At 37.1% G+C, this 56857-nt stretch overlaps 2 protein-coding genes and 1 pseudogene across 5 annotated transcripts; 1 reads left to right on the top strand and 2 right to left on the bottom strand.

Moving 5' to 3' along the window:
- Nucleotides 1–15623: 15623 nt before the first annotated feature.
- On the bottom strand, nucleotides 15624–19280 carry LOC147481209 (uncharacterized protein C24B11.05-like; annotated as a pseudogene). The gene is made up of 8 exons (XR_015206958.1): nucleotides 18951–19280; nucleotides 17331–17396; nucleotides 17156–17220; nucleotides 16907–17006; nucleotides 16708–16833; nucleotides 16304–16609; nucleotides 16146–16211; nucleotides 15624–15900 (listed from the first exon to the last, which is right to left on the bottom strand). The product of XR_015206958.1 is annotated as an uncharacterized protein C24B11.05-like (transcript).
- Nucleotides 19281–23063: 3783 nt separating this feature from the next.
- On the top strand, nucleotides 23064–26223 carry LOC147481208 (uncharacterized). Its single transcript, XM_086581443.1, has 2 exons — nucleotides 23064–24851; nucleotides 25160–26223. Exon 1 carries the CDS (start codon nucleotides 24093–24095, stop codon nucleotides 24789–24791), a length of 699 nt encoding a protein of 232 aa, XP_086437569.1. The 5' UTR covers nucleotides 23064–24092; the 3' UTR covers nucleotides 24792–24851; nucleotides 25160–26223.
- A 3490-nt stretch (nucleotides 26224–29713) lies between these two features.
- LOC147481207 (flap endonuclease 1-like) lies at nucleotides 29714–41405 on the bottom strand. 3 transcript variants are annotated; one of them, XR_015206959.1, is made up of 13 exons: nucleotides 41344–41405; nucleotides 41141–41257; nucleotides 41005–41063; nucleotides 40888–40915; nucleotides 40711–40764; nucleotides 40569–40617; nucleotides 40440–40487; nucleotides 32662–32712; nucleotides 32470–32586; nucleotides 32315–32399; nucleotides 31873–31983; nucleotides 31568–31649; nucleotides 29729–29866 (listed from the first exon to the last, which is right to left on the bottom strand). XR_015206959.1 is itself a non-coding variant. In XM_086581445.1 (12 exons), exons 3-12 carry the CDS (start codon nucleotides 41024–41026, stop codon nucleotides 29821–29823), a joined length of 582 nt encoding a protein of 193 aa, XP_086437571.1. In that variant the 5' UTR covers nucleotides 41027–41063; nucleotides 41141–41257; nucleotides 41344–41405; the 3' UTR covers nucleotides 29714–29820. The 3 variants fall into 3 exon arrangements, 2 of the variants coding, with proteins under 2 accessions (XP_086437571.1, XP_086437572.1); XM_086581445.1 differs by lacking the exon at nucleotides 31873–31983 and having other exon boundaries at nucleotides 29714–29866; XM_086581446.1 differs by lacking the exons at nucleotides 29729–29866; nucleotides 31568–31649; nucleotides 31873–31983; ... (1 more) ...; nucleotides 32470–32586; nucleotides 32662–32712 and adding an exon at nucleotides 39517–39942.
- Between the last annotated feature and the right edge of the window lie 15452 nt (nucleotides 41406–56857).

The following is a 56857-nucleotide window of genomic DNA, read 5'->3' as shown; positions in this document are numbered from 1 at the left end:
CTGTGTGACATATTGAGGCATGTTCAGTACTATGAAATCAGTTATGAATATGACACTTTATGTGATATAATTTTCAATTTGATACTTTGTGAACATCCCAACCAACAAACCATGAATAGATCAGACTATAAAATCGTTCACAAGTCATGAATATGAAAGTTAATCTAAGTAGAGAAATAATAGCAAACTCACACAATTACCTCTATTATTATCTTCCTCTTTGCAAAAGGAGTGTCCGGTGAAGGGAACAGATTGCATCTTCTCACAAGGGGAGGTGTCTTAAAGACATCTCGTTCGTAGCTCTCCGCATCAATTATCTTAATGCCTTCATGTATATCTTTCAGTATGGGTTTCTTCCATTCATAAAACAAGCTACTTATTGTTGTAACACTGTCCTTGAGTTCTGCTAGCACCGATTCAAAAGCCCTTTTGATATCTTTCACATCTAGTTTAAGAATCTCCAACTCTGATTGCACCAAATTGACCCGTTCATAAATATTATAGTTGTTACAGGTACTCTGGGTGGTCGGTGGTGTTATGTACCTACAATAAAAAACAAGTCCATATAAAACAGCTACCAAGGTAAGAGAGCTAAGATCATTTTAATTTTAACATAATATATGAATATCAAAACATATGTGCTCAACACAAGTATCAAAGAAGCAAGCTAAACACAAACACACCAAAAAGTTTTCTAGTTCGAAAACATGTTTCATTTGTCTAAGAACCAATCTTTCACCATTTAAAATATGTGGACAACATGCCAATAATCAAAGAGATTGTATAGACTATGTAACTGTTAGTGATTTAATTTGAACTAAGTAACAAGTATGTAATTTGAGGTGATTTAATCCTAATATGCAACAAAATATGACATATGCATATCTGAACCAAGTTAAGAATATACAACTCGGGTAGATTTTTTAATTTTTTTATAGTAGTATGCTGTAACATATGTTATATTCATAGATCTGAACAACCATGAACACAAACCATGTAAAGTGAGCACTAAGTTTAGCATTGATTCACATTAACATTATGGTCTTCACAGCACTAATCATTTTCACTTAGTGTTGCCCATTAAAAATTGAAAGCCAAACCAAGTTTAGTCAGCAAGTAAAGCACATATGCATAAAGGTAACCAGCGCCAAATTAAACCATGCTCTCCTTACTTTTCCTTAGAAAAACCATGTTTGCTTCAGAACTATGAAGACCTTGAAAATCTTAGAGTGGTTTATCTCTTCAAAGCTAGCCCTTGTTTCTCTTAGTTTGTAATGAGAGCTTGAGAGTGGTAATTTTGAGAAATAGATGAGAGTGCTGGAGAGAAATGGTTATTATATATGGGGAGCATTATATATGATATAACGAGAGCAAATTGATCCATATTGTTGATGTCGTCCTTGTTTGCTTTGATTCCCCAAGTCTGCTGTGAGAGTAATCATTACCAACACATAATTACATGTGCCTCATGTTAGGTTGTTTTACAAAACAGGGCAGAATAGAGAGTAAAGTATGGCTGATACGATGTGCATTAATTGTTGGTGGCAAGGGCGCAAAGAAGAAAGTTGATGGGTGTGGGATTTAGATAGAATGGTAATGAGAGGTACTTACAAAATAGGGTTTGTATTGTTTGATATGAAATACATCCAATCTGAAGAAGAGATATTCCCATGTGGTGCTTTTATGAGCAAGGTGCCGCTAAAATCATTTGGAAGCAGGTGTAGCATATTGACTAATTGGGTTAGTGAAGTAGGTTTTGATAAGGATCATGATGTAGGCCTCGATGACCATCTATGATGACCATCGCATAGTGCTTTTTTACTATTACTATGACTCAATTACTACGGTGTTATTACAAATTAAAGTATTAATTATTAGTGTTAATTACAAATTAATACTAAACAAATTTATTTCTTATTTGGCCCTCTTCTTATTTTTATCTTTTGTTAATTATTGGTGTTAATTATTTGGCCCTCTTCTTATTAATGATTGGTGTTAATTACGAATTATATTTTATTTTATTTATTTTTACTATTATTTATTGTTTATTTTATCCATTTTTTTTTCATTTTTATTCTTATTTTATTTCCTCTTATTTTTTGCTGATATTGAGGTGCCTTATTAGAATTCGGAAAAATCTCAAATGATTAAAATTAATTCAAACTGAGAAAGTATTATAGAATATAAAATACCCATATTAGGCTCCATATAATTAGACAAACAATAAGAAACCCATGCCGCCTTCATCATAAGAATGGCTTCATCCATTCCCATAGATCCACACACCCCAACATAATCAACTACGAATAGATTGAAGTGATTCAAGGGGTACGTAGGTAGCCACCCGACACAACCCCCTCCCATATGAAAACAACTGCCCTTTTGTCATCATACGTGTTATGTATAATCTATATTATTTAAATATTATATTGTAGGGGTGACAGTTTTGTACATAACCCGTGAACCCTATACTTATGTTAACCCCTGGGTGACCCGATTAGTTATCCGGTCTAATGGGTCGGGTAATCAACTCGTGACCCGAATGACCTGTTTTAAGATATGTTTCCTAATTGGTTAGATATCATCATCCCAACAACCTAAAACAGAATAGAAAGAGCAGTAGTATCATGCCGTGTAAAAATTAAAAATTAAGTATGTCTTTTTTTTCTTTTTTTTAGTTTAACACGTCTAGCTAGCGCACCCTAGCTTTAGCCTTTTTTTTAAGGCTCCCATTTTTTTAAATAAATTCAGACTTTTAATGAAAAAAGTGGCAAAAATGAATGACTGGACCATTTGCCTGTGCACCGGTGCAGCATGCGCATAGTAGATTTTACATAAATTCAAACTTAATTAATGTCCCCAATAATTTATGGCTTTAGTCCTTTAGTTATTGTTGTTTAACAATTTATGTATGGAAAAGTTAAAATTTACTAACGGGTTATTTGTTAATTGGCACCTTGGGTTAGGGTTGGACAATCTTCACTTGTTTAACAAATGAGTTGGGTTTGGGTTCGCTCCCTTAACTCGTGATACTTATTTGGTGCTCATTGTATTGAGATTCAAAACCTACTGCTTAGAATAACCTCTTAACCATTTGTTCCAAAAAAGTTTTTATTTTTGGTATGTAGCAGTATTGAATAAAAGTAAAATTAAGAGGAGCCTAAATTAAATTAAAATTTCAATTAGAACTAGCGTAAAGCTAGTGTGCACAGGAGAGAAAGTGGTGTATTGAATCTAGGCCACTCATAACAGCAAAAGGTACTGGTGTATTGCTCCACAAAGTACTGTCCAAGGGCCTAGAAGCATGTGCACGAATACACCCTGCGCACCCTAGACGTTCTCTTAGAACTAATTATTGAACTTATTATTACAGAGGTTGTACTTTGGTGTCCTTGTAAGTAATTTAATTGTGACTCAATGAACTTATTATTTTTTATTTTCTTTTCAATTGAGTGATTTATGTTCATAATATTTAGGCGGCGTTATACAAATTCCAACTTGTCACTTAAATTTATAAATGTTTTAAGGTTTTAAGGGCAGCCATGTTTTAAATTACTTAATTAAGTCCTTATAAAATATGTATATTATCCACAAGGACATCAACAACGGAATTTCATGAAATATGTCATTTGAATTTGAAATGTCAAAATTTATGTAATTTCACTAAATGGTTTTGGCTTGTAATGTTGGTAAATCAGAGCAACTCATTATTGTATGGTTCACTAGTTTAGTAGGTATTTGGCCTCCAACTCCCTTGTTGTCCTTTTAGTAAGGATGTCCAAACGGGTACCTGACCCGGCCTAAACCCGACTTTTCGGGTTTTGAATGAGTATCAGGTTACTTGAACTCGAACCGGTTTTCAGCGGGTCGGGTTCGGAGTCGGGTATTTTGTTGAGAAGTGTGACCAAACCCTACCCTAACATTTCGGGTACCCATCGGGCTCGGGTTTGGGTTTCGGGTAGGATAAATCCCGGTATAAATGAAAAAAGAAGACAATAAGAAATTTTATTTGAAATATATATCTACATTTTATTCCTTCTTCGGATATCCACCAATCCTTCAAACAAAATAAAACTTCTAATGAACTTGGAAGTAATTATCACCTATACTCCGACATAATTATTTTATATGATTTAAAAATAGATGGACTCGGAATGAACTATAGACACATGATCACGTGCAATTACTAAAAAAATTGGAAATCCCGACATAAATTTTTTCATAATCCAATATATTAAATAACTCGTCATTGTAAATATGAATGAGATTATAATCCAAATATTTATCTAACTCATTCTTTTATATGAGATTAGTAGTATGCAATTGAAACCGGATTTGGGGTTCGATTTCGGTCCGGGTTCATTTTCGGGTTTTTTAGCCATTTTAATGGGTTTAGGGCTAAATTATCGGGTCGGTCTGGGTTTAGAGAGTGTGACCAAACCCTACCCTATGTATTTCAGTTTGGGTTTGGGTTTGGGTTTTGTCGAGTTCGGGCAGGGTATTTTGTTCATGTTTTGGGCGGGTTTCAGACAAGATGGACATCCCTACCTTTTAGTTTGCTTGGAATATAATTGACTTTGACTATGGGTTATGTTATGTTAAGTTTCAAAAACATGAGAAAGCCATGAATATCCGATTGCAGGACACATATTGTTCACTGACTTGACTCAATCCACCAGCTTCTTACATGTTGCACTCTTTTGCACGTCTCTAACCCTTGGTTTTGGGCTACAGCCAGTGCACCCTACCTTTAGCCATGATTATATTGATTGCAATGGGTAAAACTCTAGAAATGAACCATGATGATGGCACCTACCAACTACACCAAATCCATATGACATTGTTTGGGTCCTCATTTCTTCTGACCTACTACACTCATCCAAAAAAGATCAGGAGAAATGGTACTAAAGGCATACCCTATGACAATATTGTTCAGGTATGTCATTTCTTGTGACATACTATAGTCATCCCAAAATTTCCCTATTGAAAAATTTCGTGAAATTTCAAAATTTCATTAGGCACCTCATTTCATTAATTATTATGTGAGATTAGTTTAATACATTTGCATCCACTTTCCGATTTTCGATTTTTGATTTCTCGTTTATTATTTGATAAGGTTGCATTTGCATCTAGTTTCTAATTTTCCGTTAACTATTGTTTGAGGTTAGTTCAATGAATTTGCATCCAGTTTCCGATTTCCCGTTAATTATTTCTTGAGATTAGTTCAATGTATTTGCATCCAGTTTATTTTTTTAGATTAGTTCAGTACAGTTGCATCCGGTTTCCGATTTCCCGTTAATTATTCTTTAAGATTAGTTCCATGCATTTGCATCATGTTTCCAATTTAGATTTAATTTTTCTTTGAGGTTAGTTCAATGGAGTTGCATCCAATTTCCGATTTCCCATTAATTAAATCTTTGAGGATTAGATCAATGCATTTGCATCCAATTTCTGATTTCCCGACAATTATTTTTTTATGTTAGTTTGATATATTTGCACCCAAGTTTTGATTTCCCGTTAATTATTCTTTGAGGTTAATTTAATGCAGTTGTATCCATTTTTCGATTTTCTATTAATTATTTTTTAAAATTAGTTTAATGCTTGTATTTGCATCCAGTTTCCGATTTTCCATTAAATATTATTTGAGGTTAGTTCGATGCATTTGCATCCAGTTTTCAGTTCCCCATTAATTGTTCTTTGACGTTAGTTTCATTCACTATTATATATATTTTAAAATATTTGTCATTATTGTTTTGCTGTTATTTTTTTTTCATTTTCTATTATATATTTTGTGATGTTATTTTTTGTATAATTTAATTTTCCATATGTAATTTGTTTTGGTTTGGTATATAATTTATTTAAGTCCAATGTCCACTTTAACTGAATCTTGTTATTCCGCCGAATATATAACAATATAGAGTTGAAAATTTATATTATAGTGTTGAAAAATTATAAATTCATAAATTTAATTGGAATATGTCATAATTATTGTGGCCAGAATTGTGATTTTTGGAATCTTTAATTATGAATAAATGTCTAAATCCTACAGTGGATTGCACATCAAATCTAAAGGGTTTTAGGAAAATTGTTTTCGGTAGAAACTATTATTTATAGCAATTTAGTTTTTTGTCTCATATTTTTTTTCGTAATTAGCTATATTATTTATGAAAAGTTAGAGACTCTGTGAAACTCTAGATGAGATTGTTTTTTCGTAATTAGCTATAGTGTTTAGGAAAAATTAGAGACTCTGTGAAACTCTAAATGGAATTGTTTCCTTATTTATATCATACTTTTTTTATAATTAGTAATAGAGTTTAGAAAAAACTGGAGTCTCTCCAAGTGCTCCAAAAAATAGATTGGTGAGGGTATAGCTATAATATATATCTAAGGAATTGGAATATGTCATAATTACTGTGGTTGGAATTGGAATATATCGTAATTATTATGGTCGGAATTGTGATTTTTGGAATCTTTAACTATGAATAAATGTCTAAATCCCACAGTGGATAGCGCATCAAATCGAAAGGGTTTTAGAAAAATCGTATTCGGTGGAAACTATTGTTTTTAGCAATTTAGTTTTTTGCCTACTATTTTTTTCCGGTGAAACTCTAGATGGGGTTGTTTTTTCGTAATTAGCTATAGTGTTTAGGAAAAGTTAGAGACTCTGTGAAACTCTAGATGGGATTGTTTCCTTATTTATATCCTACTTTTTTATAATTAGTAATAGAGTTTAGAAAAAATTGGAGTCTTTGCGAGTGCTCCAAAATATAGATTGGTGAGGATATAGCTACAATATATATCTAAGGATAAAGATAAATATTTGTTTCCTATTTTATCTCCTACTTTTTCTTAAATATAGCTTTTTTCTTATATATATATATATATATATATATATATATATATATATATATATATATATATAGGTTCGTTTACATACTATTTAACATACTATTTGACATACAATACCCTTAAAAAACAAAATGAATTAATCTCACTTTTAGAAAACCAAACAAATAAAAGAAAATCTCACAAATAACCATGGAAATCATTTTATATTTTTTTTTGCAAAAATTAACAAAATAGAAACCCCATTTTCTCGATCGATTTACTCACGAAAAAAATGTGGGGATTCCCAATTTTAATCATGAGAAAAATATATGTTGGAGAAGAAGATTAGATCTCAACCTATGAATTTTTATCATAGGTGATTCTCGGTTGTTTGGTTTAGAAATTGTGAATCTTGATTTTGGGGCAGTAAAAAAAGAGCTTTTTTTTGAGCAAACATGGTTGGTTATCTGAAATATTCAAAGGTTGTACCCTCCCCATTTAAATTTTCTGTGGATCTGATTTGCAATATCCATGGTTGATTCCCCAAACCCCATCTTATCTCAAAATATGATATTATGAGCTGCAGCATTCTACAAATGATTTTGGCTAAAATCATCTTCCCGGTTGAAAAGTTGAGTCATCAAAAGAATTGGGTATTTTTAAGGGTATTGTATAAAACGTTGTATAAAAAGTGTTGTAAACGGAACCTACCCCTATATATATATATATATTATAGCTCTACCCTCTTCAATTGAGGAAGCATTTCTAGGGTATCCACGTGTCATGGCTAATTAAGAAAAAGTATGAGATAAAATAGGAAACAAATATTTATCTTTATCTTTAGATATATATTGTAGCTATATCCTCACCAATCTATATTTTGGAGCACTCGCAAAGACTCCAGTTTTTTCTAAACTCTATTACTAATTATAAAAATGCTTCCTCAATTGAAGAGGGTAGAGCTATAATATATATATTTGGCATGTCCTATTTTAGCTGTGTTGGAATTTGGACTCTTTGGATTTAACATTGACATTTATTTTAAATGGTTACATAAATACCTTGACATTCAAAGTGAAATATAATACAAATCCATTGCAGCAATTACCAAGATTCTCCACCTTCAACAGTAAAAGGGGTGAAAACAGCAAGCTCTCACCAGTCACCACCTGAAACATGGCGAGAGACCAAAAACAAGGACAAAGGTCCTAAGAAAGAAATAAAAATAATGATAAAATGTTCAGCTATCATAAGAAGATCTTACTTTAAATACTAGCTAGCTCCTCAAAATGTCAAGCCCTTGTCTCATTTTTTTCACTCGCCCAGGGGAGGGGATTTGAAAAACCATAGAATTATATTCAGTACAAAAATTCCTGTAACTATAACGCTCTCGGTCACAACTATCAATAATGTAGAACAAGGTAGAGATTTAGAAGAAAGAGATATGGAAATCTTAATTAGAAGAAAAGAAGAAATTTAGATGAACAAGAACAATGTGTTAAAGAAGAAGATGAAGATTAGGAGTAGAAAGATAGATAATAACAAAGATAACTCAATTGAGAGATTCTTGAATAAAAATCATAATGGGTTGGTTTACAAAATACTAGATCGAGAACCCATATTTATAGATATGGTTTCTTAGGCTATGAGCAATACAAAATAGAAACAAATAAGAAATAACTTAACACCTAATAATAGTATTCTAGAATCATCTAGAACATATATATATTCTATCCTACATCAATCAAGAACCATCCTAGAGTCTAAGGCTCTCGGCCACAGCTTGGTTCTTGAGAAATATCAATTGTAATAGCTCATATTATCTTTTGATCATAATGCCAACAGTTTCTTGCCCCATCTATCTTACTATATGTAATAGTAATCTTAATCGATTGCCTTAGGCAGGAAGGCAGTCAATCTATGGGATCATAATCCAATTTAAATGTTGAATGTTCGTACTACTGATGTTATGCATGCATGTGAAACAAACTCCATGGTTGGATAAATGTCATGTTGTGTTTGGACACGTCGTTGAGGGTATGGAAGTTGTTCGAAAGCTTGAATCACAAGAACCGAGCAGGTCAGACATTCCTCAATTGACATGCAGGATTATTAACAGTAGGGAGCTTATGTTGGATGGTTGATTGGTCTACATGTATCAACAACTTCAAAGTGGGGGGATATTTTTGTTTGGTCCATCTGAGTTTTGTTCTATTAAGTTGCTCTTGTTCTCTGGATCATGTTATCTTAACTCAATATGCATGAGCTGGAGTGTATGGTATGTAGTTAGAGTGAGAAAACCTTTCAAAACATTTAAATTTGTGGATGTTTCCTTGCAGAGACGTATTCTTATTCAAATAAATTCATGGAGGTTTTATACGATGAGTTGAACAACTGTCTTATCTTAAAGATGTAAATTGTCTACCTGCTCAGGAGAAAAACAAGAATTTTATCCTACAACAGGGTGCCCATCCTGGAATGTCTTTTGAGGCCAGCCCTGACATAATTGGTGTTTATCTAGAGCTATTAAACCTAACAATGTGATCGAGAGTATGAATTTTAACTTTTTGCATTACTAGGAAATCGACTATGGAGATTCTTTGGTCCTAGTTATTTTGAGGTTTAGTATCTAGCATATTACCGATTCGTTTTAATCCTATACATTGCGGTACCCTTGGCCAACCCAAATAAACTTGTTTGGGATTTAAGACACCACCTTAGACTAACACTACTCCTACTCATTTTTTGAAGCTTTACTTTTTTTTTTGCATGAAATTGTGAATATTATATTAATAATAATAATAAAGTTACAATATAGGGGTTAAGCACCACCTGAGCTGGATTAAGTTCCCACTTTGAAGTAGATATACTTCATTTATATCTTGCGGGAATGTTTCTAGCCTTGGGAGGAACTGGAATCGGATCCACAACTTTCGCCTTGGACTTGCTTCCTCTCTTCTTCTAAACCTGCCAATCTCCCTCTTTAGTGTAATCAACCCAATTCACAGAGCTTAGCAATCTTTCAGATTCAATGCTAACAAGATTTCTTGTGGGAGAACATGTAGGTTTTTCACCTTCCTCATCATCCTCATCGAACTCCTCTTCAACAACTTCCTGATCTGATCTGAAGTAGTGCATACATACTAAACTATGTCACTCCAAATCCTTTTCAAAAGGCATCAATCAATAATGATGCATGTTATAGGTGCACCTATCTGACTGACTTGAAATCACTATGCTTACGTGAATGATGGAAGAAACCTTACCAACCATGGGTAACTCAACTAGAAGGGAACTATTGGTAGGCACTGTCTATGCTCTAATATGGCATCTCTCTCTTCAGAACGGTGTGACTCATTGATGCTGGCTCACTATGTTAGGGTTCTACCCTAACCAACACGACGAATTTAGAATCTAGAAAACTCATAAGAAAGAAACAAAGAAAAGGAACACACAGATATATATGTGGTTAGGCAATTGCCTTAATCCACAAGCGCACCACAATTCTCTATTATCAAGAAGTAGTTACAAACACTAATATATCTCTCTCAATCAATCTCACACAAAGCACTCACAAAATAACTCACCTAATTTGTAATCTATGCTCTCTAAGTTTCTCTCTAATGTGTGATCTTTAAAAACTCTAAGGATGGGGTTCTATTTATACTCCCATCGAATACAAGTCCTAAAGCAAAAGGGAAACTAAAACTGATTTGGATAAGGCTTCATGTGCTGGCGGTTGCAATCAGACTCGAACAACATAACAATCTCCCACTTGGAAACTGATAAACAAAGTAATTGTACTCCTTGTATAATTGGTGCATCATGGTGCGCTTCAACAATGATCCTCAAGCTAAAAGACCAACCGAAGCTGAATAGAGCTTCAGTTTCTCAGTAGTCACTGGCTTAGTCAACATAATAGCTGGGTTTTGACTTCCTTGAATCTTCTCAAGTACTAGTACTTCATATTCGAGAAGCGACCTGATGAAATGGTAGCATATATCAATATGCTTAGTCCTCGAATGGAATGTTGAATTCTTCTCTAGATGTATTGCACTTTGACTGTCACAATGCAACACATTTTCTTCTTGTATCAAGCCTTGGAGCCATATCATCTCTTTGCTAGCCTCAGTGACTACAACATACTCTGCTTCTATAGTAGACAAAGCAACTATCTTTTGTAATTGTGAAACCCAACTTACGACTGTTGCACCCATAGTAAACACATAGCCAGTGGTGCTCCTCCTGCAATCAATATCTCCTGCAAAGTCTGCATCAACATAACCTTGCAGTCTTATATCACCTCTGTGATAACACAAACAGACATTAGTAGTGCCTTTCAAGTAGCGCAGTATCCACTTAACTGCCTCCCAGTGTTGCTTTCTAGGATCACTAAGAAATCTGCTCACAACTCCCACTGCTTGAGCAATGTCTGGTCTCGTGCAAACCATTGCATACATTAGACTTCCAATGGCTGAGGCATATGGTACCTTAGCCAAGAAATCTATGTCTTTCTGGGTCTTGGAATATTGTTCCTTAGATAACCGAAAGTGACTACCCAAGGGTGTGCTAACAGGTTTAGCAGCACTCATGTTGAACTTTCGAATGACATGTTTAACATAATCAGCCTGAGACAATGTCAAAGTTCCCTTGTCCTTATCTCTATTGATTCTCATCCTAAGAATCTGCTTAGCTGCACCCAGATCCTTCATAGAATATTCACTTGCCAATTGTTTCTTCATATTTTTAATCTCATTCATATCTGACCCAGCTATCAACATATCATTAACATATATATAGCAACAAAATAAGATAACTAGAATCAAACCTCTTGTAGTAACAACAATGATCAGCATTGCACTTGAAGAAACCGTTCTTTTGTATGAAACTATCAAACTTCTTGTACCACTGTCTTGGTGCTTGTTTCAAGCCGTATAAGATCTTTTCACCTTACACACCATTTCCTCCTTACCATTCATGATGAAACCCTCCGGTTGGTGCATATACATTTCTTCATCTAGGTCACCATGAAGAAATGCGGTCTTAACATCTAACTACTCTAGATGTAAGCCTTTAGCTGCCGCAATACCCAGAGTCATTCTAATAGTAGTAAGCTTCACCACTGGAGAAAATACATCAGTGTAGTCAATACCATGCTTCTGTTGAAAACCTTTGACTACCAATCTGGCCTTGTACCTTTTAGATCCATCATGCTCCTCCTTTACTCGATATACCCATTTGTTATGCAAGGCCTTCTTCCCAATGGGTAATTTAGTCAACTCCCATGTCCCATTTGTGATAGCAAGCTCCCAGTTGCTCGCATCATCTACCTTCATTGCTTCATCATAGCACTGGGTTCACCACAATCAGTAAGGAGCAAGTAAGTCACATAAGTGGATGTGGGATACTTTTGACTCGGCACATGTTGCCTAGAAGTCTTCCTAAGATCACTGGCCGAAGCTAGAGTCTGTGATGTAGCAACCTCATCACCACTTTCTGTGTTTGACTGTGGAACAACAGTAACCTGTTGTTACACTATACCATGACTAACTTTAGTGTCTTCTAAGTCAACAAAGTTTGTCCGACTAACATGTGTGTCATTTTTTGTCCTTGTAAATTATATTCTCATTGAATACCACATCTCTACTCCGTATGATTTTTCGATTATGGTAATCTCAAAATCGATAACCAAACTCATCACCACCATATCCAATGAATACACACTTCAGTGATTTAGGGTCAAGTTTACCCCTAGACTGATCACTGATATGCACATATGGCACACATCCAAACACTCGCAAATAAGAGAGACTTACTTGCTTGTCACCCCAGACCTCCTCAGGTAACCTGTGATCTAATAGAACTGATGGCCCACGGTTAATCAAGTAAACTATTGTACTAACTGCTTCGACCCAAAATAGTATCGGTAACCCTGCCTGTATATGCATGCACCGTGCACGCTCTATCAATGACCTGTTCATTCTCTCAGCCACTCCATTCTGTTGAGGTGTCCCTAGCAGTGTCTTCTCCATCCAAATACCATTTTCAACACAATACTCCTTGAAACCAATATCATTATACTCTCCACCATTATCAGATCTCAAACACTTCAATTTCAACCTTGTCTCATTTTCAACTATAGCTCTCCACTTCTTGAATACATCAAAAACCTCATATTTCTTCTTCAAGAAATAAACTCATACCTTTCTAGTATAACATCAATGAAAGTCACAAAGTATGACTTACAACCAAGAGAGGAGACAGATGAAGGACCCCAGACATCTGTGTGAACCAACTCAAGCTTCTACTGCTTTGGAGTTCTTCCCACTTTCTGAAAGCTAACACGCTTCTGCTTCCCATATATGCAGTTCTCACATAAGTCTATCCTAGTATACTTCAAACCTGGTAGCTTTTCTTGTGAATGAAGGACTTGCATTCCTTTTTCACTCATATGGCCAAGTCTGCGATGCCATGTGTTTGGATCTTCTTTGTCATCATCAACATCAACATAACCACAACCACTGGTGGTTAAATAGCGAGTATCATCTTTCTTTCCACGTGCAATAAGCGATGCATCTTTTGCTACTTTCCAACTTTCACCTGTAAAATGGGTAGTGTAACCTTCACTTGCTAGCTGCCCTACTAAGATAAGGTTTCTCCTCAAATCTGGAACATGCCTTACATCTTTTAGCTTCCATACAGACCCATCAATCTTGATCTGTACATTGCCTTTACCAGCAATGTTACAAGGCTTGTTATCACCCAGATAGACTTTACCAAGATTACCTGGAACATAGCTTTCTATGATATCCTTATTTGAGGTCGCATGGAATGAAGCACCCGAGTCCAGCACCCAGGAGTCGTCTCTGCTCTCCATAGAACAAATCAATGCATCATCTAACACCTCAGCCACATTGGCTTCTTGGCGTTTCTTCCTTCCATGTTTCTTACCTTTCTTCTTCTTGGGCAACTGACAATCATAAGAGTCATGTCCTTTCTTGCCACAGTTATAGCAATCTATCTCGGATATATCAACTTGAGATTTTCCTTTGGATTTAGATCTGTTCTTATCAGAATCCCTATATGAACTCCTACCCCTACTTTCAAAACTCAATGCAGACTCAGAAGTTGAAGCAACATTTGATTTACTTCGGATTTCCTCGGTCAGTATCATACTAACTACATCATCGAACTTCAACTTAGTTTTACCTACAGAGCCACTGATGGCAGCAACTGTAGCTTTCCAGCTTGCTGGCATCTGACCAAGAATGGCCAAAGCTATAACTTCATCACTAAAAGATATTTCAACATACTCTAACTGATCCTTGGTCTCGTTGAACTTATTGAGATGTTCCTTGAACGAATCTCCTTCAGACATCCTTAAAGTAAAGAGTTTTATAATAAGATGTACCTTATTAGTAGCATACATAGCAGAGAGAGCATTCATAAAATCCACAGTGGTCTTCTCAGTCTTGATATTGAATGTTATACTACTAACTTCCCCAGAGATAATCGAATTGTACCAAGTGCCTTTCTGTCAAGCAGGTTCCAAGAATCCACAGCCATTGTTTTAGGTTTGGATCCCATCAATGGAAGATATAGATCTTTCTAATATAGATGATCTTCAATTTGCATCTTCAAAAATCCAAAATTTGTTCCCTCAAACTTTTCGATCTTCAACTTTCCTTCGTCATTCGTCATTGCTCCCATTGCTCGTATAGAAACAATCAATACCCAAGATCCACAGTAAAACATTACACTCTGATACCAGTTGTTAGGGTTCTACCCCAACCAACACGACGAATTTAGAATCTAGAAAACTCAGAAGAAATAAACAAAGAAGAGGAATACACAGATATACGTGGTTAGGCAATTGTCTTAATCCACAAGCGCACTACAATTCTCTATTATCAAGAAGTAGTTACAAACACTAATATATCTCTCTCAATCAATCTCACACAAAGCACTCACAAAATAGCTCATCTAATTTGTAATCTATGCTTTCTAAATTTCTCTCTAATGTATGATCTTTAAAACTCTAAGGATGGGGTTCTATTTATAGACTCCCATCAAATACAAGTCCTAAAGCAAAAGGGAAACTAAAACTGATTTGAATAAGGCTTCATGTGCTTGCCGGTTGCAATCAGACTCGAATAACATAACACACTATGCATTTTCTGATGAGCTGATGAAGCTCGTACTTCCTTGCTGGTCTTTTGCTTCAGCGTATATTCCAACTAGTAGTACACTACCACCAGCACCAAAACCATCTAGACTGTTAAATTGTTAATTTCTCCATAAACTCGAACTTATGTGAATGGTCAATTCTATTAATATATGAAAGGAGGTTTCGGGGACATGTGAAAGACTGGACATCTTCACATGTCAACAGAGACTTCATGGCCACTTCTCCTATTTCGACATTTCTATGAATCTAGCTTGGTCCGATAAGATTACTGATTAATTGTGTTACTCAGTGCGTGGTTCTATTTTATATTGGTGTGGCACTTATGTTTCACTAATCACTAGGGGACAATTAGCTCAATCCGGAAAACTAAAAACTCTATGTCAGGCACCTGTGAGAACCGTAGGGCATAAAAAAAAACGAAATATGTGCTGGGACTCTATGCACTATCAGGGCACCTCTCTTTCGAGGATGATTTGACTCTTAAATGCTCACTCCATTATAATAGCCATGCTTCGGACTGCAGCTCAGTGAAACCGATCCAACGAACTTTTCTGTACAAATAATTAATAAATAAAACAGTCAAAACAAAATGAAAACACAACGAGTATTTATCAATTCACTTTCTATTGAACTAGATTCATATTAAGATGGGACAGCCTTCCCACTTGTTCGGCAAAACAGATAAGCTTGTGTTACAATTTTATCAATAGAGGGGAGTAGAAGTGTACAACTATTTAAGCAAGGACTATAGTTTCTTCAGCATGGGGCTGAACAACTTGCTCCATGTGGTCTTCTTCTTCCCATATCTCAGGCAAAGCTTCTTTGATATTGTGGATGCTACCCAAAGCGAGATCTGCTCCTGGAATTAGTTCTGAGCTTCCTATCTGCAAGAATCAAGATGCTTACATAAATATACAAGAAACGAGGCCAAATTGTATGTGTGAGTTTTTTGTTTCCTTTATTGGCTTTGTCACATATGGTTGGCGACAAACAATTATAACCATTTCACATTTATAGCCAGTTTCCATGAAAAAGATCAATAGTCATAGCAAAGGTATGTATTGTTTCTTTGATATATGGCACTAGTCAAGGAGAAATGCAACTATTCAAAGGTAAATGTAGTGCTTACAACAACTGTATGAAGTCCAGCAGCCTTCGCACTGGCAATGTTTCGAGTACTATCATCGAAGAAAATCTGTGAATAGCAAAAACATTATCAGAACTCTGCAAAAATGAAAATTCAGCACAACACTACTTTTAAAGTTGGAAGCTAGGGTCTCTTATTACCGTTTTCTTTGGGTCAGCGCCCAATATCTGAATAATAGCATCAAAGGCTTCCAAAGAGGGTTTACAGAGAATCAGTAATTTGGTGGATAGCAGATTCTTGACACTGTCGTCACTTTCAGAGAAGAAAGAATCATAGTCTGGATCCTCGGAGAAAGTAATTTTGGAAGCCAGACATTTGCATTCTTCAACTTCATATTGAGTGTGAGGATTGAGAGATTCAAAGCATATAATGCCCTTGAAACAATCTTCTAACCCCAACCTACTAAGAACTTGATTGGCGTGATTTTTGTCAGCGTTGGTAAAGATCTGTACAATTCAGTATGCCCACAATACACAATTAGAATGTTTCCAGTTGATGAATTTCAACTTAACAGAAACTAAAACTGATTTACAATTGGACATACTATTTTACGTTGAGGCATGGTTAGCAAAAGGTTCCGTAACACTGGATCAGGCTTCAACCTCTCATACGGCAATCTTCCATGAACAAAGGCATGAAATTCATCATTGTCGAACTCATAACCTAATGCCTGCAAGAATTAAGATCATACTGTGCATACATGAACTAAAAACTGGTAAAATGATTCCTAAATTTATATTCACCTTTAGACCAGCCATTGTGGTTCCATACTCCTTGTACAGTTCCAAGCACATCCGGGGAACTTCACTTGCTTTTCAATACTTTAGTGTTGCAACATATACTCTGCAATTCACATTTTGCTCAAATCAGCAGAAAGCCAGCAAGGCTATAACAATTGTCGTGATTTAGATGTACACACTTTACTTATTACTAATTCTAGTATATGCCCAACTCATTGCAGGCAAGTTCTCGACAACCATACCTAACCATACCTTCTATGTTCTTGCGGCAAGCATAATTTAGACCTGAGCTCATGGGGTCAGTGTGTTATCCATATCTGTAACAACAATTCAGATGTAAAATAAAGGTCCTAGCTATTTACTTTCAATTGAAGCAGCTGATACTATAAAGGAAACTAGAAAGAAATTTGTGGAGTACAGAACATACCGAAGAGCAGGCACTCATACATGCATTCTTTGTTCAACCTCCCAACAGCATCCATTTCAAAATATCCTGTGAAGAGGTCGAAAGATAGCATATAAGAAGAAATTTGTAGAACTATAAACTGTTGCATATATGAAATACATAGGAATAAGAATGATTTACTGGAAGCAACAAACAGATATATAGAAGAAAGAAAGTGTAAAACATTCAATAGCAAAGCATAAATGGATCTTTTAGTTCTTACTTAAATAGAAAAACAACCATTAACTTTTCTTACATTTTAGTTTGGTATCCATTAATTATTACAAACCTTACAATAGAATCATATTAATCGAGAAAAAGGAAAAATTAAACCACCTTGTAAGCCCATTTGTTAGAGTAAAAGAATTGAACACAAGAACAGTAAACTGGAAAAGAAGAAATCAGCTCAAAGCTTATATAAGTAGATGATCTGGAAGATAATTTTATGTCAAAGAAACCACGGGACTTACAATTAGATATTCTATGAAGAAACCAATGTTAAAATCCATCAATACAAATCACATATATATCAAATTTACAGAGCATGAAAACTATAAATATTATATATACACACAGATAAAAACAACATAACACATTACTTAATCAAAGACTCCCTTCAAAACTCCAATGAATGCACAATGCAATATTAGTACCTAAATGGCCTATATTTATACATTACAAAAAGAGCCTCATTTGCAATCAAAAGTGCACTGCAGAGGACGATACCTACAACAACTGAGGTGGTGAGCATATTCTTCTATATATTGTGGGCAGTTTCAAATTGTTTATGTCATCTAGTTTCTGGTTACTAGTCTCTTTCCATCATCGTCACCATTTTTTCATCAGTGCTTTTTGTGACACCCCCACATTTATGGGTAACTTGTTTAAAATATCAACTTCACGGTTGTATTAAAGAATGTTATGACAAAAGGACTACATGCGTGTATGTTGGAACTTTATATTGTTCTAGAAATCAACTACCAAAGAGATAGATAGCTTTCTTTTTCGGTTTCTATATAAAGCTGATAAGTTCTTCAAAATTCAAATTGGTCTGAGAGCTAGATTCCCTACTACTAGAGTAATAGTATGTTATGTGGTTGGCGTATAGGTAATTTAATGAGGGGAGAATTTGTTCTTATTCTTCTCAAAGTCGTGGATTGTGGAATATGAACGCATTACATTTTATTCCATGAACGTAGTATAGCTAGATACGATAAGATATGGTAGTGCTATACTGCTATCAGTACCATTATCAGCATGTGTATTAGCTACTTGCTGACGTTGTTGTGTGATCGAGACCGGTCACTTGGTCATTTGTCTAGTTGATGTGCAACTACAATGAGAATATCCGATCAAATATCTGTAATTACGACGACCCCGAGTTGCTTGACGAGCCAACACCTAGATGACTTAATGAATATATACTTCTATTAGGTGATTACTATCTGCACGTAGTGAAGTGCATTGCTAAATGGTTAGATCACTAACATCACCATCAATATGACACAGCAACTATTGAATGATAGTGTTGCATAGACCTACATGTAAAACACGCTATCTATCCCATTATATGCAACAGAATTAGGTGGAAATATACCGTACCTGAGAATACATTGTTTTCCATATATGCAGATGGAAAAGGATCGATATGTCTATCTTTGAATGTTGGCATATGAATAAAGGTGGAGGAGAACGTGTTTATGAGTTAGAACCTAACAAAGCTCTGCCTTGAAAAAAGGTTAACAGATTGAGGATCAAAGGAATAATGATCTGAACCTACACACCATGGATCAGCAATGCAATGTGTAAAACTTAAAAGATCTGCCTCCCTAATGTAAACTTGGATTTCGGAAGGAAGAGAAGCGAGGCAACACCACTTGAAGCCTTTATATACCAAAAACATTGTTCAAATTCTAATTAGAATAGAAAAAGGAAACGAAGATGTAAAAGTAGTCAATTCTGGCAGCCACAAAATTCAGACCTGGGAAAAAGTATACAGACTAATGATTGAATATCAATAACATATGAACCCAACAAACGGACAACATAATCAGCCGTCCAAATACGCAATGTGTTAAACATGACAGATTTGTTCCCTCTCCCCTCAAAAACAAGACCCGCATCCGATTTGTCCATAGTTCAGTACTAAGGGCGGTGCATCACATTCAGAAAATAATAAGGTGAACCTCAAATAAGCAAAGTGCTGAGAGTGTTCCCACAAATATAGTCCATTACTGCCCACTCCAAAGTGACTTAAGTGGCCAGTCAGTTTCAGAGTTTCATTTCTAATTTGTGTACATACTGAAAAAGAGAAACGAGGGGATAGATTTCTTTCATTATGCACAAAAATACGATTTCTTTATTTCTCGAATCTTCACAATTAGCACCCAACAATTTCTTATGTGATATCATATAGAAGTATATAACATAAGGTTGAATAACGCGTGGTGGATTAGACATTAGAGATATAGCTTAGCATCAACCAAAACGCGCGGCATTAGAATTTCAGTTGCTTAAATACTAATCTAAATAGCAATCGTCCTGTTTATAACTGACTCAATCTATAAGCATATAAACCCAATATTCTCTTCAGAAATATATAGTCAATACATCTTCCGCATTGACTTGCATTGGTTTTGTAAGATACTTGAGTTAAGGACTTGGTCGAGAATTGACCGGGTCTTAAATCTTGATATGAAATTTACATTTTCTCTAGCAATTCAAAACTATTGAACGAGGAAAATAACTCTTGCCATACGATTAAGAAAAAGGCTGCTGAAGACTTGGAAAATTCCCACCAAGAATTGCAACCTTCAATCCAAAATAGATCTTCTCAACACACATTGAATACAAGCCATTTGAACTAATATGGAGCAGGGCGATGAGGTGAAGGGTGATATGTTGACATAGTAGGGAAGACTTGTGGAAAAAAAGGTTATACAGTATATTTGGGAAGAGGGGAATGGGAGGTCAAGAGGTTGGAGGAGAAGATTATACAGAGAACAATAGGTGGGAATGTGGGATGCTGACAGAGCAAGCAAAATGGAAGGATTGTATCTCTTTAATTTTTCAAGGTAAAGTGAGGTTTCAGTAGATCAAGAGAAAAATAGGTCAAGAGGACCTACAAGTACAAGAGAAAGGAACAATAAAAATACAGCCACAAATACCAAAACTACTCCTACATCCCAATCAAGAATTTCTATACAATATATTCTCCCATCTAGCAACAGAATGCTCAAAATGAATGCTCCCCGTAGGTCCATGAACACTTTACTCCAGTAACAAAGAAGAGCATTTCTAGCTAATATGACCCTCTGGAGGCAAGATGCTTTAACCTTAAAATGTCTTCTGTTATGTTCTAGCCATATAACCCACATAAGTGCTTCTAGAAGAAAATGGCCATGTTTGCCAATTATTACGGATCTTGACCACCCTATTAGGACTTACCCAAGACAACACGGATTCTCCATGGAAATAAGACCAAACTCACCAAGAGAAAGGAGAACACAAAAGTACATGTTTAACAGACTATAGAGCACAACGGACACAAATATGAAAGATTCCCCCTAAACTTCCTTTTTCTAAGGACAGCAGTGGTAAGAATCCACTCAAGTGTTGCACACCACACAAAGAAAGCAATCCTTTGTTTTGGGGGAAATTTGTCCAAACCCCCCACTTTTATCACCACTTTTGAATAAACCCCCCACATTTGTAAGCATCACGATTTCCCGCCCGCTCCGTCTGACTTCCATCCAAGTTCTGTTGGTATTTCACCTAATACCAAAAATACCCTTTTATCTCATTATAGCTACTAGCATAGCAAGTCAAAAACAAGTCTTTGTTTATTTTCTCTTAAGCTCAAGCCGCACCGAGTGTATCAAAACAGTCCAGTCTTCTTCTTTTTCCTCTCGCCTTGTCACTTTTTCTTATACTCCTCACTTGATTATACACCATTTCTAACAAATCCATCAGTATTACCATCATCTATAACAAAATCATCACACAAATAAAACCCCAATCCCAATTTTTCAATTTGCTTTTAATTTTTCTTGATTTTGAGAACCCATGTGTCTTTCAAGCCTATAGAAATAGAACTTGCCATTAAAACTTCACTGAAACTCAAAGATTACTTTAATGTCTCGTGAAAACGTAAGTCACGCCAAACAAATAAACTCACAAAGAAAGAAAGAAAAAAATGCATGTGGTTTTGCTTGTAACAAAATGCAATTCATTTCACCATATGGGGGTTGGATTATGAGGATATCGGAATTTGTGTGGTGTAAGGAAGAGACTGAAAGAAATAATCAATTGAATAATAAATAGACTAGGAAATGTAATGATGATGAATAGTTCGTCACTTCATCTTCAAACCGAATCTGAATTGAATCTCTCTTTACCAATGAAATCTGTTGTAAGTCCTAAAACCATAAAAAGAAGATGAGGGGATGAAAAGGAAAACGTGCTTGTGAAATGCAAATTTTGATATTCTCGGCTGGCTCGACTCTGGATTAATGGTAAAGCCCAACAAAGAATTGTTTTGACTTGCCATGTTGGCTAATTCTAAGTCCTTGGATTAAAACCCATCTTGTGGCCTGTAATTCTAAGTCCTTTTCTTATTTACACTTAAAAAAGAGTTGTTAAATACTCGTTATATCCTTGGTTCAGGGGTAATTTTGGTATTAGGTGAAATACCAACGGAACTTGGATGGAAGTCATACAGAGCGGGGGGAAATCGTGATGTTTACAAATGTGGGGGGTTTATTCAAAAGTGGGGGGTTTGGACAAATTTCCACTTTGTTTTGTTGATAAGAAAACAATTCTGGTCACAACCATTGAATCCCAAGTTCTGGAACCCGAAAAGCAAGGATACGAATAACACCACCAATAGATCAGAACCAAGAACAAAGGATGCAATAGAAAGAGTAATTAGGTTAACACTTTCAAGTCTAGCCGTAAGAGAAGCTAACCCATTGATGATTCAATCATCAAAAGCTCTGTGAATACCAAGATTCCAGGGACGTATACCATTAGAACTGATAATGCATTCAGAAATCGGTACGCCCATTAAGTTCTGACATGTTAAACACTGTTCGTGCTCCTCCCTCAGAGGCCTTCCTCCAACCAAGGATTGTCCCTACACAAAATCTTTCCACCCACACCCACTTTATATCTAATACCTCTCTTAAAGACATGATTACCGTTCATAATACCCCCCAAAACCCTATTCTGAAAAGGGAGAGCAGTACAAACATCCTCACTCTCCCACCCAAAATAGGGAGCTCCCAAAGCGGCCATAAGTCGCCAATAACTAACAAAAACATTGAATTTGTAATAAACATCCCAGCACATCCATTTTTTTATAAATCCTAATACTATAAGTCGGCCAACAACAAACGATAACACTGAATTTTATGCTTTCAAAAGTTACAAGAATCTCATGCGGAAAAAAATCTACCAAAAATTCATCATATTATTGAATAGCCATTATTTTGTGCTGAAAACTCACCAACAATTTTATTTTAGGCACTGAAGCAAACACCTCTTACAAATGGCCCTGAGAGCTTGGAACCCGTATCCAAAGTTGGCAGGACAGAGCAGCCAAAGACCTTCAGCCTCAAGTGCGCAGAAACTTGCAGAGATAAATTCTTAGGGGTGATAAATGGCCGGTGGGATCCAAGTATGCATTTGGTTTCCTGTCAACCAGTGCACCTAAGGAATTATTGATGCATTTAAACTTATAAGGAGTCCCCACAAAATTATATAGTAGCAACACTTCATATTTCTAATTGATGATGGCAGGCTTTCTCTTAAACGGACTAGTCCATTAACGGACATGTGTCTTGAACATCTTATATAGTGTTGTGAACAGCTTATATAGTGTCTTGAACAATTTTTTTAATTTACGCTTATTAACTTTTTAATTTATGCTTATTGTTGAGAATAAAGTATTCTAGTACCTAGAGTACCGTATCACTAATGGAGTTCACACATATAGTATGGAATATCTGCAAAATATGAGAGAGTGTATTTATGGCAACAATGCAACTGTAACATCTCTACAGATCTCTGCAGATCTGTGATGACCACTTTATATATATTCTATTGTAGTTAGGGTTGAGATAATTAATCTCAGCCCCCATTCTCTCTAACACACGAATTCTCTTTCTCCCTCTGTTTCCTTCTTCACTGTTTCTGATTTCTTCTTACTTTTAGATCGTGGTATAATGTTGACACATCTAGATAACAAATAACATGGTATCAGAGCCATTAGATGTGTCAACATTATATTAAAAAAAAAAAATCAGTATTAATCACCAAACTAAACTAGTATTTCAGTATTATCCATCATCCCCCGCACTTTGATTTTTAGATCAGTTCTGTAAACCCTAATCAGATCTGAGTTTTTTTTTTTCTACTATTCAAAGTGTTTGGTCTGCTATTTATCTCGACCAATAAAATTGTATTGAAGCTTCTGCAATGGCTGATTCACAAGTAAAGAATGGGAAGGATGTTGAGCAAGCAGAAGATTTTGTTTCGCCGAATAACTTTTTCTCTTTGGATATAACATCGGTAAAACTTGAAGGATCTTCCAATTACCTTTAGTGGGCAAAGGCTGTAGAAGTCTTTTTAATTTCCAAGGGAAAAGCTGAATACTTGAGTAATGATAAACCTGATGTGAAGGCAAAGAACTATAACGTATGGATCAAGGAGGATGCTCAAATCAAGACTTGGCTATGGAACAGTATGGAAAAGTCAGTTTGCAATAATGTTCGATTTCTGGATACCTCGAAAATCATCTGGGATTTTCTAAAAGATTCATATTCAGCGGAAAAGAATTCTTCACGTATTTACGACTTGAATGAGCAGATTTTCAAGTTGGAACAGGGTGATATGACCCTAGGAGAGTATTATTCCCAACTTAGGGGGATGTGGGAAGAACTGAATGTATACCAACCCCTTGTGTTGGATCTGGAGACGTTGAGGCGTCAACAAGAAGATTTTCATGTATCAAAGTTTTTATCAGGCTTAAGGCCTGAATATGAACACGTTCGGTCACAGATCCAAGCAGAGAAAGCTCTGCCCACTCTTGCTGTTGCACACTCGAGACTGTCAAGGGTTGCTGTTACGCTTCCTGCCATTGACAAAGGTGAAAAGTCTGCACTAGTTGTACCTGCCAATCGAAGTGATAATTTTCGTGGTAGAGGCCGTGGGCGTGGGGGACGTTTGCGCGGTGGTCGTGAGTCTTGGGGACGTGGTCGAGGCCGAGGAGGAACCGGTTTTCAACCATGTCAGAATTGTGGATTGTTGAACCACGCTACTGAGTTCTACTGGGATTTGGTTGGGAAACCACCACACCATAGAGCTAACCAGGCATCTATTGCAGAGGATAAGAGTCACGGGAGACTCTTTCACAGTTACAAGAGGATATGGATCGACTTCTAAAGCGAATGCAGGCCATGACTGTTGCTTCTTCGTCATCTACGGCTACCTTAGCTGATACAGGTAATATTTGCCTACACTCAAGTACCTCACAACCCTGGCTTATAGACTCAGGTGCCTCTGATCTTATGACAGGTAATCCCAAGATCTTTCAACATTTAAAAAATTGCAATTCCACTTCCTTTGTGACTCTTGCAAATGGGTCAAAGTCTAGTGTAATTGGTTATGGCACAGTATATCCTAGTAAAGAATTTCCCCTCTCCTCTGTATTACTCATTGATCAATGCCCCTTCAATCTTATGTCAGTTAGCAATATAACCAAGTCGCTAAATTGTTCAGTCACATTTTTCCCTACACATTGTGTTTTTCAGGATCTAAAGACCAAGCAAATGATTGGTTGGGGGTATGAGCAAAGTGGGTTGTATTATTTCCAGAACCAGAACAGTTTCGCACTCGCAGCAATATTTCCACTTCAGTGGCACCGGCGCCTTGGACATCTTCCGTTGAATAAACTTCGTAGTCTAGTTCCTAGTATTTCCAGTTCAGTTCATTTAAAATGTGAAGTCTGTGAGTTGGCCAAACATCGTAGGGCCACTTACAAACCAAGAGTTGAAAGTCGTAGTAGCAGTCCTTTTCATTTGGTACATTCAGATATATGGGGACCTTGTTGTACTGTTGGTTTATTTGATGCCAAGTATTTTGTGACATTCATTGACGATTTTTCACGTATGTGTTAGGTTTACATTTTGAAAGATAGATTTGAATTGTTTACCACGTTTAAATCTTTTTACTTTGAAATTGTCAATCAATATTTCGCATCCTTACATATGCTTCGATCAGATAATGCAAAGGAATACACTGCTAGTCCTTTTCGTTCCTTTTTGAATGATAATGGTATTCTACACCAAACCTCTTGTGTTGACACCCCACAACAAAATGGGGTGGCCAAGCACAAAAATAGGCCACTTTTGGAAGTGGCGAGGTGCCTTACGTTTCAAATGAATGTCCCTAAGTTTTATTGGGCCAAAGCTATACTGACTGCATGTTTTCTTATTAACCGTATGCCATCATCAGTCCTACATGGCCAGTCCCCAATCTCTGTTTTATTTCCCAACCAGATTGTATTTCCTCTTCCTCCTAAAGTGTTTGGTAGCATTTGTTTTGTTCATAATTTGCAAGTAGGTAGAGATAAACTTGATCCTAAGTGTATTTTTCTAGGTTACTCTCGCACTCAAAAAGGGTACAAATGTTACAGCCCTACTCTTCGGAAATCATTTGTATGTGCAGATGTTACATTCTTCGAGTCCACCCCATACTATTCAACGGAAGGAAACCATTTTGAAGATCCATTTCATAATACAGTTGTAGTACCAGCATCAGTTCCTTTTTCCACGACCAAGATCATCAGAGTTCAAATTATATAGAAGGCGCAATAAAGTTCCAACCACAACAGTGAGAGATGATCCAGAACCAATACAAGACAACTCAACCCTAGGCAATGTTGTTCCTAGTGCTGAAATTTCATCTCATGATGCAGATCCGCTTATGGATGATCCTCCTACTGTTGTTCCGCTGCCTTCCCCCATCGTTTTGCCGTCTAATGATCCAGTTCCTGGTCCACATGACTCCAATTCAGATCGTCCCGTTGCTTTCAGAAAGGGTAAGCGTACTTGTACTATTCCTAGTCCATGTGAATCCAATGCAGATCTTCCCATTGCTGTCAGAAAGGCTAAACGTACTTGTACTAATCATCCTATTTCGTATTACATGTCATGTGATCACTTGTCTGATTTGTACAAGAACTTTGCCATATCCTTGTTGTCTATGTCTGTTCCAAGAAATTACAGGGAAGCTCTCTCACAACCCGAGTGGAAAAAGGCTATGATCGAAGAAATGAAAGCATTACAGTCAAACAAGACATGGGTACTCGTGCGTCTTCCACCAGGGAAGAAAACAGTGGAGTGTTGTTGGGTTCTTACCATCAAGCAAAATCCAAAGGATACACAGACATACGGGATCGACTATACTGAGACCTTCTCCCCTGTTACAAAGCTTAATTCTATTAGAATTGTAATTTCTCTTGCAGCAAATTTGCAGTGGAAGCTACACCAGTTAGATGTGAAGAACACCTTCCTTCATGGTGATCTTCAAGAAGAAATTTATATGGAGCAACCACCTGGTTTTGTTGCTCAAGGGGGGCTTGTATGAAGACTTCATAAATCAATTTATGGCCTGAAACAATCGCCTGGGGCATGGTTTGATAAATTCAGCAAAGTTGTGATTACTCATGGTATGAAGCGAAGTACGTATGATCATTCTGTGTTTTATCGCAGAACCACTAAAGGTATTATTTGCTAGTAGTATATGTTGATGATATAGTTCTCACAGGATCAGATGAAGCTGGGATAATGGTCCTTAAACATCAGCTGCGCAAGCATTTTGATACAAAGGATTTAGGCCCTTTAAAATATTTTTTGGGTATTGAGGTTGCAAGATCAGCCACTGGTATAAGCTTATCACAAAGGAAGTATGTTTTGGATTTACTGACGGAGACGGGCCATTTGGGTGCTAAACCAGTTGACACTCCTAGCGATGTCCATCTTGCCTGAACTTGCCCAAAACCCGAACAAAATACCCGCACCGAACTCTGCCCGAACCCGACAAAACCCAAACCCAGACCCAAACCGAAATACATAGGATAAGGTTTGGTAACACTCTCTAAACCCGGACCGATCCAAGCCCGACCCGATAATTTAGCCCTAAACCCGTTAAAAGGGCTAAAAAACCCGAAACCGAACCCGGACTGAAATCGAATCCCAAATCCGGTTTCAATTGCATACTACTAATCTCATATAAAAGAATGAGTTAGATAAATATTTGAATTATGATCTCATTCATGTTTACAATGATGAGTTATTTAATATATTGGATTATGAAAAAATTTATGTCAGGATTTCCAATTTTTTTAGTAATTGCACGTGATTATGTATCTATAGTTCATTCCGAGTCCATCTATTTTTAAATCATATCAAATAATTATGTCCGAGTATAGGTAATAATTACTTCTAAGTTCATTAGAAATTTTATTTTGTTTGAAGGATTGGTGAATAGCCGAAGAAGGAATAAAATGTAGATATATATTTCAAATAAAGTTTCTTATTGTCTTCTTTCTTCATTTATACCGGGTTTTATCCTACCCGAGCCCGATGGGTACCCGAAATATAGGGTTAGGGTAGGGTTTGGTCACACTTCTCAACAAAATACCCGACTCCAAACCCGACCCGTTGAAAACTGGTCCGGGTTCGGATAACCTAATACTCGTTCAAAACCCGAAAAGTTGGGTTCGGGCCGAGTCGGGTTCCTATTTGGACATCCCTAGACACTCCTATGGATTCTAACTTGAAACTTTACACAAACCAAGGAGAGTTGCTCTCAGATATTGAATCCTATAGAAGACTAGTAGGTAAGTTGATTTATCTTACCATTACACGCCCAGATGTATCTTACACATTGAGTGTCGTGTCACAATTCATGCATGCTCCTCGGGTTCCCCATCTTCAAGCAATCTTGCGGTATTTGAAAGGCTCTCCTGGCCGCGGTTTGTTATATTGAGCTAATGGTCATCTGAATGTCATTGGATACACCGACTTAGATTATGCTGGGTCTCCTTCTGATAGGATCGACTACAGGTTATTGTACATTTGTAGGAGGAAACCTAGTAACTTGGAGAAGTAAGAAGCAAACTGTGGTGGCTAGATCAAGTGTTGAAGCTGAGTATAGAGCCATGGTTCATACTACGTGCGAGCTTATATGGATTCGAAATCTTCTCAAGGAATTTGGGATCCCATTCCAAGAACCCATTCCAATGTATTGTGATAATTAAGTTGCAATCCACATTGCATCAAATCCAGTATTTCATGAAAGAACGAAGCATATTGAAGTAGATTGCCACTTCGTTCGTGAAAAGATAGAAGCTAAAGAAGTTTGTACTCCGTTCGTTAACACTCAGAGTCAACTAGCTGATATCTTCACTAAGTCCTTGCCTCGTACGTCTTCTGATCGTATATGTTCCAAGCTGAGCATGGGCAACATATATGCTCCAACTTGAGGGGGGATGTTGAGAATAAAGTATTCTAGTACCTAGAGTACCGTATCACTAATGGGGTTCACACATATAGTATGGAATATCCGCAAAATATGAGAGAGTGTATTTATGGCAACAATGCAACTGTAACATCTCTGCAGGTCTCTGCAGATCTGTGATGACCACTTTATATATATTTTATTGTAGTTAGGGTTGAGATAATTAATCTCAGCCCCCATTCTCTCTAACACACGAATTCCCTTTCTCCCTCTCTTTCCTTCTTCACTGTTTTTATTTCTTCTTACTTTTAGATCGTGATATAATGTTGACACATCTAGATAACAAATAACACTTATATATGACACTATATAAGTTGTGCAAGACATTATATAAGCTGCGCAAGACATTATATAACATGTCCGTAAACGGACAGTCCGTTTAAGAGAAAGCATGTTGATGATAGATATAAACAAATTTACAATGAAGAGTGTTCAATAAAAACACATGCCTTAATTTTAAAGGGCAATGCTCTGCTCACCACTGGCTGAAAGATAGAGTGCAACATGTAAGTAACAAAGTAAGCATCATAAACCATATGAGAGCTAATGACTCAAACATGCTCATTATTTGATAATACTTACGGCCCATGGGAGTACTTGTTCTCTGCTGCTTTGATCTTTTCTATGGCCCATGGGGCCAATGGTATCATATAATCCATCTTATGAACTGTAAAAAAAAAAATAGAACATAAACACTCGATAAAAGCAATTTTCATTCAGACTTATATGCACAAAATTGAAAATAAAAGTCTTCACCTCATCTGGTGTAGTCCACTCAATTAGACTTATATGCACACCAAAACTAAAAGTCTTCACCTCATCTGGTGTAGTCCACTCAATCTCGGCCTTCAGGTCGTCAGTGGATACTACTGACTCCTTAAAAAGATATCTAGCTTCTAGCTTCTTGGTATGGCCAATTTTCAGGTATCTGGTACCTGCTCAACAATATAAGCGACATACAAAAACTGATGAATTTTGTCAATAAGAAATTACCACAACAAGTCCGATGTCAGATATCCCACATCATGACTGACAGATGAAAGACAAAAATTGCCTTGTGACTGTAGTAGTGTCTTAATAAGCTTTTCAAGAAAATGTAACAGATTTTGCTATTGAGGAGATTTCCTTTCAAATAGCCGCAAGCAAAACCATGTATCAAAACACATAAGTATTTATTCTTTTCAACTACTTGCCAGGTGATATATATGAAAACTAAGTCACATTGACACGGATACGGAGTGCCTGACAATGAAATATAAAAAATTAAGGTATATCACACACAATGTGTCCAGGTGTGTCCGATACGGACACGTGGATACGTATCCGACACGGATTATTTTTGAAATATGGTGTGTCCATATAACATAGTATGAAAACAAAACCAACAGGCGAGTGCATGTTCCACTTGGAAATAAATTCAAAATAAGGCACTCTGAACATCCCTTCAATCTTATTCAAAAGGTCTACCAAAAATATTATGGCCCCAATTCCCCCAAAGCTATATGGTCTTTTAATCTAAGTTACATTGACATGGATACGTGCATCCGTATCTAACACGGATAGGGAGTGTTTGATGCGGCGAAATAAAATAAAAAATAAAAAAAAAATAAAAAAACGAGGTATATCACATACAACATGTGTCCGTGTGTGTCTAACACGGACACATGGATACATATCCGACATATTATTATTGAAATATGGCGTGTCCATGTAACATAGCCTCTAATGCATCATTGGAAGCATCTAGAACAGTTAATCCCAAACGTACAAAGAAAATGTTTTTTTCTTAAGATAACTTATCCAAGCCAATCCCATAAAAGATTTGAAATCGTACTCGTAAAACGGAGAGTTATTGACCCAAAGTTTGTAAGTAAAATCCACTTGGTTTCGTATCTCTTCAAAAATCATATAAATTTTGAGTTCAGTTAACTAAACCAGTATGTTTACATAAAAAGAAAGATGTTGGTAAACTTCTCAAAAGTCAAAACCTGACAGAGGTGAGTTGGAGACCTGTAATGCAAGGATGAAGAGATATCGAAAGTAAAGAACGATGGAGGCTCAAGAAGTGGCTAAGAAAGATTTAACTCGGACTTGGACTGGAAAACATTGAACACGTGAAAACAATTAAAAGAAGATTGAACAAGTTGTTGATGGTCATGGTTGAACAAAACATGAACTTGTTCAAAACAATTGGAACAGCCAAAATATGGATGATACTTTAAAAACACCTGAAAAACTTGATAACCTAATTGTTGGTACGATGACTTTAGTTGATGGTGGAAATATTATTAAAATTAGTTTTAAATAAAAACCATATAGATATCAGTATGAAGACGAGTATAGCAATATCTCTCTCACCCGCAAATACACGATTTCTCTCGTCCACACATGCAAGTTATTTTTCGCCCCTCACATTTTTTTAATTACACCTTATTCATCGTAACCCCGAGACTATGATCATACTTCATTCAATAAATACTAATTATGCAATCTCGGTTTCCAAACTCTAAAATTTGATACCCACTTTTTACAAAAGTATCACTCCAAAAGAGATAGTGTTGAAGAAAAAATATACTATACAAGAAAATGAAAGCAAATAAAAAATAAAAAGCTTTGTGTCAGAGGATGAACCACACCTGACTTTGCTTATATTCTTCACTATGTTCTCTATAGAGCCATATCTGCGAACAAGTTTTAGAGCAGTTTGTTCCCCAATACCTGATGCATGAAGTTTTTACATGATTCAATGTCAGCAACTACCATGTCAAAGAGTTAAGTTAGTCTATGTTTAGTCAGAAGTCCAAATGTGTCATAATTTCAGTATTTTGTTCATCATCTTTCAACGTTTCTGTCAACTATGGAGGCAGACTTGCATATCAAGATGCCATAGTATTCAATTTGATCAAGATTGAGACTTGAGGATGTTGTTTACCCCACATACCAGGGATGGTTGGTGGCCCCTTAAGGCATTGTGATCTTAGAAGGATGGCTGACCCCAGGTAAAACGTATCGCTCTTGAGTTAGACCACTCAACCTGTCTTTAGTAGCATAACTTGAAAATCACTCTGAAATAGTTAGTATCAACATCAAATATTATTTTCAATTAGGGATCTGAAAACTTGAGGTTGTGTGTGTGTGTGTGTGTGCGTGTGCTCACGCGCGCGTGTGTGTGTGTGTGCGTGTGTTTCTATTCTGCTTGCAAAAGAACAAGAACAACAAAGTACAATGAATCTCCTTGAACAGTAAGCATAATTTTAGGGGGTTGAGTTTTTTATTCTTAGCTCCTTGCTAAGTGGCTATCTTGATTGTAACACTTTAATTGGGAATGGAATTAAACTTTTAAGGATAAAAAAAAAAAGGTAAGCATAAAGTGTCCATACTACCTCGTATGCTTTCGCAATAGTCGCACCCACAAAGAATACAAAAATCGATAAACTGATCCATGGTCAACTTTAGCTCCTCCAAAATCTGAAAGAAAACATCCAAGTAAATCCAAGCTTCAGCATATATGAAAAACTTTTCAAAAGTTCTTGTGCACCTTTGCAACTTCATATTCCACCACTAGGACTTTTCCTGAGCTACCACTCAACTGGCAAAGAAACAAGGGAGCTCCAAAAGTTAAGGTATCCATGTCTTCAGCAGCCGCAGCATAAACCTAAAGAGACAAAATCTTTCATAAACTGCAACCAATGATCGAAAGATAAAATCATGAGAAACCAATAACACATGCCTTTCCTGTTTTGCATAGTACCACACATTCTGCCTCTGCCTCAGACGAAGCCTAAAATATTAAGACAGTAAAACTTAAAGTGAACTACCATACACAAACCAAGGAGAAAACTAGTGGAGCAAATTGAGGATAAGGGCATATATACAATTAAACTTAGTCATGCATGTGTACATAAGTATGTGTGCATCTTTATAAGGGCAAAACAAGAGGCACAACCTAGGATTTTGTCACATTTAAGTGCAAAAGCTTAAGCCTTGAGGCGTGAGGCCCAACCTTTCATGGAAAAATGCCTTGAGAAAAAGGAAAGAATAACAACAAAGTCTCAAACAGTGAAATTCTAATAGAACAAAAGAAAGAAATAAGAAAAACATGATTTTTTATTAGTCAAGTTACCTCGTCACCTACTTTAATGAAGCACAGCATTACCAAACAGTCTCTCAAGACCCAAAAGCATAAAGATACTGATACAGTGGGAATCCTATGACTTTTGGAGACCAAAGTCAGACTTAAAAACTTTGATTCCATAAGGAAGCTAGTGGAAACAGGGAGTACATTGCTAAATATTATCACAATCCATGTGGTAGAATCTGGGTCTTTTGGGATCGCTCACTTTATGAAGTTACATTATTTCAAGCTGCAAATACTTCTAATGCTAAGAACCAGAGACAAACTTTGAAGCAACATCAACTCTTTTAGTAGACTCGTTTGTGGAACCTTTGTGTGTGACAGGAGACTTTAAATGTCCCTACTGTTTCTTATGAAAAAGGAAGTGAGCCAACTCATCCAAGAGAAGAGCTGACCTTTATGAACTATGTGGCCTACTCGGGTTTATTTGCTCTTAAAGTTACAGGTTCTATTTACACATGCGCTAACAACTCTAACGGCACAAACAGGAAAACGTCTAAAATAGATTTTTGCCAGGTGAATGCTCACTGGACTAGTCTTTTGCCTTCTCAGCAACAGAGTTCTTGCCCAAAACATCTCAGATTGCACACCAATCATCATTCTACGGCATGAAGCTTTTAAGGCCTCTCCCCCTTTAGATTCAGCAATCATTGGTTCTTCCTTCACCATAGTTTTGCTGACTTGATTTAATATGTTCCCAACTAAGTTACATTGACACGGATAGGCGTGTGATGTAGATTGTTAGCTCGTTGCTTTGAAGACATAGGCGTGCGCCCATGTTTTCTTCTCATATTATAGGTGTGCACCTATAGCTCAAGTCCAAGCCCAATGGGTTGAGAGTCCACTAGTTTAGTTATTCTATTTTGGTTGTTGCCCACATGGCGTGTTACTATTGGTCTATTGTTTTTAAAGTTGTTATATATAAGGACTTACGGTTAGGGTTTCAGTCAGTTGTTTTAGTTGTGTTTGTGTTTATGAACTATTGAGTGATTATCAATGAAGGTGAGACCTTTAGGGTTCTATAAAGTGTAGATTTCAATTAAGTGTTGCTTCTACCACTGCAATCTACATTAGTGCGTCCGTATCTGACATGGATACAAAGCGTCTAACACACGGCGAAATATAAAAAATTGAGATATATCACATACAATACATGTCGTGGTGTCGACAAGGGTGGAATTCAAGCTAAACAAGCCGAGCTTTACTGTGCTCAAGCTTGGCTCGTTAATTACACGAGTTTTAAATTGAGCTCAAGCTCGGCTCATATAGTTAAACGAGTGAGCTCGAGCCAAGTTTAAACGAGCCGAGCCCGAGTGGTTCGGTTATTTTACACTACAAATATGCTATTTGAGCTAAACGAGCCGAGCTTCATCAAGCTCATTTGCTACACGAGCTTTAATTTGAGCTCGAGCTTGGCTCATATAGTTAAACGAGCGAGCTCGAGCCGAGCTAGAGCCCGGCTCGAATTCCACCCTTACATGTGGAAACGCATCCGACAAAGATTATTTTTGAAACATGGCGTGTCCATGTTACATAGGTTCAGAACTATTCAAGGAAACCCTATAAACCTCTTAAACTTAGACTAAACAACTGGTCAAAATCTCCCTCTTCTCAAACCTTCACTCTGAAACTGCATTAAATAAGTGGAGAGGCCCCAGGATTTGCATGTTACTATGCAAGGTTGTAGATGCCTCATATGGGATTATAAATCTCAACAGAAAGAAACTTCATGATCTCCAACCCAAGCTTCATATCACATTCTTTCATACAAACCGTGCATCCTTAGAAAGAGAAACTAGACTGACCTATATAATTCTTGCCAGAATAGTGTCTATGGATTTAAAAGAGAGAAGTGAATGACGGCTCCACTATATTTTCATAACCCATAAAAGAATGAAAGGTATAATTTCTATAAGGCTCTTACAAGAGGAAGCAAGTGAGGCTAGAAGAGACTTTAAACTAATAGCTCAAAAATTTATCGAATACTGTGAACTTTTGAATATCCTTTACGGCAAGACTCTCAGATATCACGAACTAAAGCAGGAAGGACACAAAAGATTAAAAGGAGGACCTAATCACAGTTGATCAGATTATGAAATGAGAATAGAACTTTCTTATGTAGAAGACACCAAGTCTTCTGGGCCAGATGGGTGCTACTTTTCAAGTTTAAGCAGAACAGAGTGGGCTATATACTGGTTCAGGCTATCAAATATAAACTATCAACTCCATAGCACCAAAAGGAATCAACTCTACCTCCCTTTGCCTGGTCCCAAAGAAGCAGAACCCTTCAAAGGCTGAACATTTCTCAGACCAATAGCATGTTGCAATAATCTTTATACATGTGTTGCCAAAATTATCACTGTTAGAATGAAAGGTGTAATGATTAAGTTAGTTTCTAATTCTCAATCTGTATTCATCCCTGCAATGAGCATCCAGGACAATCTCTTAATAGATAATGAATTGATCAGAGGATTTAATAGGAAGCATGTCTCATCAAGATGCTTACTAAAAATTGACATCAAGAAAGAATTTGGCATATTCAGTTAGCAAGAAATGCCTCGAATGGTAAAGACTAGTCAAGTTTCCTCAAAGATTCAAATTTATTTTTATCGGCTAAGTATAGTTTTATTAGTATATATGAGAACAAGGATACAATAGGAGGAGATATCCTACATTACAGATGCATAAGAAGATGAAGAAAAACATAAAACAAAAAAAGCAAGTCCAATCATCTCATAATGGACTCCCAATTATACACAAACGCGTCAAATGGTATGTCTTGGGTCTCACTGTGCACCTTTGACTCCAATGCTTTTCTTTCTTTGTAGTATGTTTCGAGACGTGGAACCTAGGGAATGATCTTTTTTGGTTTTTGTTATTTGTAGTGTGGATATCTCATCCTTTTTGTAATTGTTTTTCTTTTATCAATATATATGTCCTAATTTTACCGATCAAAAAAAAAAAAAAATTGTGCACCTTTGACCAGAAAAAAAAAAAGGTGCTTTGATGGCCAACACAACTTTCTCCATCAGTGTTGTGATGCCTTCAAAATGTGATTCCTCTTTAATGAAATACACAAAATCGCGAAGGTATGAATGTATGTATACTAGAGCCACACAATACTTGCTGTATAGGGAGGAAGGGATTGGGGCAGTGTGGGACTTCGAGGTTCTGAGCTATTTGCTCAAAGAGGAAGGACTTTTAAATCATCCAAAATGCAAAAACAAAAACAAAAACAAAAATGAAAATCTTATAACTCACTTTTGCTCTTTTCAGATGATGTTATAATCTTTTGCAGAGCCGGCCAAGACTAAAATTCAACTTGTTATATTGAAGCTCTTTGAAAAAGCTACATGCATGAAGCTTAATCTCAACCAATGTTCTAAACAAACGCTAGGTGGTAATCAGGCAGTTAGAGACAGCCTAGCACCTAGACCTTCTCGACGGCGCCTAGACTGGCTCGGTGCTAGGCGTGTTTCTTTTTTTGCTAATATCTTACTCATAAGAATCTATGAGGATGAAAAGCAACTAGGTGAGGATGTGGCTATGCATCACCATGTAAAGATAAAAACTGAGTGTCAAAGACTCGTAGTCCTAAACTTCTCAACCTCAACTAATTGGACCCAAAAGTCCAAAACACATCAATGTGATAACCATCTTGAGTCAATGTTATTCGTCTTGGTGGTTCATATGTTGTTTTTTCAATGAAGTCCATAGGTTGTTTGTTTTTCTTTTTTCCAATTTTTGCCGTAACTTTTAGTTTCCTTTTTTCTTTTGCTCCTTTTTATTTTTTTCTTCACTTCTTTCTGATTTTTCTACAAAAGTGTTGAGATTTTTCTAAACTTAATTTTGAATTTTTTGATTTGCTACTTTTTTCTTCTATACATTGATATGTAGAGGTTCACACATTTCATTTGCATGCACTATGAGTACAATTTTGAGAAGTCATTTGTAGTATTCTTACATACTAATTTTTCATTTTTCACGACATACTTATTTTTAACACATACTTTTCGAATTTTAATTCACCACATACATAGTCACACACACCCACACGACACAAAATGAAGAAATCAAACTTTACATACTTATCAAATGTATATGAATGATCCAACCACACATTTACCATAATTCGAATAAATAACACAAACAAAAATACTTCTTGGGAAAAAGGCATAAGAGTTGAAGAAGATCGCAAGTGAGCTGCTCAAGTTTAATAGAGAGACCGGGAGAGATAGAGATTGTCACATGACCCTCACAACTTCTTCAAAGACAAAAACCTTTAAGAGATGTTTTGAATTTTGGAAAGTACAGGTAGAGATTGTCACATGAACAAAATATGGAAAATGAGCAGAAAATCTTAATTTCGAATGAGCTGGGAAGTTTAGAGTTGATATCTAAAAGGCACATTTCAACAAAATGAGTTTTAAGTGTTCAACCAAAAGTCTTTAGGTCACTTTTGTCCGTGGAAACTATAACAAAAGTATTTAAGACAAAAAAGTAAGAGAAAACCCCATAAATATGAAAAATTATCCCCATAGAAACTGTGGCTTAACATGGAAGTGCTAAGGGTCAAGCCTCTTGCACCTCAAGGCTTACCCCTTGTACCTTCAAGAGGCTACGTAACAAAGAAAATAATTACCTCGAGTATAGGCACTCCCATTAGTCTTAAAAGCTTTTTGCAGTCCTCATTATGTTTCCTTGTCACCAGCAAGAAACAAAAAAGACATGCACAATTATTTTCATGAGATTATCACTTTAAAAACAGGTAATCCCATGGTCAGCTATGAAGCACCGATACGTCTCTAAGGGTGAAGTATCGGTGTCCGACACGGATACGCCCCAATCATCATATCTCAACAAGCAGACAGAAATACAAGATAAACAATATTTGCATACAGAAAATACACCCATTAAGCATTTGAGTCGATCTTCCGTCCTTGATAACAAGAATATTTCAAATTTTGAACATATTAACCGGTGACTGACACTCAAGCTGTATGTACAATGACAAAGGAGTGTGGAAGAATTAAAAAACCAGAGACAACATTCATTTAGGCCAGGGGAATAGGTATTTAACAGGAAGTGAGCCTAGTGTCATACCAAATAAGTCTTGTATGCATTGTTGCATGGTCAAAGGGAAGCATCCCATGAAGAGCTTGCTCTTTCCTTTGTTTATATCTTGACCTGACGCATCTTGATATCTTCTCAGCAAATCAGCTAGATTCCTTAGCCCTCTAATATGACCATTTGCAAAAATATAGACGTCATCTGCAAATAATAGATGAAAGTGTCCAGGAGTCCCATTAAAGCTACACATACGGTTTATCATATCGCTGGTTCTTAGAAATGTGAGTCCCCTGTTAAGAACCTCCTTGGCTAGTGCAACAAAGCATTGGTGGCATTGGGTCACCTTGCCTGGTCCCGCTCCCTAATTTAAAGTAACCAGTTAACCACAGGGTTCACCATTGACCAAAACAGAAATGTGTGCACTACTAATAATGCTCATGACCCACTGGCACCAGATATCATCAAACCCAAATTGCTTCAAGACTGCAAGTAAGAATTCCAGTGAACGGGTATCACTGAGTGATGTCTACCTTGAACCCCATATTGCCCCCCAAATCTTTTAATTCTCATTTCATTCACCATTTTTCTGCTAGACCAAATCATGAGTCGACAAAAAAAAATTGGATGTCTACCTCTTGCACCGAAAAGCGTTTTTATATTCCATACTCGATTGTAAAACTGTAAAAGGCTCTATCTATCTTTGTAAGCACTCTCCTTCCATCTGGTTATTGCACCATGTGTACTTGAGTCCAGTATGAGGGCTGTAAACGAGTAGGCAGTTATCCACCCAGTTGGCAAAGTATGAGATAGATGTATTACTTGCAGGTCTTATAATGTTCTTTTCATCAATCTTAGGAATGGCATTAAAGTCTCCCATTATAGCCATGGTAAGTTTTGGCTATTAGTGTTCTCTAGGTCTTCCCAGAGTAGTCTTCTCTGTGCCTGCTGGCAACTTGCATGAACAACTGGTATGAGCTGGTTCTCCACTACAGTAGTAATGTGCTGATCAGTCATGGGTACTAGCAGAACCTGTAACCCAATTCTCCGGAACATCAGAATATTTCCCAGTCTATTTGTATCATCAGAATGCAAAAGGTTCATATTAAAACTGTTAAGTCCCAGCTTATATGCAAAATCACTCATAGGTTTCACTTTAGATTCAGCAATGCAAACCACTTGTGCCTTATTAACTATAGTTAAACCACTGAGTCTTGAGCAAGTCTCAGTGTTTCTAACACCCTTAAGCTCCAGAAAAAAAAAATCTTATTAAAGAGATAGGGGGGTGTTTAGTACCTCAAAACTTGATCTAGTGGTAGGTGGATCACCTGTTTTGTGCTGGAGCACTACACTGGTTCAAAGTGTTTTTCTTTGGCCTTTCTCTTTTTCTTTTTTGCACCTCCCATGCATTTTTATTGGTCTGCAGTTCATCTTGCTCTTCCTCTTCCACAAGATATGCCCACTTAACCTGAAGAATCTGAACAGCTTCAATCTCAGCTCTATTTGGAAAAACAGCTTTGGCATCACCATTTACTTGGTCAGTGTTACTTGAGCTTGATCAATAGGAATTTCAGCAATTCTAGTTAGAGACACCAAATTTGCTTGAAGTCCAATGTCTGAGTTTTCTCTGTGCTCATTGTTAACAGGGCTGTGTGCTACTTCATCATGTTCGGTACTTGCTGTCCCCTGACTATTAGTGTCACTAACATCACTAACCCAAGGTTGTTGGTCAGGTACTGCATCCCAAAAAAATTCTGAGCTACTAGTTTCCTTGTGAAGGACTTGATCGACTTGCTCAAGTTGTACCTCCTGTGCTGGTGCAACAGTAACTTGCTACACTCATCATCACGAAGTACACTTATATGCATCTAAACAGGGGGAGCCCATAAAGAGATTATGTAAATCTCCTCATGCAAAGATTAGTGGTGGCAAGTGTTATCCCCAACATCAGCATCCCATGAAGAAATTTACCTTTGATGAAATCATCTTTATCTACTTACCCAGTATTTGATTTGTTAAGTTTTGGCTTCAACCATAGATGATTACTCGTACAATGCTCAGTAACCAACCAAACACAAATTGCAAAATATAATTGTATACAATGCAGATGCACTGGGACCAAAAGTTTTGCAGGTTCATGAATTATACAACATGCTGATATGAGAATAAACCTAGATATAAAGTCCAACTCGTCACCATCTACATGGCATTGTGTACATATCTGGGGTTAACTGACTGAGCTAATAAATATCATGGCGTCAGTAATATGCATATATAGGACATAGAAACATAAGGCAAAAACGCACCTTCACAGTACGTTTACTGTACTTCTCAGTGTCTTCTTTAACTCCGCTCTACATTACAAACATATTAAATCAGAACACATTAGAAAAAGACCTTGGTCATAAATATAATTATGTTCTCATTGCTCACACCTCTATTGCAACTGCCAAATCTTCAGCTGCGTCCATCCTTTTCAGATATCTATATAGTTCGATTAACAAAATATACATGTCACGTAAAAATATGACAATATAACCAAGATACCCAAACAGTGAACTCTAAAAGAAAACGCACCGTTTTGCCAACTCTTGCTTCTTAATGTCCGGCGGCTTCCCATCAAATACATACCTGCAATTTGCATCAAAATACGAAATAACACAAATGTGGCGAGCTTCTAAATAACTAATGAGTCAAATTTAAATGAATAACAATGTATTATACAGGTTTTAATCCAGCTTCCAAAAGACAAACCGTCCTAGAAAACACTCCTTGCAAGTGGCTACATCAAAAACAAACCATAAAACTATTAGACATGTCTATAATCTAGTTACGCATTCTTTCATTAAACCATTCCTTATTGGTCCGTACCTTGTAACTTCACCAGCATCATTAGTTAACAATTGTGTCCCATTCCTCCCTACCACAATCTAAACACACGCACATTTTAAACATTTGAGTAGGTAAAATAAAGTTGCGGGAAGGGTATAGTAGTAAATGTACGTACTAGAAACTGATAAATGATAGTGCTAGCATCGATAGCAATTTCACAACCAGCATAGCTTTCAAGTGTCTGCTCTTTTTTGCAATTAGGTGCATGTATAGCTAGCAACTTGGTCAGACCCTTTAATTTGAAAAGTAAACAATACCCACGAATTAACACGTGTCAAGATATTGTAATAGAAAGAAATGATTAGAGAAATTGGTTACCTTTATGCCCATAGGAACTTCAAGTGTGGAAAACGAATGTGAGGAAAGAGATGCCAAATAACAAGTGTCAAAGTGGGGTTTTATATATGGGCTCAAAGCCCGCGTTAATTGGGCTGTTGGGTAAGCCCATAGCTCATTCGTTCCTCTAAAAAGTCCACTTGTCAGTATTATATTATGAGGGCTTCTAGGGTGCGCAGGATTTTCAGCCACACATTTTGAAGGGCAAAACTGGAATAATTGGGTGAAAAAGTTTCAATTGCTGTCACTAAGCTACCTATTAAATCACTAAGGGGCTATTTGTTTTTTTGGGTTAAGTTATAAGATGGTCTTATAAAGTGGTTTGTTTTTTATTTTAAGTTCCTCTTATAACCACTTGTAAAAATAGAAAAAACAAATATATGACATCTTATAGATGGTTATTTGACAAATATAACTCTAATTTACATCACATTTAACTTGAATAGATTAATTTGAAACAAACGTATAGTTTGATTTTCAGTTTTAAATCAATTTTGATAATTAGAATATCGATTTTAGGAAACTACCTTAATTGGCAGTGGTAGTGGTAGTGGAGGTGATGATATTGGTTTTAATAGCACGGTGATGGTGGTGGTGGTAGAAATGGTGGATATCTTAATAGCACGGTGGTGGTGGTGGTGATAGTCTTAATAGTATAGTGGTGGTGGTAGTGGAGATAATGATATTAGTCTTAATAGCACGGTAGTAGTGATGGTGGTGGTGGTGATGATAGTCTTAATAGTACGGTGGTAGTGGTGGTGGAGTATCGAATTATCCCCTCAACCAACCATGTCATATCTTTGCCTTCATTATTCGACTCAATTTTATTCTCTGCGGAACCAACGGCCAAGTCTCTTGGATGCATTCCTTATAAATACTTGCATTAGAATGCAATTTGATCTTAATAGGGCAGATTTAGCTTACAGCTCTAAATGAGAGCATAATCTTAGTGATCAATCACGGAAGAGGCCATGCTCTTTCCCACCTCTAATCACATTCAAAATTACATCGAGGATGCAGAAATTACACTCATTCGCTTGCAAAATCCAGAGAACGCGACAATCGGGGTCCGATGTCAGCCGACTTTTGTCTTTGCCGAGGGCGTTCCAATCCACCGAAGCATACCATTGATTGGTTCTCGTGGTCACCCGCTAACGCAATGAGATATCGTGTCTTGTATTCACCCTCTATGACCGTATCTTTCATCAAAACAGAACCGCAGATAATCGATTCCCGAATGGTCGATCTAGGTTGGTTACAGCGCGATTTCTAATAGCTCGGTAGCCAACAACCGCCTCGCTACTTCCCTCCTCGTTCTGCTATCCTAATGAAAATCCTATTTCCCTCAATTCTCGTTTCTTATAAAACTGTTCTACCAAATCATAGTGATAGAACTCCTCTGTCAATACCACAGCCTGTTCCAATCCCTCTTAATCATATTGGCGCCGAAAATGGTGCGAAATGGTCGCGCCTCAAACGCCAATTAAGGCACATTCTTAGTCGTAAGGCGCCATTGGAGTTTCTTAGATAACTAATGGTTTTGTAGCCCGGGGGGAGGCGAGTTTGATAAAAACAACGAGAAACAATGGTGGTGGCGGTGGTGGTTACGGTGGCAGGTTTGAAAACTTGAATTGGTTGTGTTTTCTTGGTGGAAACGGTTGGAGATTGTGTTGGTGTTTCACAAAGCGGGGTGGTCTTTCTATTTTGATGTATTCTATTTTTTTTATTTTTTTATTTTGGTTGCTAGGGTTTGAATTTAAATTTATGACAAGCGGTTGGAGAAGATGACTTCATGATTGGGTTTTGTTAAGGAGGCGCTGGCGATTTGTAGGTGAGCGAGTTGGCCCAAAGCCCAATTCGATTTTTTCGACTTTCGTCGATTTTCAGCAACTTCAAACTAAATTTCCGCTTAGTTATCGGGCCGATTTTTGAATGAGATATGGAAATGATCAGGAGAGAATTTCAATCCAATGATCCATAAACTACTCTATTCCGACTGTGACATATAAGATAGTGGAAAACACCTCGAAGTGGTGCATGATGTAAGTTATCGAACAAATAAACACTAAATTAGATGGCGTCAACCCCAATGAACTATACTAATGGACCTAAGCAACGCTAGGAAGGTTCGAGCAATCCGGATGCAAGATCGATACCCACCCAAACAAATTTTTAAACACAAAATTTGTTTTAACATCAGTCGCTTTTAAAGTCGATTCCCAAGACTTGTTGGATTGCTAGTTTTTACGGTTTAGATATATATCTATATCTAAAAATGAAAACAATTATTATTATTATTATTATTTATTTATTTATTTATTTATTTTTTTGAATAATAAGCAAAAACATTAAGCAAATAAAGACATAATTCACACCATAGAGAAACATGACTCAAAAATCCGAGAAAACATGCAAGAGTGGAAACGTGAAATATGTGAATCGTGGACTTAGGATCCGTACTTACAGCCACACACCCATAGGGAGGGCCGGTTACCTTAATGGTGCACTTACAATTAAATGGAAGTGGAAGGAAGTACACCAATGACAAGGGTCATTCCTCATATATAGGGTCCTCGTAAAAGGACTTCCTATGTTAGGGGACGTGGTTCGTGAAAATGTTTTAATCGTTGACCGTTAACTTGAAAGGTACTTGTTGTCCTTGGGATTTACCAAGGTAATTGCCCCGTAGGGGTGACTTGATAACGAGGAAAAGGACCGGACCAACGGGTTTTAGTTTCCCTGGGAAAATATGTAGGCGGGAGTTGTAAAAGCAACACCTTTTGTCCGACCACAAACTCTTTGCGCAAGATATGCTTATCATGAACACGTTTCATGTTAGCTTTATAATCCTTAGCGAGATCGTAAGAATCGCTCACAGTTTCTTCAAGCTCATTTAATTGTAACTTCATGTTTGACACCCGCCTCATCAATATTGTAGTTAAGGCTTTTTATAGCCCACGAGCACTGAGTGCTCTAATTCAATCGGGCAAATGACATGGTTTCCCAAATACAAGTCTAAAGGAGACATACCTATAGGAGTTTTGAAAGCGGTTCTATATGCCCATAAGGCATCCGATAGGCGCTTCGACCGGTCTTTCCCTATCGGGTTTCTTGTTGTTTCTAAAATCTTTTTGATTTCCCTATTAGAAACTTCTACTTGTCCGCTAGTTTTGTGGATGATAAGGAGTTGCTACTTTGTGTGTAACTCCATACTTTTTCACTAGGGATGCAACAACTCTCGTTGCAAAATGTGTTCCACCATCACTAATGATGGCTTTAGGAATGCCAAACCGGCCGAGAAAATATATTCTTTAATAAAAATACCACGGTCTTATGGTCATTTTTCTCACGGCAAAATAGGGCCTCATCCATTTAGACCGTAATCCACGGCAACTAGAATATAAATATAACCGTGGGGAAGCGGGGAAAGGGCCCATGAAATCAATACCCCAAACATCAAAATTTCTACTATCAAGATTGGATTTAATGGCATCATATTACGGCAGGATTAGCCCAAGTTGTTGGCGAATCTAATACCGTCTTCGCAATGCGGCAGCATCCTTAAAAGGGTAGGCCAATAAAATCCACATTGAAGAACTTTAGCGGCTGTTTTCATTCCGCTAAAGTGGCCAACCTACACTCTTTGTCATGGCAAAACGATAGAACTTCATTATATTCCCAATCGGGGAATGCAACGACAAATAATCGATCCGCGCAATACTTAAAAGGTAGGGCTCATCCCAATAGTATAACTTGACTCGGCCAAGAACTTCTTCGTTCATTTCTTGTCCAATTATAAGGCATAACATCAGCCGTTAAATAGTTCACGATGTCCGCATACCATGGTGATGAAAAAATAGCATACTGATGCTCATCGGGGAAAAGAGTCGGTATGGACTCGGAATCACTACTATCGTCATTTGTAAAGTCTAGATAAGTGGTCGGCAACTTCGTTTTCGACCCTCTTTTGTCCTTTATTTCTAATGTGAACTCTTGCAGGAGAAGAATCCATCGGATTAATCTCTGCTTAGCATCCTTCTTTGCAAGAAGGTACCTAAGGGCTGCATGGTCCGTGTAAACTAAAGTTTTAGAACCAACCAAATAAGGACGAAACTTATCTAAAGCGTAAATGACAGCTAAGAATTCTTTTTCTGTAGTTGAATAATTCCGTTGAGCATCGTTTAATGTTTTACTAGCATAATAAATAACAGTGGACTTATTATCTAGTTTTTGTCCCAAGACAGCACCAACTGCATAGTCACTAGCATCACACATGAGTTCGAAAGGTTTAGACCAATCGGAGGTCAGATAATAGGTGCGATGGTTAGAGGCTTTTTAAGGTTTCAAAAGCCTGTTTACAGTTAAAATTAAAATCAAAGATTGCATCCTTCAAAAGCAAGTTAGTTAAAAAGGCCTAGCTATTTTGAAAAATCTTTAATGAAACGCCTATAAAACCCCTCGCATGGCCTAGAAAGGCTCTAATCTCACCTGACAGTCCGTGGTTTAGGTAGGGTTGCTATCTTATCTAGTTTGGCTTTATCTACTTCGATGTCATCACTAGATACAATATGACCTAGTACTATGCCCTTTTTGACCATGAAATGACACTTTTCCCAATTTAAAAATCGAGGCTCTTTTCTTCACACCGTGTCAAGACCTTAGACGAGGTTAGACAAACATTCTCAGAAAGGAGTCTCCATAGATAGAAAAATCATCCATGAACACTTCCATAAAGCTCTACCATGTCACTAAATATATGAAGCATACATCATTTGGAAGGTACCGGGGGCATTACAAAGGCCAAAAGGCATTAGTTTATAGGCATATGTTCGAAGGGACATGTGAAGGTTGTCTTTTCTTGGTCATCAATATCAATAATAATCTAAAAATAGCCGAGTAGCCATCCGAGAAAACAATAAAAGGCATGACCAAATGGAAGACGTTCTAGCATCCGATCTATAAATGGTAAGGAAAGTGATCCTTTCGTGTCATAGCATTTAAACGTCTCAGAATCAATCTGATTCTCCATTTCATAGGACCATGAGTGACAACATAGTCACCCTTCCCGTTACGCACCATGGTAACTCCGATTTCTTAGGAACTACATGAATGGGACTTACCCATTCACTATCGAGATTGGGTATATAATACCCGCGATCGAGTAATCGCAAAGACTTCTTCCCTAACCACCTCTTTCATGGCGGGGTTCAAAACGCCGAGGTTCGCGAGAAGTCTTGGCGTTATCCTCCAAATGGATCGATGAGTGCAAACATTGGGGTCAATTCCTTAATATCGGCTAGGGACCAACCAATCGCGGACCGATGTTCCCTAATCACCCTTATTAAACATGTCTCTTCATCCTTAGTTAACAGAGAAAGATATAATTATCGGTGACTACCATCCGGATCAAGTTGAATATATTTTAACTCGGGAAGAGGTTTAAGACGGTGTGGGCCGGAATGTCCGTTGATGTTTCATAAGTGTCCTTATCTTGCGTAATGAAGACTTGCTTAGGTAGCAAGTCTTAAGTATCGATATATGGAGCAACCGACGGTCTACAATTGGTGTGGACTCGGGATGGTGTTGACTTCCTCTAAGTAGGAGTCATTTACAAAATCGAAGTTCCAAAAGAAAGGAATTTGTACATATTGTTTTCAGAAGCGTGTTGTTAAAATAATCTTGAGCTAAACTCTCCGATCATGCTAACCTCCCCATCTACGAGGCGAATCAGTAATCTGTTTCATCATTTTAAAACATTTACCTCGGCGATGAGATGGCCAAAAGATAAGGACATCTTTCCATCGCGACAATTTAGAAGCGCATTGGCGGTTGCCAATAAGGGGCATCCTAAAATGATCGGTCATGCAGTCATTAGCTTACTTCTGTATCGAGGATAACAAAATCGCCAGGATAGTAGAAATCCCGAACCTTAACAAGCACGTTTTTCCACTACACCTTTAGGATACTTAATTGACTGTCCGCTAATTGCAACGTTATTTTTGTAGGTTGCATTTCTATAGACCTATTTGTTTATACAAATAATCACGGGAGTAAGTTAACACTTGCCCCCGTGTCTAATAAAGGCGGTAGTCGTGTGGGAATCTCCTAAGGTGCATTTTACAAGATGGGGCGACCGAGGGTCCTTGTACTTAACAATTCCATTATTTTCGGATAAAGTTGGGAACCGTTAGGTTAAAAGGCGTCTTTAGGTATATTGGTCTTACGCCTAGTAGTGCACAACTCTTTAAGAAACTTAAGCGTGGTTAGGTAGCTTTTTAATAGCTTCGAGAAAAGGAAGGTTTATCGTTAGATTCTTGAAAACGTTCCTAATTTCCTCAAAGTTTGTATCCCCTGGTTAGCATGGCTAATTTTTGAGGGAACGGTGGTTTAAACTCTATATTTAGTGTATGGCTCGACTTGAAGTGTAACCTTGGCTTTCGTTTCTTAGGTTGTGGTTTAACCGGGACCTCTACAATGGTAGGTTCTTCGGTTTCTATTTCGCATCTAGTTCGATATCCGGTGTAGGAGTAATTGATGGGGGTAACTATAGGCATAGCTACTTTGTTATCGACCACTCTTCCGAGGCGGAGAGTGGTGATGGCATTTAGTCACCCTCGATTGTAGTTTCCGTTACTAGAATTACCGTTTACCTCAAAGGCTGTGTTTCTTTGTTTTAGGGTTTGGTATTGCTTGTCCCGGAAACACGCTTTTGGTTGGGCTTTTGCTTGGGCTAAGCATTTGTATGCCCCGATTTATGGATTGTAAAATCTGTTGGTTTGATTGAGTCATTGTGGAAAAGTTGTTGGGTAACCTGTATAAAGGCATCGATACGATCCGGTTGTGTAGGTGTAGTAGTCACGGGTGGTGTGACTGGAACTATCTCTCGTTGATTATTTATGGGTGGGTTGTGATAGTTATTATTATTAACCGGAACGATACCTCTATTGGTATTATATTTATTATAATTATTCTGACCTTGTGCTTGACCTTATGTCGTGTTTAAGCTTGGTTGTTATAATTATTATAATTCCCTTGACCTTGTCCTTGTCCTTGCCTAGGTGGAGCTTGGTTATAATTGTTTGCTTGCCTAACGTTTTGATTATTGTACCCTGGAGGTGTTACTTGTTGATTATTTATCCAACTGAAGTTGGGATGTTGTCTCAAAAGGCGTTAGGAATAGGATAGTTATTAATAGAGTAAACATTATCTTGTTACGGTGGTTGTTGTTCATAAGCTAGAGGACAATAATCGTCGGTGCTCTGGACTCAAACAGAAATTACATGGGTTGGAGTTTACATTCATGACGGGATAGGCTTTTGTTGAGCAGAAATAGCCTCTACTTTTTAGTTAGAGATTCGATTAGATTTTTAAGTTCGGATCGGTTTTCTTCTCAAACATACCGCCGGCCTTTCTTTGAAGAAGAACTAGCTGAAAGGGATATCATCACTACCCCCCATTATTATTCCGTTTAGTTTGGTCTTCTAAAAATTTATAAGCCTCAGGGGCTCCTTTACTTAGGAAACTACCCCATTCATTATGTCAAGGACTTCTTTATGGTGGTGTAGAAGACCTTTGAAAAGGCACGAGCTAACGTGTCTTTAGCTAAGTTATGATGTGGACACTCTATAAGGAGATCGGTGAAACGATTCCATGCTTGAAAATGATTCATGAGGATTCCGGGCGAAAAATGAATCTTGGAAAGCATCTCATCCGTCTTTAGGGGTGGGTAAAAATGTTCCATAAACAATTGAACAAGTTTAGCCCACGAGTCCACCAATTAAAGCTTGGCGCAGTTAACCAAGACGCCTTATCGACTAATGTGAAAGGAATACCCTCGGTTTAATTTGTTCCGCACCTACCGTAGGATGATGGAATGTTGTAAGGACTTGTTCAATCCCACGCGTATGTGCGATAAGGTTTTCATGGTCTAACCCATGAAAAAGCGGGTAACAAATTAAATATGTTTGGGGATTCAAAATCCCCACCGGTCCGCTAGAACGATGCACGATTTAGGGCTATCGCTCAAGGCTTTGTAAAAGTCGGAGAGAGGAGTCTCTCTTTCTTCAGCCATTATGTCAGGTATGGTGTGTGTGATAGTAGTTAGAGGTGTCGTGTGTGGTATACTAGATAGACTTGTTTGTTGCCATGTAATTACGTTTGTTGTTTATGTTCGACCAGACCTTAATCTCATGCAAGACTAAGTTGAGCTTAACTAAACATGCAACACTCCAAACAATTCTAATATACTAGTAGAAAACCTCTAACTGGAATATGCGAGGTATGGAAGAAAGGAATACCTGATAGCGTCCTTGCTTCGCTTATGAATAGCGTCTTGTGTATGCGTGTTCAGTGTATATAAGAGATTAGAACACTGAAAAATATGAAAGATCAAAGTTTGAATCAAAACTGTGGAAATCCGGGAATTTTAACACTGGGCGCCGGCAGATCGCGTAGAAGCCAAGGCTCGAGTAATTTTCAGATTTCAGTGTTTTAGGGTGGTGTCGCTCCAAATGGGTGGTCGGCTTCGATGGGAAAGTCAAGTTCCAGTGTTTGAGCGCGGTCGCTTGTATGTATGCGTGGGCGCTTTAGTGGTAAACAAAATTCCAAAGAACTTAGCGTGGGTGGCGCTCTCCTTGAAGGCGCATCCCGTCGTATTTTCTCGCGAATTTGTCATTGTGAAATGGGCAACCACAAGATGAAACAAACAAGGGTGGGTGGGTTAAATGGGACTTAAAATTGACTACTTCTACTATGAAAACAATGCTAAAGTGTAACTAAGATGGCGCATTTGATTTGATAAAAGTAAAATGAATAGTCTACCTACTCTGAAAATGAACGATGAATTCACAACGTAAGTAAACTAAAACTGGACTTTACGAATCTATTATCAAATCTTCTACTCTCGATGCGAATTGCACTAAGTGGAGTAGGAAGTTCGTTCCACTCCTAGTACCCTAGCATGGATTGTTTTCTAAGTCTAAGAAATCAGTCTTAAATCTAATGAGAGCTTTACGAAATGTTATGCTAACAAGACGCGTTAATTTAAATTACTAGATATAATAAATAACACGATAAAATATAAACTAAAGATAATCTACGAAGCTACGGAAATACGATTGTTTGACTCTAGATAAAGAAATAGAGGGGAATTAAATCCACCTCGAATCCAACTTAATAACCTAGTATAGATTGTCGTATTATCTCGATTCTTACGTTTTCACACGCAAGAATTTCGAGTCTAATCCCTAGTGTTCATGGCATTCCTACCGGATACTAACTAGCATGTGAGGTCGTCCACCCATTCTCATGGCGAAACACGACCTTCTAGAGTGGAATAGATTCTACTACCAAATTCTATACTAACCACTAAGTTTTCATCAAGGCTTCATCAACCCCTCTAATGGAGGTTTTGCCTTGAGTCATCAAACTAACATTTCCCATTGAATCTAAACTAAACATAATGTAAGAAATTGAGATTTACTTAATTAACAATAATGAATCTAATTTAATGGCTGGAATGGAATAAGAACAAGAATTTAAATTAGATCTAGAATGGAATGACAAGAACGAAATTGAATAATACTATTTTATTTATCTAATCAATCAAGAACAATCATTCAAGAATTTAATCTAAAACAAGAATTGTAATGGAACTAAAACTTAATTAATTAATTAAAACTAGATCTAGAATTCTATATATTAATTTAGGTCTAACTAGCTACCATTAACAAAGAGCTAAGCTTTTGTTTTTTATACATCCAGATCTAAAATTCGTGCATGGGCTTGGAGCCATGTTTTGGGCCAGAGAATCAGGCCCAAAACCCAATTCTTTCAGTCCAAAAAGGCCTCTTCAGCTATAGTTGTCTTCCACAGACTTTTCGTCCACTTTTACTCCTCTGATTGGGTCAAGGCTTGGACCATTGGAAAGCTCTTTCCGAGCCGGTCGTTTTGACATAAGGTAGGCCCCATTCCGAGGTCTGAGTCCAAAGATATGGCATTCCGAAGTTCTGCTGACTTTTGCTCCTTTATCTCGCTAAAGTGGCACATTTCTGCACATAATGGACTTTGAAGCCTGAAATGCATAAAAACACGTAATCAGTATTAACTCTTACTTATTATTCACATAATTGGTCTAACAGTATGATTATTAAGGGGTTAAAACTTCAGTTTTGGGCTCTTATCATAGTGCCATACACGTACCAATGTGTCAGTTCGGCATGCAGTAGAGTTTCGAATATGAAAAGTCAATGTATTATGTCACAGGGAGTGACATAACTTTGACGTCTGACATATATTATGTTATAGTCCTGCACTGTCGTGAAATATGACGATATATGCCGGTTGTTTAGCAAACCGATATCGATATTTTAAGAATTATTGCCTCGTATGGCCATAGTTCAGGACTATGAACATTGATTGTTCATAGTATCGTTCAAGATGGACTATGAACACTCATTGTTCATAGCTCATAACTATGAACAATGAGTGTTCATAGCTACCTAACTATGAACAATCACTGTTCATAGTCCAATTGTGATATGAACAAAGAATGTTCATAGCTCATGACTATGAACAATCATTGTTCATAGTCCAATTGTGGTATGAACAAAGATTATTCATAGGGCTGGTCATTGAGCTACCCGAGTACCCGAGTCGAGTTTTGCTATACTGAAGCTCGACTCACACATGCAAAGCTTGCCTTGAATTAGACTTCGAGCTTAATATTGAAGCTGAAGCTCGACTCGTCTAGTGCTAGCTACTAATAGCTCGAGCTCAAATCAGCTTGACTCGTTTTGCACTTGGAGCTCGATGACATACTTCTCCAATTCCATCTTTTCCTTCTTAGATTGCCTCGCTCATAGTGTACTTGATAGAACGGTATGTAATTGAACAGGCCAAAATAATCCAACACAAACCAAAAGTCCAAAACCACAACAAATTGGAGTAAACTAACTAGAGTTACTCAAAATTGATGGAAATTTTCTGACATACTCTAGTTTCCTTAGTTTACAAAGAAAATTTCTGACAAACTTAAGGAAATTAATTTAACTAAGGAACAAGTATAAGGGAGTAAACCGACTTGAGTTTTTGATAAACGATAAAATTGAATAGTTTCCCTACGAAATGAACGATGAACTCAAAACGTAAGAAACCTAAACTGTTTACGTGTCTATATTTATCAAAGTTTCTACTCTCAATTCTATCGAAATAGAGTGGAGTAACAAATTCATTCCACTCCTAGTGCTCTAGCATGGAATTGTTTTCTAATCTAATTAATCAGTCTTAAGTCAATGAGTGCTTTACGAAGGTGATATACTACGATACTTACTGAATTTGATTACTTGAATTTAACTACTTAATACTATGGAAATATGATTGTTTCAATCTAGATAAAGGATTAGAGGGAATTGAATCCACCTCGAATCCAACTTAATAACCTAGTATAGATTCTTGTATCTCGATTCTTACGCTCTTCACGGCAAGAAAAATTCGAAGTTCTAATCCCTAGTGTTCACGACATTTCTACCGAGTACTAACTAGCATGTGAGGTCGCCCACCCATTCTCATGGCGAATCACGACCTTCTAGATTGGAATAGATTCTACAATGCTTCTACACTATACCACCAAGTTTTCATCAAGGCTTCATCAACCCTCTAATGGAGGTTTTAGCCTTGAATCATTCCACAATCATTCCCATATGAATCTAAACTACACATATTATCAAGATTCGAAATTTACTAATCTAAACTAAACAATGATTAAATTCTAATTAACAACTAAGAGATGGTAACCAACAATAATTAAAACTAGATCTAATAGATTGAAATAACACAATTCGAAATTGCTAAAACAACTATTTTATTTATCTAATCAATCAAGAACAATGATTAAAAGACTTAATCTAAAACAAGAATTGAAAATGGAACTAAAGCTTAATTTAATTAATGAAAACAGATATAGAATTATCTATATTATTTTAGGTCTAACTAGCTACCATTAACAAAGAGCCAAGCTTTGGTTTTTGTACTTTCAGATCTAAAAATCGTGCATGGGCTTGGAGCCATGTTTTGGGCCAGAGAATCAGGCCCAAAACCCAATTCTTTCAGTCCAAAAAGGCCTCTTCAGCTGTAGTTGGCTTCCATAGACCTTTCGTCCACTTCTGCTCCTCTGATTTGGTCAAGGCTTGGACCATTGGAAAGCTCTTTCCGAGTCAGTCGATTTGACATAAGGTAGGCCCCATTCTGAGGTCTGAGTCCAAACATACGGCCTTTGGAAGTTCTGCTGACTTGTGTGCTGTTTCAGCCCGTGTCGACTTTTCAGCTTTTGACCGGGGTTTAGGAAGGCTTTGTCTTCTTGAATCTCGGCCTTTAATCACGAAACTACTTAGTAACCGACCTTTGCTCCTTTATCTCGCTAAAGTGACATGTTTCTGCACATAATGGACTTTGAAACCTAAAATGCATAAAAACACGTAATCAGTGTTAACTCTTAATTATTACTCACATAATTGGTCTAAAAGTATGATGTTACAGGGTTAAAACTACAGTTTTATCTACTCTCGTTTTTGCTGAGTGCGATTGCATTGACCATATGCAACAAGGCCTTAAACCACTAGGAATTCCCTAGTGGACGAGTTATAGCCTCGTGAGAGTTTTCCAGTGAAGGTACTCACAAACTTCAACTATACTACAATGACTAAGAAATAAAACTATTGTTTCCTCATTCATGTCCCAACTATCTATACATCTCACTAGCAATTGAATAAGAATAACCAAGTCACAAACCTAAACTAATATATGCATAATAATCAATCATCTATGATACAAATATATATACTATGAGTAATACTATGAAATGCCTAGCGTTTCGCTTTAGAAAACTTCGAATAGTGTCCTTAAGTAGGTCCTCACATAAATGTCAAGACAAAAACCACTTTGATTTTCCAATTCAAGTTTCGTTACTCCAGTGTGCAGTGGGCACACTTTACCTTACAATCTCAATGACAACAAGGAAGCCGGAGTCGATCAAACACATCCGCCAATTTACTATCACACTAACCTATTCCTAATTGAGCTAGAGGTCTTTATTTGGTGTTGCGGGGATTAGGAGATGGTTTAAGAAGGAAGGAAATGGATATTCAAAAGGACAAGTCTGAGATAATAGAGTCTTCATATTATGTAACTTAGAGAAAACCTTGTTATTTTCTTTTTCTTCTATACTTTGTTTCCATCCTTAGCCATATTTTTCTTTTTCTTTTCTTTGGCTTTTGACTCCCTTTTATTCTATTTTTGGAGTTTTTATTTATTTCTATTTTTTTTTCTTTTCCTTGGATGGAAACTTCTTTTCTTTTTCTGGAGCAACTGACTAATTTTTGTTTACATAGGTTTTTCTCTTCTTCTTTCTTCACTCATTCTATTCTCAGACTTATTCTAAATTGGGTAGGTTGATTTATTTTTTTATTTTGTTTTGTTTTTGTAACAGGGTAAAGGATTTGTGGTTTATGGAAGGCTAAAGAAAGGCCTCGAGGGGGCTAACTAGCGGAAAATAATTCATAGGTTTGAATTTCTCGCAATATCGATCCAAAGAGGGCCTAAATTCTCTTTTAGATATGGCATAGTGATCAAGCAAGTGGACGTGTGATATCTCTATCCGGATTTTACTTCTCCCTTGTGTCATTTCTCAAATGTTTTCGCTCATATACGGCTTTTCGGCTATATTCTCACAGATTTGTAGAATAAGTAGTCTAGCCTAGATTTCAAAACTTACTACTAACAATCATAGATACTCATGTAATATATTTATAGATAGATCACGAGATTATTACCTACATATTAACCTAAGTTTCTCACAATTATTCTCGATGCAAAAGCTACGTTACACTTCTAGATTGTTAAGAGCATAGAGAAAGAAAAACAATACCAATATTCCTAAGTGTATAGCATAACTTATTTATTTATATTTTTGAATTTTAAAATTTTAACTAGAAAACAAATGCATATTATACATATCTATATCCTAACAGATGTCTTAATTACACGTGTTTCTATGCCCCCCCCCCCCAAACAAGAATCATGCTTTGTCCTCAAAGTATTGTAAATAAAGATGGTAGGAAAAATACCATGGAAACGCTGCGTGAAATTCGGAACATCCGCAAAACAAGGTTAGAGCATACTAATATAGAAAATAAAAAGCGACGCGAACTCTATAAGAGTTCCACCCATTATGGGGTTAACAAAATTAAATTGCTTGGGACATAAGCGGACACTAATTAACTGAAACTAAAAGTTACCATATCTCCCGCTTTTAAGCATCCTCCTCCTCGCTTAGCGAGGCGAGGTTCCTTCGCATCCCGCCACCCATTATAATTTGCCAAGCTTGCCGCCATTTATCATCGACTAATGCTAACCTTGTTAAAGTGTTATCATGTCCGATGGGATGTCTGGGGCAACCAAATGAAGCCGCACCTGCCATCCCGGCCAAGTCATTATGCTTGACGAAGCGAACCACCCGATTGGTGGGTCTCATGACTTCAACCCTTTTCCAATCTGTGAATTGTGCACGTAATACGGAGTAAACAACTTCGCGCGTGATCACGGCTTACCAAAACAGGCATAAGAAGATACTTATGCCTCATGCTTTGGGCTCTCTTAAGACTAGCGACTAAAACTTCGGGGAATGTCATATCGGCGACGCGTTCCTCGCCTAAAGCGAGGAAAATGTCACCAGCCAGATCTTGTTTCTGAAATGAGCGCCATTCCCCAAAATATTCATCGGGATGAATAACATGGTGGTGCCTACGTTTAGGGAAAGGCTACCAAGGGCAATGTTATATCCCCTCGGTCCATTACTCGAAATACCCTCCCCATAATACTCATGGAAATATGTATAATCATAAAGATATGCATTATCGGTCATATAATGCCCATGTGTGAACAGGATCGGTATTGGTAATCCACGAAACTAGAGCTTACCCACATTTTTATCGAATTGATGTGTCGTGTCCTCGACTACTGACGAGAATTCTTGTTCTCCATCCCGATTACAATAGAATTTAACATGGTCATAGAAATAAGCGTAAAAGGTCGTGGTGAATATGAATCGTTATCACTTACCGATAGATGACGCCTTCCTAATCTAGTAGGATTCTTTGTCGGAACCAATGTCCATAGGTCGGTGCCCAACACATCTTTGAAGGATTGTTCAGGTATGACTATAGGAGATGTCATCACAATAACTCTTTGAATAGCTCCACAAAAATCCTGGAATGACCGTCGAAAATTCGAATTTTTGGCGTTATCAGGAAGGCGCATAAATCTACATAGAAGCGCCCGTCGGCTCGTGGGTTTTAGAATTACAGTGTTTTGGGCGCGTGTCACGCTCAAGGAGGGCGCGGGTTGCGCTCTGACAAAATTTTTCGAAAATGTAAAGGGCACAAAGCGCTAAAGGGTAAAGGTCAAAACCGAGTTTGGAGCAAAAAAGAAAGAAAAACTTGGA

Source organism: Coptis chinensis, chromosome 8, assembly GCF_015680905.1.
Source record: "Coptis chinensis isolate HL-2020 chromosome 8, ASM1568090v1, whole genome shotgun sequence".
In the NCBI taxonomy this organism is placed as follows: Eukaryota; Viridiplantae; Streptophyta; class Magnoliopsida; order Ranunculales; family Ranunculaceae; genus Coptis; species Coptis chinensis.
The sequence above is the reverse complement of the archived record's forward strand: the minus strand, read 5'-3'. Positions and strand labels throughout refer to the sequence as shown.

What these genes read in the sequence shown, in the direction of transcription:
- LOC147481207 (XM_086581445.1), bottom strand. Translation starts at nt 41,026, where the DNA reads ATGATGCTGGTGAAGTTACAAG. An exon ending in ATTTGGCAGTTGCAATAGAG is followed by an intron (nt 40,488 to 40,568) that starts GTGTGAGCAATG and finishes TTTGTAATGTAG; the next exon opens with AGCGGAGTTAAAGAAGACAC. An exon ending in CTATTGCGAAAGCATACGAG is followed by an intron (nt 31,650 to 32,314) that starts GTAGTATGGACA and finishes TTCATGCATCAG; the next exon opens with GTATTGGGGAACAAACTGCT.
- LOC147481208 (XM_086581443.1), top strand. Translation starts at nt 24,093, where the DNA reads ATGGAAAAGTCAGTTTGCAATAATGTTCGATTTCTGGATACCTCGAAA.